The 72,089-nt window shown below is 40.7% G+C and overlaps 2 protein-coding genes across 2 annotated transcripts in view; both read right to left on the bottom strand.

Annotated features, from left to right (window-relative positions):
* The window catches only part of PTGER2 (prostaglandin E receptor 2), a 13,772-nt gene extending 3,950 nt beyond the window's left edge, over positions 1 to 9,822 (bottom strand). Inside the window, exon 1 of the mRNA XM_007192859.2 lies at positions 8,829 to 9,822. Within this exon, the coding sequence (XP_007192921.3) occupies positions 8,829 to 9,671 (843 nt within the window). The 5' untranslated portion in view covers positions 9,672 to 9,822. The remainder of the gene's footprint in view (positions 1 to 8,828) is intronic.
* A 46,776-nt stretch (positions 9,823 to 56,598) lies between these two features.
* On the bottom strand, positions 56,599 to 65,893 carry PTGDR (prostaglandin D2 receptor). Its single transcript, XM_007192858.2, has 2 exons — positions 65,048 to 65,893; positions 56,599 to 58,609 (listed from the first exon to the last, which is right to left on the bottom strand). The coding sequence occupies exons 1-2, from the start codon at positions 65,891 to 65,893 to the stop codon at positions 58,370 to 58,372; spliced, it is 1,086 nt and encodes a 361-aa protein (XP_007192920.1). The 3' UTR covers positions 56,599 to 58,369.
* Positions 65,894 to 72,089: the final 6,196 nt, after the last annotated feature.

Below are 72,089 nucleotides of genomic sequence, written 5' to 3'. Positions count from 1 at the left end.
CATCTTTAAAATGGGTGATAATGATAACAATACCTATTCTTGGGGTTGTTGGCAGGATGACAGGAAATCATCCAGGTCAGCTACTGAAAACTGCTCACTTAATAAGTGCCCCCCCAACGTTAGTCCTTATTATCTCCATTTTACCAGTGAGGACACCACGGTGCAGAGGTGAGGGACTTGCCCAAGTTCCCAGGGCTGGTTAGTGGCCGACTCAGGACACAAATTCCGAGTCCCTTGACACCAGAGCAACGCTCACCGTGTGCTACATCCAGGTCGCCTATGTTAGACCAAAGGTCTTCAGAACAAAGTCCTAAACACCGGAAGGCTGACACATCTTTACGCACTGGCCAATGTCCTCAAAGCGGTATACCAGCTCTCATCCGATTTCTTAGATATTTAGTGAACAACACAACGTTTGTTCAACACAACGTTTGAACAACACAACGTTTTGGTCAGATTGCAGAGAATGGACCAAACAAATGTTTGATAAAGATCAAACATTTCCACATGGCTTACAGAAAAGAGAGAAACATGTAAATCACACCTAGTCGTTTGAAACCAGTTGTTTATAGAGCTCCTGGGACTTTCTTACCAAAGGCAGCTGGTGAGTTAGAGAGCTACTCCTTCTGTCCTCCACTCTCCCTTGTCAGAAGAAGGAATGGTTTGTTTCCTTCCCCACCCCCCAACCCTGCTACTTATTCTGCAGGCATCTGGCAACTGGATATACAAAGCAAATTGCAGGGAGGGAGAAGAGTAGTCATCTTCGGGTTGCTTATGTTAGGACAGTATCAGGAAGGTTTGGCAGCCATAGGTGTTTATGCCAGAGAATCTTGGCTTAAGGGAATGCAGAAAAGACTTGGCAGATGAGTAAAGGAAAAAAAGGAAGAAAGAACTGATGGTGGATGTCCCTGGGCATACAGAGAAGAGGAAAGTTAGGTGGGGATATGCACGGGAGCAATACTTTTCTTGTCAGCTTAACTATTTTGGATGAGAAATTAGTAGTATTTATATGGTGTATTTAAGGAGCGATTTTGAAGTTTAGGAATTCAGGATAACAGTGTACATAAACCCGATAGATTAAAATATATTAGTCACCACACACACACACACACACACACACACACACATATACAACTGAGCATTCTGTTGTAGACAAAGTCTGTAGCTGAGTTTAGATCTAATTTTGCCAAAGAATATAATACTGGATTGTCTAGTGGGCCATGTAGAGAGGGCTCAGCCTCTAGTGTCATGGGTCACACATGAAGATGAGTCAGGTTTTCAGTGGCAAATAACGCAAACCATACTTCCTTATCTCTTTAGAGTGTGACAGACCAATGAGAAGCGAAAAATGGTTTTAGAGGATGAAGCAATTCTGTACTATTTGTTTCCTTTCCTTTTCATCCACTATGCTGAGTAATTTTTAGAAATGCTTAAAATTTGCATTTTAGGAGGTGGTCAATATGTTGTAGAAGATAATTTCCTCTTTTATGCTTGGAAAAGAGACATACTTCAGAGAACCTTGAAGTTCTTGATGTAAGTTTTGTCTTCCCCTACCTCTCCATTTTTTTCCCTTTGGTTCTTGGCTTTTGCCTGGAGTTCACCATTTTGATCTTGTGGACCCTGGGTTTTTTCTTTTTAATTTAAATTATACATAGCATAAAATTTATCATTTTAACCATTTTCAAGTGTCATTAAGTACCTTCACATTGTTGTGCAACTGTACTGTTTGTATTTTTATTTTCTGTATATTATGATGTTTTGACATCATAAAAACTTTCTGGCTGGGGAGAGAGTGCCCCTTCCAGGGCTAGCCAATTCTTAGAGAGAGCCAAGGGCTCACCCAGGAGCAATCGCTTGATATGAAAACTAACCAATGCAGAGCTCCTCTGTGTGGTTCTTTACCCCTAGGAGGCAGCTTTAATCATTCCAAGGCCTGGTACAGGGCAACTAGGGGCTAGAGGCAAGTAGGGGCTACTCGTATAGCTTAGAGCCTGTAGAAATGCTTCAAAATAGCCAGTCCTAAACTGTTTACCCTACTCTGCCTTGCCTTTCCCTCAGAAACTCCAGTAAAGTCCATGGCCCAGGCTCTCCCCAGCTCCCGCTCCTTTTTCCTCCTGACCTGCACTGGTGCTTCCCCATGTGGCCCTGCACGTTACGCAGTGCTTCCTGTTTTTCAGACCTGTGAGTCTGACTGTGTTTCCTGGAGCATCTCCTGTCTCCTCTTGCGGCTGCACTTGACTGACCATCATATAAAAAGAACAGGGGTCAGCAACCACCGCCACCATCCATCTCCAGAACTTTTTACATCTTCCTAAACTGAAACTCTGCACCCATTAAACACTAACTCCTCATTCCTCTCTCCCTCCAGCTGATCCTGGATTTTAATTAAAGGCTGACACAATGGATAGAAGTCAATTAATTAATAATGTTTCGGTGATATTCTGGACTTCAGCTTCGGAGGCTGGTAGAATTTATACATGCTTTTGCACATACTACAAATAAATCTGCTATGAGAAAAATACCAAGGACTAATGTAAACCAGCCTAGTGAATTTTAATTCCTTAGGACAGACTCTCTCTATAGGGCTTTGCTAAGAATACAGAGCTTGTTGTGATACCTGGAAAGCGGCACAGGGGAAAATTAGTATTCTTTTGTCTTCCATAGAATCCTTGCCACCTCCATGGAAAACTTTATCTTGGCACTGACCTGGCACTGTTTCTTTCAGCTACTTTCCTACCTTTAATGTGACTACATAGTGGGTTCAGAATTTTAGAGTAAATGAGAAATTTATTTGGCTGTGCACTGAAATTACCTGTGGATCGTTAAAAATATTCTGATAGAAAAAAAGTTAAAAATAAAGAAATAAAAATACTCTGATGGCTTGCTCCCTCTCTCAGAGACTCTGATTTAATTAGTCTGGGCTGTAACCCAGGTGTCAGGGCTTTTAAAGCCCCCCAGGTGATCCTAATATGCAGGCAAAGTTGAGATCCACTGCTTTAGACCTTTACCCTAAAACTGAAATAGTTTAAAATTATTCATTTATCACACTTAAAAGCAAAAGACCCACTTAGGCCTGGCCAATCAAACAAATGATATGGAGCTTCCAGAATTCAGTTCCTGGTCATTAATATACCATGATTTTCCTTTGGAAACTGAATCCTGTGGAAAGAGTAGCTAATATTTACTGAATACCTGTATGCCAGGCATGGTGCTAAGAAATTTGTGTCTTGTTGTGTTTAATCTTTATACAAATCTGTAAAGTGTTATTACTCCCATTTTAGTAAGGAGGAGATCAAGGCTCAGACAATTAGTTATCTTGTCCCAAATCACACCGCAGGTAAGTAGGGAAGCCATGCAATTATAGCAGCGGGACCCAGACTTTCCTCTTAGCCACTACACACTCTGCCACCATCTATATAAAAAGCCTATGATGTAAAGTCTCACATGAAATTCACCACTGACTGATTATGGGTTTGTAGGAGACTTTTTTCCAAATGTGTCACAAAGATTTATGGGTATTACTGCTCCTGTTTATAGATTTTAAAACCATGGCTATATCTAAGTAGCTACTTGGTTTTCTTTGGGTCTTTTCTTTCTTCCACGCTTTCCACAGCTAGATGGCAGGCAGTGATGATCACCTTGACCAAGGATGTAGACATAACACATCACTTCTCTTTAGGGAAAAGGACCATAGTTCTTGCTGCCTAAATTTTTAAAATTCAGTGTAATTATGTCATTATTTACAACCACAATTTCATAATATCAAATGGCAAAGGAAAAGGTGTCAAGTGAAAACACTCATATACAAGAACTTTCTCTTAAAAGGTAAGGTGTGTTAAAACTCTTCCAACAATCCCCAAACACATCATTGATGATGTATGAATGATAAAGGGCCTTCCCTTTATGGATAGTACATGGATATTTACTCAAAATATCACCAGGCAAAGTTCGTTTTGGTTATGCATAGAGATTTCTGAATTTCTCTTTCATCCCTACTAGAATTGTGATACTGTGCATGTATGTAATTGACAAATTTCAAATCAGTTTTACAACCCCCATTCATGTTACATTTTACATAAAGAGTACCAGGAATGAATGGGAAACTCCAGTACTGTTTACTTGAGTTTGTTCTGTATTTCAAAGGTCAGATTTCCACTAATCAGAGTAACCTAGAAATTATAGCCCTAAAGAATTTCTAAAGATGAAGACATTTTAGAATGAGTCAATGGTTCACTCTTGAAATTTCAGAACTGAATAAAATGCATAAGCACTTTATCCTAATGGCATGGGGAAAACAGTTTAAAATGACCAGAAGTTATTCACAATTATTAGTAAAGTAGTGAGAAAATGGCTAGATATGGGTTGGAAATTAAGAGACAAACAGTATCTGAGTCAAGAATGGAGGTCTGATATATTTCCTGTGTCCTGTTTCATTTCAGGAAGAAAGTTTCTATTTATTACTGTGAAATGATGACAATATCTGATTAACATGAGGAATGTATTAATTTATACAATATTCCTTTAGTGCATAAACAGTTTGGAATATGTTATTGGTCCTATGCATGACTTTATATTGGATCGCCAAAATAATGCTTTTTAAAAAAATCAGTTATATCTTATGTGTACCAACAGAAAATTTTATGTGAGGGGTAATCTGATTATTTCTTAATTTAGACCAGCATTTACACTAGCCGATCTCCTAAAATCTCAGACTCAGCCTTTTAATGCATAGGTCTGTGCAGAAGAAAAAAGAAACTGTACCCTTGGCCCCAGCTCAGGCCCCTTGATCTGATACGGAGAAAAAGGTCTTTGCCATTGTATTTTTAAAGCTAAAAGTTGAAATTAAGAGACAAAGTGGTCCAGATATTTATAACATCTTCAAAATTCTCTTATAAATCTTGGATTAATCTTCTCATATGTTACCCCTGAAATGAGTACTTTCCGACAGTATTGTGATTAAAAGCACAGGCTCTATGCTTAAGCTGCCTGGCTTTGAATCCTGGCTCCAGCACTCATTCACTAGCTGTGGGACCCAGGGTAAGTTATTTGCCTCATTTGTAAAATGGGAGTAAAAATGCTACCTATTTGACAGATTGTTGTGAAGATAATGGATTAATGTATGTAAAAATTTGCACTCAAAAATGTTAGCCATTCAGGACAGGAATAAAGACGCAAACGTGGAGAACGGACTTGAGGAGACGGGGAGGGGGAAGGGTAAGCTGGGACAAAGTGAGAGAGTGGCATGGACTTAAATATACTACCAAATGTAAAATAGATAGATAGTGGGAAGCAGCCACATAGCACAGGGAGATCAGCTTGGTGCTTTGTGACCACCTAGAGGGGTGGGATAGGGAGGGTGGGAGGGAGACGCAAGAGGGAGGAGATATGGGGATAAATGTATATGTATAACTGATTCACTTTGTTATAAAGCAGGAACTAACACACCATTGTAAAGCAATTATACTCCAATGAAGATGTTTAAAAAAAAAGCCATTTTGATGTTGATAATAATGACATTTGAAGTTGAACTTGACTTCATTACAGCGTGCTGGGCATTTAACATTTTGAGTTTCAATTCCCAAACTTTGAAAGTCCTAGACTGGCATTCTTGGAGGAAGCAGTAATTGGAACCTGCCCACACCTTGGGACAATGGCTGACATTCGTTAGCAGTTCAGGTTTCCTCAATTCCCCACTCCCCTCTTCTCATTCCTGGAGTGCTGATTAGGCTGGTGTCCCACTGGGTACAGAGCTGTGAGCTCTCCTTGCTGGGCCAGTGGTGTGGCCCACTTTGAGGGCCACAGAAAGCAGTTCTGTTATCCCGAGTTAGAAAGAGGCAGAGACAGGGTAGATTGCTAGTATTTTCTGGGACACAGGAAGAAAATTAGTTGGAATAGTTCATTAATAATTATTTTACATTGATACATTTTGCCTCGATAATATTTTTGATATACTGGGTTAAATAATATATATTAATAATTAATTTCATCTGTTTCTTTTTACTTTTTGTCATGTGGCTACAAGAAAACTTGAAATTCCTTATGTGGCTTGCATTTGTGGTTCATGCTGTATTTCTATTGGGCTGCATGTGCTCTTTTAGAAGAAGAGGAGAATTTCTGAAGGCAACCAGAAGCCCTTGCCTTTTCTATCAGAGCCCTGGTTAGGATATGCGGAAATGATTCCTGCCTTGGGCGGGAGATTGGTGTAGGCCATTTCTGACCACAATTTTAGTGTGGGCCAAGTAGAATAAAAGGACATGGGGGAAAAGCAACCCCCAGGGACACATGCCAAGCATTCTGAAATAGCAGAATGTAACGCACAATTCAGTAGCTTTGAGTTTCGAATTGTCAGATAAGCCTTCCAAGAAGTAATTAAATTCTGGATAGTGTAGCATTTCATAATGCTTAAAGTGCTGTGTAAATGAAAAATACTAACAAGTATCAATAAACTATTGATAAAATAAAATTAGTCAATGGTCAAAGTAAATTTCCCTATTGAGAGATGACTTGATACTTCCCATTTAGGGTACAGTTCAAATATCTGTTTTGCACCTACTGGGTTATCTGTAGTTCATCTGGAAAATGTGTCATGTTAGCCCCAAGGCAAGAAGTCAGCGTGGCCAAGTTGCTAGATTACATTCACACTAGGCATTTTCCCCGCTCTTTGTCTGGGAATCTTTGCCATGCATACATGCAGAAGAGACCCTCGATAATATTTGCTGATACTGTCAATGCCAAGGAGTGGCTTGAAGGAGCTAAAGCCTCCTCATAATCTTCATCTGGCCCCCCAAAGCCATAAACAGGCACTCAAATAAAAACTCAGCTTCAAAGCAAACTTCCTACGTCCCCACCTTTTCTAACCAGACTTCTAGTTCTTCCATTTGGCAACTCTGGAGTTGCCCCTGGCTTAATAGTAAATGAAACGAGTGTGTGTGTGTGTGTGTGTGTGTGTGTGTGTGTGTGTATCTGAAAATCAACATATGGCAATGATGGAATTCTCATGACAAAAGGCAAAGTTACTTGAAAACAGGGGAACCTATTGAAAATCACTGACTTTATTTTAAAAAATACAGTTTATGCTGCAGGTCAGTCATGATCAAGGGGGAGACCTTTTCCTCCTGCTCTCCTCCTCAAAGGGAAGAAAGGGAATAACAGTCCTTTTCACAAGTGTGCGGTCACCTCTGAGCCTGTTCCCAAGCTATTTAAGTAGCTGAGGGTGGAAGGTATTTTTATACATACACACTCACAAATGATAGATAAAACTCTGAGAACTGACATCCTGATTCCCACCAGTCCAAAACAGGTACCCCCCAATTCAGAAATGGTTTATATCTCTCATGTTAAATCCTAAGTTGTTTAGTGGAACTTGAAATGCTTTCTCTCACAGATACAAGTATGTTCTGCATCCTAGCCCCAACCCCCAAAAGTTAATTTAGCTCCTAATGTAGTTCTACCAGTAAAACAAAACAAACTTGTAGAAGCCATGTTGGTTTCTACCTCACAGCATTTCTGTTGCAAACTCCCCAGCTCAGGGTGAATGGGAGATGCAGCCTCCCACATCCTACTTGATTTTGTAAAAGGGCATCTTTTACATACTCCATCTCATTCCTCTCAAAGTGTAACTTATTGATTCAGAGCAGCTTCTACCCTGACAGAAGTGGGGACCAGGGAGGAGAGAACATAGGGAAGAAAGGGAGTTAATTTGTGGGGGGGGGGAGGGTCATATCTAGGCTTTTAGGATCCTGTGTCCCCTCCCACCCCCATGGATGAGTTTATGAAGATAATCAAATGCAGCGAGTGAGGCGGGAAGTAGGATAAAGTTACTTCTTCAGCTTCTACAGGTCACACTTGCCAACGGCAGCATCGTTTATCTTTTTCTTTTCTCCACGACTGTGTCAGGTGAGAGTCACTGCCAACTGTTTATTCCCTGTAGGGTCAGTCTTGTGCTTCTGAAGATTAGGAAGCGGAGCTGCTAAAACTGAGCTCTCATTTCTCTGTAAGAGGCCAGCAAATGCTCGGATACATCCCAGGCTCTGCTACCCACATTACACCTTCGGAGGTTCAAACTCACAGCATCATGGAACTAACCACTGATGTTGCCCCCAGCCAGGGCAGCACCCAGCCCAGAACCTAGGCAAGGGGTTCCTCCAACCAAGCAGCCTATCCTCTAATTATCATTATGAACATATTATGAATTTTCATGGCAACAAAGAGTTATACTCCCAATATGTAGTTTGGGAAATCTGTAAACTAGGTTTTGTTAAACTTTGAAGACAGTGAATGCTCTGGACTTCTGGCAACATGGACCCTTCTCACCTGGGACCATTCTCAATGTCAGCTGGAATGCTATGGGTTGAGTATTACATTTTGCTCTAGGAGAAATAGAAGGCAGAGCCTGGAGAACTAGCACCAGTGGATGGGGGGCACCGGGAGGCAAACTACAGCTCAGGGAAGTCAGGTTGTAACTGACAAGTATCCAAAGGTGGAAAGGGCTGCTTCTTCGTCAGGTACTAAGCCAGACTGGCCTTGTACAGCGGCTTTGGGCTCTAGGGTGGGAGTCTGCGCTGGCTTAGTGGAGAGCCAAGATTCCCTTTCAGGGGGACTGTGTTGCTAAATGAGAAGCACTGGCACAGAGATGCCCGTTTGCTGGGGTTAGGAAAGTAGGAAGTGAGGCAAAGGTAAGTGAGAGGGGAAGGCTATAGACCCTTTACAAACGAGGCCATCATTTTACAAGTTGCAAAATGTGTGTGGTGGTGGAAAGGGTGGGAGTGAGAGGGGAGAGTGTGCGAAGGCTGCCCAGTTCCTCTGTGGAAACGAAGGGAGCGACTTACCGTGAAAGGCAAGGAGCAGACGGCGAAGGTGATGGTCATGATAGCCAGGAGAATGAGATGGTCCGTCTCCTCCGCCATGGATACCCTTTCCCCTTTCCTGTGGCTGCCAGGGCCGCCCCGGCTGCTGCCCAAGGAGGGTCCGGAGCGGCTTCTCCTGCCCCGGCGATGCATGTGGATGAGGTTGAGGATGACGCTGAAGTTGCAGGCGAGCACCGCGATGATAAGCAGCAGCAGCAAGGTGGCGTAGAGCCGCAGGTACGTGGTCTGCTCATGCCCGATGAAGCACCACGTCCCGGGGCAGTACTGGGCGTACTGCCGGTGGTCCAGCAGCGGCAGGGAGCAGAAGAGCAGGGAGACTGTGTAGATGGCGGGCAGCACAGCCAGGCCACCACGGCACGTGACCCAGCGCTGGTAGAAGTAGGGGTGTCCGATGGCTAGGTAGCGCTCCAGGGCCATGGCGAACAGCATGAGCATGGTGGCCAGGCTGAAGAAGGTCATGGCGAAGGCAAAGTAGGTGCACACGCGCCTTTGGGGCTCCAGGGCCACCAGGGTCTGGTTCCGCGCATACGAAGCCAGCACCACAGGGCTGATAAGGCAGGTCCCGAGCAGGTCGGTGAACACCAACTCTGTCACCAGCACGTGGAACAGCGAGATGGAGTTCCCGCGGCCGGCGCTGCGCCCCGAGTCCCCCAGCCAGCGGCGCACCAGCAGCGCCAGCGCGATGAGGTTCCCCAGCACCCCGGCCGAGAACATCACGGAGCTGATGGCTGGGCTTTCGCCGGAGGGGAGCCACTGTCGAGTATCGCAGTTCTCCGGCCGGGAGTCATTGGAGGTATTGCCCATGGTGGGGCGCCAGAAGAAGAGATGCGTCCTCCTCTCCCGCCGGCCTGCACCTGGTTGGAGGAGGGTCTGAGAGCCGGAGCGTTTCGAGACACCCAGGGAAAGGGGAGGGACCGAAATCCAGAGCCCCCTGCCGGCCCCCAGCGCGCACAGAGGGCGGGCCCTGCCCGGGTCTCCCAAGGCTCGCGGAGAAGCCGCTCTGCCGCCGCATCCATACGGCGCTCCACGCTCCTCCGCCGGCCCGCGCCCAGGGAGCCGCCGCCGCCGTCTCTTCCGCGTCTCCCGGGGGTGGCGGCTGCCCCAGAGCGAGAGCCGGCGAGCCGCCGGGAGGTGGGCGCGTCACACTGCAAGTCTCTCCGGGAGCGCGGGGGCGGAGTGCGCGCCGGGCGAGGCGCAAGGGTGGGCGGTGGGAGCAGCGGTCCTCGGTCTCCGCTCGGCTTGCTGGATGCCCGCAGGCTGCCTGACCACCGCCGGGAAGGGTTTAGCCCTGGTAGAGGGCTGGGAGGGAGTGCGGGGCACTGGCGGGGTCTGCACAGCATTCACAGAAGGCGGGCAACGCCGGCGAGAGCTAAGCGACTCACTAAACAGTAGAGAAGTTAGGAGGACCCAGTCCCGTGAGACGTGAAAAAGAAGGGAACAACAGACACCAAAGACGGCTTGCAGTAAGACCAATATGTTCTTTTTCTTTTCTTTTTAAAAGCATTTTCAGGAAAACACACCGAGAAGGCGGGACCAGAGTTAGGAGGAAGTGAAAAGCAAGCCTGTGCATTCAAGGCACCAAAACACGCTCACAGCAAGCTGCCTGTTCCAACATATCGCCTTTTCTTATGTCAACACCGTAACGGATAACCACTTGTTTAAGCAACCATTAAAAAAAAAAAAGGAAAAAAAAAGAAATGTTCCTTGTGATTGTGTAGAATTGTGTTTGTGGGCACAACTTGAAACCACTGCACATTGTTCTCTACTCAAGCTCAGCCGCGAAAGAAAATGTTCAGCCATACATTTTTTTCATGTTCAGTTAACCGTTCAGGACCCATCTGGAAAGAACCGTTCCTGGTAAAGTTGAATTGGTAAGTGGCCAGTTTCAGAGACTGGAGCTGACAAAAATGGTTTCTTACTACCCACTGTCACATATGCAGAGTTACGAAAATGGGCTGATGTTTAAAACAAAAAACCCAGTTTGACAGACAACATGGGTAATTATATTTTGTAAGGAAGGTCATACTCACTTGGGGAAGGATCTGCAAAGGGAACTGGAAAGGGCGTGTGGGAAGTCATCCTCTGAGAGTAAAGGAAAGATTGCCTGCTGAAGAGCACCCCTTCCTGCAGCCTGCTTGCAGTCTATGACTATTTTCGCTCACTTTGATGATTCTGGCTTGAGAATTAGGTTGGGGATAGGGTTCCCAACAGCACAAGCTCACAGGGGGTTATTTTGCTCATGTAAGAATGTCAGTGGTGGCAGGCTGGTGTATCTCCAGGACTCTTTCCTCCAGCCTGCTGTTCCTAGCATGCTGGCTTTCTGTCTACATTCTGTTCCCCACTGGTCAGCAGGATTCAACCAGAGAAACAGAATCACGTCATCACAGAAGTTCTACTGGACAGGGCTTCTTTGGACCTTACATGTGGGTGGGAGAAGGTGGGGGAGTCTATATAAACCTGTTTGCTGTCTCTGGTTCTAGTGTTGAACCTGAAATCACCATAGATCAGCCAGAGGCAGTCAGGATAGAAAGCTGGACATGGATGAGAGCAAGAACAGACTTAGAACTTGGGGGGACAAACTGGAATTCACGAACAACTGTAATCTTCAAAGACAGACTGCACCTGCGTGTGTCTCTCATTACTTCCAACTTTGATGATGCAGATATACTGCAGGAGAAGCTGGCACCCTTCATGGAGCTGCACATGCACTTGGCTTAGGACCTGGAGAAGCTGAAGATCTGGCAGGAGCTGGGTGCTGCCTCATGCCAGCAAGGGGAGCCAGCAGATGAGCTACAATGTGCTAGAGTTACCACCACACCTGGAGCCCTGCACTGTCCTTCAGAGCGTGAAAACCATGGCCACTGCCTCACTGTTGCCTTCCAGAGCTCACGCAACACTGAAACCATGCAAAATTCTGGAAAATAGATCCTGCTTAGCTGAGTTGACATAATACAAAGTCACCACACTGCCCTATAGGTCCAGGCGTCAAGTCGGTTGAATATGCTTCAGCCCAGAAATAGTGTTATAGAAATATACTGCCTCAAGGAGACATAATCTGACAAGTACACAAAGATGTTACACATACACAGAGAAAGCAGAAATAATGTTCATCATTGCAAGAATCTAGAACTAAATGTCCTACCATTGAGGACTGGTTTAATAAATTTTGGTATACCTATATAACACAGTATACAGTCATTAAAAAGGAAGATGTGTATCTATATTTACTGATAATGATCTCTACCACTTGAGTTAAAAGCATGTATATTATTCCTTTCATAAATAAAATTATATGCATAAGTATTTGCATAGAGCAGCATCTAGAAGGATGTTCAGCAAAATATTAATGGTAATTTCTCTAGTAGTACTTTATTCTTTATGTCTTTCTGTCTTGGTGGATTTTTCTACAAGTATGTATTATCTTTATATAAGGAAATGCAAGGAAGCTGCTTTTTACTTAGAAAAAAATTAATCATTGGAGGACTCTTTTCTACTTGGTAGAAGGCAGGGGGTTAAATGCTAATGTTTTCGGTTCTCTTCCAGTTCTCCTCCTTAATGAGTGGGAAGGTCTTGTTGGTTTCTTGAGACTGATCAAGAAGACTGGAGATGCTATCCTTACAGTTTTCACAAGGCTTTTGTAACTGTCCTTATTTGAACATTGGAAATCATCACACATTAGGCACCATTTCTAATGAGATGGTGCCCTGCCCCACTTGAAGTGATTGCTTTGACAACAGACTCTTGGTACGTGTTAATGTTGTTGCTTAACTCAGTTCCGACACTATCACCACCAGGTGGTAAAAGTGGTAGCAAAAAGTCAACCAAAGGGTTAAAAACAAACAAAAAAAGCAGTCAATAGAAACTAACTTCAAGATTTGTTCACAACACTACAGGAAATTGTGAGTGGGCAGGTAGAGAATCTTAGTAAAGAAATGGAAACTATAAAAAAGAACTAAATGGAAATTCTAAAACTAAAACTTACAGCAGCTTGCAGTTGGCAGAATAAAGAGTGAACTTGAAGAATAAAATCACATCTGGTCACCTTTCTTTTCATGTCATCATGACTTTTGTGCTCCTGGGAAATATTCTCACTTTTTCCATACCACATAAGGCTTGGAGAACTCTCGTTTCCTGCTGCTTGCCCTGTTTCTACCCAAGAAGTGAAACATGGGTTTTCTATGCTCTCAGATCCCTCAAACCTCCCTGAGATTTGGGGGTACAGAGCAACCTTATCTAGGAAACCCCTGTGTTAACATCTAAGCTCTCCCAGTTCTCTTAAACTTCACCGTCCCTCCTTCACAGACTGTGGAACTACCGGGGGAGAAGTGGTGAAACTTTGCTCTTCCTTATCTCTTCGGATGTGGTCTTATCATTTAAAAGTCATAAGCTAAGAATTGATGCCTGTGCCATCATCAAAAAATCTACAAACAATAAATGCTGGAGAGGGTGTGGAGAAAACGGAATGTAAATTGATACAGCCACTATGGAGAACAGTATGGAGGTTCCTTAAACTAAAAATAGAACTATCATATGACTCAGCAATCCCACTACTGGGCATATAACCTGAGAAAACCATAATTCAAAAAGAGTCATGTACCACAATGTTCATTGCAGCTCTGTTTACTATAGCCAGGACATGGAAGCAACCTAAGTGTCCATCGACAGATGAATGGATAAAGAAGATGTGGCACATATATACAATGGAATATTAGTCATAAAAAGAAATGAAATTGAGTTATTTGTAGTGAGGTGGATGGACCTAGAGTCTTACAGAATGAAGTAAGTCAGAAAGAGAAAAACAAATGCCGTATGCTAACACATATATATGGAATCTAAAAAAAAAAAAAAAAAATGGTTCTGAAGAACCTAGGGGCAGGACAGGAATAAAGACGCAGATGTAGAGAATGGACTTGAGGACACGGGGAGGGGGAAGGGTAAGCTGGGACAAAGTGAGACAGTAGCATTGACATATATACACTACCAAATGTAAAATTGATAGCTAGCGGGAAGCAGCCGCATAGCACAGGGAGATCAGCTCGGTGCTTTGTGACCACCTAAAGGGGTGGGATAGGGAGGGTGGGAGTGAGGGGATATGGGGATATATGTATATGTATAGCTGATTTACTTTGTAGTACAGCAGAAACTAACACACCATTGTAAAGCAATTATACTCCAATAAAGATGTTAAAAAAAGAATTGATGCCTATGTTCTGATATATTGTCCTTTCTCTGAGGCAGTCAGCATAGAATGCCCTAGCTACTGCTAAAACCAGGGAGAAAGGTCTGGAGTATCAGGAAGTACTGGGCAAAAACAAACAAACAAACAAACAAAAACCCATAAGTTAATATGGTTTTCTTGTCCTCAGACAGGAAATAACAGAAAGGTAAATCCACAACACGGCTTATTAGCACAACAGCTTAGATCAAAAGAGTCACTCCAAAAATGTTAGGAAGGCAAATTACCTGTGATCCTAATTTCCTTTCTAAGATTGATAGAGGAAAAAGAGACTAATATAATCATGACATTCTCTTTTACCAGAAAGCTTTGTGTCTAAGAACAGAACCAACTGTAAGGTGGAAAAGCACATATAACACAAAAGTAAGGCTATGGTTATTCAACTTCTTTGTATAAAGTAACAACTCATTATAGAAATTTTGGAAAAATAGAAGAAAAAAGTCACCTATGAGTGTATCCATCAAAAATGGCCACTCTTAATATTCTGTTGTGGGATTGGTTCAAGATGGCAGAGTAGAAGGACGTGCTCTCACTCCCTCTTGCGAGAACACCGGAATCACAACTAACTGCTGAACAGACATCGACAGGAAGACACTGGAACTTACCAAAAAGGATACCCCACATCCAAAGACAAAGGAGAAGCCACAGTGAGACGGTAGGAGGGGCGCTATCACAATAAAAGCAAATCCCATAACTGCTGGGTGGGTGACTCACAAACTGGAGAACACTTATACCACAGAAGTCCACCCACTGGAGTGAAGGTTCTGAGCCCCACGTCAGGCTTCCCAACCTGGGGGTCTGGCAATGGGAGGAGGAATTCCTAGAGAATCAGACTTTGAAGGCTAGTGGGATTTGATTGCAGGACTTCGACAGGACAGGGGGAAACAGAGACTCCACTCTTGGAGAGCACACACAAAGTAGTGTGTGCATTGGGACCCAGGGGAAGGAGCAGGGACCCCATAGGAGACTGAACCAGACCTACCAGCTAGTGTTGGAGGGTCTCCAGCAGAGGCAGGGGGTGGCTGTGTCTCACAGTGGCGACAAGGACACTGGCAGCAGAAGTTCTGGGAAGTACTCCTTGGCGTGAGCCCTCCCAGAGTCCACCATTAGCACCACCAAAGAGCCCAGGTAGGCACAAGTATTGGGTCGCCTCAGGCCAAATAACCAACAGGAAGGGAACCCATCCCCACCCATAAGCAGACAAGTGGATTAAAGATTTACTGAGCTCTGCCCACCAGAGCAACAGCCAACTCTATCCACCACAAGTTCCTCCCATCAGGAAACTTGCACAAGTCTCTTAGATAGCCTCATCCACCGGAGAGCAGACAGCAGAAGCAAGAACTACAATCCTGCAGCTTGCAGAACAAAAACCACATTCACAGAAAGATAGACAAGATGAAAAGGCAGAGGGCTATGTACCAGATGAAGGAACAAGATAAAACCCCAGAAAAACAACTAAACGAAGTGGAGATAGGCAACCTTCCAGAAAAAGAATTCAGAATAATGATAGTGCAGATGATCCAGGACCCCGGAAAAAGAATGGAGGCAAATATCGAGAAGATGCAAGAAATATTTAACAAAGATCTAGAAGAATTAAAGAACAAACAAACAGAGATGAACAATACAATAACTGAAATGAAAACTACACTAGAAGGAATTAATACCAGAAAAACAGAGGCAGAAGAATGGATAAGTGACTTGGAAGACAAAATGGTGGAATTCACTGCTGCGGAACAGAATAAAGAAAAAAGAATGAAAAGAAATGAAGACAGCCTAAGACCTCTGGGACAACACTAAATGCAACAACATTCACATTATAGGGGTCCCAGAAGGAGAAAAGAGAGAAAGGATGCAAGAAAATATTTGAAGAGATTATAGTCGAAAACTTCCCTAACATGGGAAAGGAAATAGCCACCCAAGTCCAGGAAGCACAGAGAGTCCCATACAGGATAAAGCCAAGGAGAAACATGCCAAGACACATAGTAATCAAATTGGCAAAAATTAAAGACAAAGAAAAATTATTGAAAGCAGCAAGGGAAAAAATGACAAATAACATACAAGGGAACTCCCATAAGGTTAACAGCTGATTTCTCAGCAGAAACTCTACAAGCCAGAAGGGAGTGGCATGATATACTTCAAGTGATGAAAGGGAAGAACCTACAACCAAGATTACTCTACCCGGCAAGGATCTCATTTAGATTTGATGGAGAAATCAAAAGCTTTACAGACAAGCAAAAGCTAAGAGAATTCAGCACCACCAAACCAGCTCTACAACATATGCTAAAGGAACTTCTCTAAGTGGGAAACACAAAAGAAGAAAAGGAGCTACAAAAACAAACCCAAAACAATTAAGAAAATGGTCATAGGAACATGCATATCAATAATTACCTTAAACGGGAATGGATTAAATGCTCCAACCAAAGGACAGAGGCTTGCTGAATGGATACAAAAATAAGACCCATCTATATGCTGTCTACAAGAGACCCACTTCAGACCTAGGGACACATACAGACTGAAAGTGAGGGGATGGAAAAAGATATTCCACGCAAATGGAAATCAAAAGAAAGCTGGAGTAGCAGTACTCATATCAGATAAAATAGGCTTTAAAATAAAGAATGTTACAAGAGACAAGGAAGGACACTATATAATGATAAAGGGATGAATCCCAGAAGAAGATATAACAATTATAAATATATATGCACTCAACATAGGAGCGCCGGCAACTGCTAACAGGTATAAAAGAGGAAATCGACAGTAACACAATAATAGTGGGGGACTTTAACACCTGACTTACACCAATGGACAGATCATCCAAACAGAAAATTAATAAGGAAACACAAGCTTTAAATGACACTATAGACCAGATAGATTGAATTGATATTTATAGGACATTCCATCCAAAAACAGCAGATTACACTTTCTTCTCAAGTGCGCATGGAACATTCTCCAGGATAGATCACATCTTGGGTCACAAATCAAGCCTCAGTAAATTTAAGAAAACTGAAATCACATCAAGCATCTTTTCTGACCACAACACTATGAGATTAGAAATCAATTACAGGGAAAAAAACGTAAAAAAGACAAACACATGGAGGCTAAACAATACATTACTCAATAAGCAAGAGATCACTGAAGAAATCAAAGAGGAAATCAAAAAATACCTACAGACAAATGACAATGAAAACACAATGATCCAAAACCTATGGGATGCATCAAAAGCAGTTCTAAGAGAGAAGTTTATAGCAATACAAGCCTACCTCAAGAGCCTACCTCAAGAAACAAGAAAAACCTCAAATAAACAATCTAACCTTACAATTAAAGGAACTAGAGAAAGAAAAACAAGCAAAACCCAAAGTTAGCAGAAGGAAAGAAATCATAAAGATCAGAACAGAAATAAATGAAATAGCAACAAAGAAAACAATAGCAAAGATCAATACAACTAAAATCTGGTTTTTTGAGAAGAAAACAAAATTGATAAACCATTAGCCAGACTCATCAAGAAAAAGAGGGAGAGGACTCAAATCAATAAAATTAGAAATGAAAAAGGAGAAGTTACAGCAGACACTGCGGAAATACAAAGCACCCTAAGAGACTACTACAAGCAACTCTATGCCAATAAAATGGACAATCTGGAAGAAATGGACAAATCTTAGAAAGATATAACCTTCCAAGTCTGAACCAGGAAGAAATAGAAAATATGAACAGACCAATCACAAGTAATGAAATTGAAACTGTGATTAAAAATCTTCCAACAAACAAAAGTCCAGGACCAGATGGCTTCACAGATGAATTCTATCAAACATTTAGAGAAGAGCTAACACCCATCCTTCTCAAACTCTTCCAAAAAATTGCAGAGGAAGGAACAGTCCCAAACTCATGTTATGAAGCCACCATCACCCTGATACCAAAACCAGGTAAAGATACTACAGAGAAAGAAAATTACAGACCAATATCATTGATGAATATAGATGCAAAAATCCTCAATAAAATACTAGCAAACAGAATCCAACAACAGATTAATAGGATCATACACCATGATCAAGTGGGATTTATCCCAGGGATGCAAGGATTCTTCAATATACGCAAATCAATCAATGTGATACACCATATTAACAAACTGAAGAATAAAAACCATATGATCATCTAAATAGATGCAGAAAAAGCTTTTCACAAAATTCAACACCCATTTATGATAAAAACTCTCCAGGAAGAAAGTGGGCATAGAGGGAACCTACCTCAACATAATAAAGGCCATATACAACAAACCCACAGAAACATCATTCTCAATGGTGAAAAACTGAAAGCATATCCTCTAAGATCAGGAACAAGACAAGGATGTCCACTCTCACCACTATTATTCAACATAGTTTTGGAAGTCCTAGCCATGGCAATCTGAGAAGAAAAAGAAATAAAAGGAATACAAATTGGAAAAGAAGAAGTAAAACTGTCAGTGTTTGCAGATGACATGATACTATACATAGAGAATCCTAAAGATGCCATCAGAAAACTACTAGAGCTAATCAAGGAATTTGGCAAAGTTGCAGGATACAAAATTAATGCACAGAAATCTCTTGCATTCCTATACACTAATGATGAAAAATCTGAAAGAGAAATTAAGGAAACACTCCCATTTACCATTGCAACAAAAAGAATAAAATACCTAGGAATAAACCTACCTAGGGACACAAAAGACCTGTATGCAGAAAACTATAAGACACTGATGAAAGAAATTAAAGATGATACCAACAGATGGAGAGATATACCATGCTCTTGGATTGGAAGAATCAATATTGTGAAAATGACTATACTACCCAAAGCAATCTACAGATTCAATGCAATCCCTATCAAGTTACCAATGGCATTTTTTACAGAACTAGAAGAGAAAATCTTAAAATTTGTATGGAGACACAAAAGACCCCAAATAACCAAAGCAGTCTTGAGGGAAAAAAATGGAGCTGGAGGAATCAGACTCCCTGACTTCAGACTATACTACAAAGCTACAGTAATCAAGACAATATGGTACTGGCACAAAAACAGAAATATAGATCAACGGAACAAGATAGAAATCCCAGAGATAAACCCACGCACCTATGGTCAACTAATCTATGACAAAGGAGGCAAGGATATACAATGGAGAAAAGACAGTCTCTTCAATAAGTGGTGCTGGGAAAACTGGACAGCTACATGTAAAAGAATGAAATTAGAACACTCCATCCCACCATACACAAAAATAAACTCAAAATGGATTAGAGAGCTAAATGTAAGACTGGACACTATAAAACTCTTAGAGGAAAGCATAGGACGAACACTCTTTGACATAAATCACAGCAAGATCTTTTTTGATCCACCTCCTAGAGTAATGGAAATAAAAACAAAAATAAACAAATGGGACCTAATGAAACTTCAAAGCTTTTGCACAGCAAAGGAAACCATAAACAAGACGAAAAGACAACCCTCAGAATGGGAGAAAATATTTGCAAAAAAATCAACAGACAAAGGATTAATCTCCAAAATATATAAACAGCTCTGCAGCTCAATATTAAAGAAACAAACAACCCAATCCAAAACTGGGCAGAAAACCTAAATAGACATTTCTCCAAAGAAGACATACAGATGGCCAAGAAGCACATGAAAAGCTGCTCAACATCACTAATTATTAGAGAAATGCAAATCAAAACTACAATGAGGTATCACCTCACACCAGTTAGAATGGGCATCATCAGAAAATCTACAAACAACAAATGCTGGAGAGGGTGTGGAGAAAAGGGAACTCTCTTGCACTGTTTGTGGAAATGTAAACTGATACAGCCACTATGGTGAACAGTATGGAGGTTCCTTAAAAAACTAAAAGTAGAATGACCATATGACCCAGCAAGCCCACTGCTGGGCATATACCCAGAGCAAACCATAATTCAAAAAGACACATGGGGGCTTCCCTGGTGGCGCAGTGGTTGAGAATCTGCCTGCCAATGCAGGGGACACGGGTTCGAGCCCTGGTCTGGGAAGATCCCACATGCCGTGGAGCAACTAGGCCCATGAGCCACAATTACTGAGCCTGCACGTCTGGAGCCTGTGCTCCGCAACAAGAGAGGCCGTGATAGTGAGAGGCCCGCGCACCGCGATGAAGAGTGGCCCCCACTTGCTGCAACTAGAGAAAGCCCTCGCACAGAAACGAAGACCCAACACAGCCATAAATAAATAAATAAATAATTAAAAAAAAAAAAAAGACACATGCACCACAATGTTCATTGCAGCACTGTTTGCAATAGTCAGGTCATGGAAGCAACCTAAATACCCATCAACAGATGAATGGATAAAGAAGATGTGGTACATATATACAATGGAATATTACTCAGCCATAAAAAGGAACGAAATTGGGTCATTTGTAGAGACGTGGATGGATCTAGAGACTGTCATACAGAGTGGAAGTAAGTCAGAAAGAGAAAAACAAATATTGTATATTAACACGTATATGTGGAACCTAGAAAAATGGTACAGATGAACTGGTTTGCAGGGCAGAAATTGAGACACAGATGTAGAGAACAAACGTATGGACACCAAGGGGGGAAAGCAGCTGGGGGTGGTGGTGGTGGTGTGATGAATTGGGAGATTGGGATTGACATGTATACACTTATGTGTATAAAATGGATGACTAATAAGAACCTGCAGTATAAAAAAATAAACAAACATAACAACTAATACTAAACTTTCATTGGGTTATTTATATGGAAATATGTTAATATAAATGTTTCAGATATTACATGAAATTTCTAAAAATCTTATATGTTCTGGTATAATGTTATTAGTCATAATCCTAGTTATTACTTTAAAATGTATATCTCAGAAATAACTAATTTTCTTGTCAACTGCATTATTATGAACTTTCATCAAATCTTTAACTGTGGTCATTTTTAAGTCTTTTGTCATTTACAGACAGTTCTGGGTGTACTCTGATGCTTTTGCAAATATGTTCCTATAAAAGGGTTTCATCTTTAAGAAATTCATGGAAAAGACTATGACAAGTACAAGTTTCTGGTAACTGACTGTACTGCTGAACTGAATGAATAAGCATTTTCAGAACTCTAATGAAAAACTGATGAACTCATAAAAGTGCTAACAAAAGATCAAGATGAAAAAAAAATTAATTACATGGGACTGAGTGAACTGATGAGGATGAGTATAATTTTTGTGACTTTCTGTCTGAATTAAAAAAAAAAATCCCACAAGGACTCAGAGGCAAAGAATATACAAATTAATTTTCACTGCAAAGTAAAGGAGCTGTTACAGTGGAGGATTACTGGACTGAATGTCAATATTATGACATAGTATGAGTGTGTTTCATGTTTGGTAATTGCAATCATTGTTGCTTTTGTTGTGGTCATCCATGTACAATGCTTGGTGTCAGTCTATTTATCTCTTGTAAAAATATACAGTGTGTGTGTGTGAAAAAAAAAAAGAACCTGCTGTATTAAAAAATAAATAAAATTCAAAAAAGATTCTATTGTGTTTGTTTCAATTTTTCTTCTATACACATCTTTTTCCCCCATAGTTGTGATAATTTTATATATAAATTTTTCTATACTTCTTTTTAAGAAACTTAAAAGTGTAATGAATACCTTATAGTGAAATACATATTAAAGGTTTAAAAATATGCATGTGAAATTGCATTTCTAGAAATCTATAATCCACTTATTTATTTACTTAACAACAATTTATTGAGGCATATATATTCTGAGGCAGCGCAATAGAGTTTTAAGAGAATGGATTCTAGAGTCAGATTGCATTGATTTCAAATTTTAGTTCTGTCCTTTGGCAAGTTACTTTACCTTTATATGCCTCAGTTTTCTCATCTGTAATATGGGGATAATAACAGTACTCAGACCTTTAAAGGTTGCCATTGAGCTAAGGGCCTGACCCATAGGAAGTAGTCAGTGGGGGTCAGCTATTTTATCACTGAGCCATGTCCTGAATAATGTTAATATGGTCCCTCTAATGAAGTTCATAATCAGATGATAATAATAAAAATAGTGCAATTTATTAAGGACTTCTTATTATATTCCCCAAACTGTTAAAGGCTTTGTACAATTACCTCATTACTTATTATATCAGTTCTGTAGGAAGGGTCAGAGATATCCTCCTTTTACAGATGAGCAAACTGAAGCTGAAAGAATAAATGCTCAAAGTTGTAAGTATAAGAAAGTTTCTTTCATTATTATTTGTATGTTAGCTTTAGGAACTAGCCTAAATGTTAAGTAAAAGATAGTTATGGAAATACATTAGGTATATCTGTTCAATGGAATATTATGCAACTAGAACAAACTAAGAACTCTCAAATCCCCACTATCTCTTCCCCTGAGTTTCTACTTTTTCTTTTCTCCAGTATCATATCAAATCCAGGAGAAGTAGGAGGGAGAAGAGTATTGACTTAAGAAAGATAGCAGATGAAAATGTGCTTCATTTTTATTATGTGGGGATATACAGACATATAGATATACCCTACAATTTGATTTGATATTAAATATTGCTGTCACATAGGGTGTGTTTTGTTATGGTGATAGCTGTGTGTCAAAGGGAAATTCCACAGGCCATGCTGAGTTCTATGTTTTCTCTTTTCCATAGCTCTATTGCCTTCTAACACACATGATTTTGCTACTTTTTGTTTTTTGCTTGTCGACTGTCTCCCTCTGATAGAATTTCAGTTCCTAGAAGGAAGGGATCTTGGTCTCTTTAATTCATTGATGTATCATCCCAGGGATTAGAACTGTGCCTGGCATAGAGTAAGCACTCAGTAAATATGTGTTGAATGAATAAAGGAGGGGGCAGTGGGCTGAGCCAGTGCTGCTGAGGGGTCTAACACGGTGGGTGCAGAGAACCGGCCACTGACTTTTGCAGGAGGTACTCCATTGGTGACCCTGGTAAGAGCTCTCTTGGTGGAGTGGCAGGGACAAAACCTGATTAGAGAGGAACTAGGGGAGAGAATGAGGAGAGAACTGATGATGAGAAACCACAGGAATGAAGACCACAATATGGACGAGTTTTGGAGAACCATGAGGGGTGCTGAGAAATTCAGTGGTATCTGGAGGGGTCATGGAGTTCCCTTTATAAAATGGGTAATAGTACATAGATGGAAATCGTCCTGTAGAGAAGGAGAAAAAGATGATACACGAGAGAAAATCAGTAATTGCCAGTGCAAACAGCTTGAGAATTTTGAGAAGAGAAGAGTAAGGCACAAGTAGGGGGTGTCATAAAGGGGAGCAGGTGCATTTCCTCCTGGCTGAAAGTCAGTGTACATGGGCACAGATGCAGGTAGGTTGGCGGAATTGGCGGGGAGGATGAGGAGATTTTCCACCAGAGAAGGAAGAAGGGATGTTGGCGATTTCAAACAGAAACAGTGTGTAATCACTTCCAGGAGTAGGAAAGTACATTAGCTGGGAAATTGTGGCCGTTTATATCCAAATTAAGATAAGCTGCCATGGAACTTGGCATTTATAAAGGCAGCATGCTACACAGGCATGTGTAAGTAATAACCTCATTTCATTGTGCTTCACTTTTATTGTACTTCACAGATACTGTGTTTTTTCTTTTTACAGATTGAAGGTTTGTGGCAACCCTTCATCGAGCAAGTCTACTGGCACAGTTTTTCCGACAGCATTTGCTCTGTATCACATTTTGGTAATGCTCATAATATTTCAAGATTTTTCATTGTTATTGTATTTGTTATAGTGATCTGCGATCAGTGATTTTTGCTGTTACTACTGTAATTGTTTGGGGTGGGTCTGAACTGCTCCCATATAAGACGGTGAACTTAACGGATTAAATGTGTATGTTTGGACTGCTCCACTGACAGGCTGATACTCTATCTCTCTCCTTCTACTCAGGCCTCCCTATTCCCTGAGACACAGTACTACTGATATTAGGCCAATTAATAACAATGGCCTACAATGGCCTGTAAGTGTTCAAGTGAAAGGAAGAGCTGCAATTCTCTCATTTTAAATCAAAAGCTTAGTGAGAAAGACATGTCGAAAGCTGAGACAGGCTGAAAGCTAGGTCTCTTGTGCCAAACAGTTAGCAAATTGTGAAGGAAAAGGAAAACTTGTTGAAGGAAATTAAAGTGCTACTTCAGTGAACACATGAACAATGAGAAAGTCAAACAGACTTATTGCTGATACGGAGAAAATTTTAGTGGTCTAAATAGAAAATCAAAACAGCCACAATATTCCCTTAAGCCAAGCCTAATCCAGAGCAAGGCCCTAATTCTCTTCCATTCTATGAAGGCTGAGAGAGGTGAGGAAGTTGCAGAAGAAAAGTCTGAAGCTAGCCGAGGTTGGTTCATGAGGTTTAAGGAAAGAAGCCGTCTCCATAACATAAAAGTACAAGGTGAAGCTGATCTAGCTATGATCTGCTAGAAGATCTAGCTAAGATCATTAATGAAGGTGGCTACACTAAAAAATGATTTTCAGTGTAGACAAAATAGCCTTCTATTGAAAGAAAATGCCATCTAGGACTTTCATAGCTGGAGAGAAGTCAATGCCTGGTTTCAAAGCTTCAAAGGACAGGCTGACTCTTGTTAGGGGTTCATGCAGCTGGTGACATTAGGTTGAAGTCAATGCTCATTTACTATTCTGAAAATCCTAGGTATTTTCCTTAAGAATCAAGATTTCTCTTAAGAATTCTTAAGAATCCATAAGAATTATGTACTCTGTCTGTGTTCTATAAATGGAACAATAAAACATGGATGACAGCACATCTGTTTACAACATGGTTTACTGAGTATTTTAACTCCACTGTTGAGACCAACTGCTCACACAAAAAAGAGATTCACTTCAAAATATCACTGCTCATTGACAATGCACCCGGTCACCCAGGAACTCTGATAGAGATGTTCAGGAGATTAATGTTGTTTTCATGCCTGCTAACACAACATCTATTCTGCAGCCCATGGATCAAGAGTAATTTCGACTTTCAAGTTATTTAAGAAATACATTCTGTAAGACTATAGCTGCCATAGACAGTGATTTCTCTGATGGATCTGGGCAAAGTAAATTGAAAACCTTCTGGAAAGGATTCACCATTCTAAATGTCGTTAAGAACATTCGTGATTCATGGGAAGAGGTCAAAATATCAACATGAGCAGAAGTTTGGAAGAAGTTGATTCCAACCCTCATGGATGATTTTGAGGAAGACTTCAGTGGAGGAAATGACTGCAGATGTGGTGGAAATGGCAACAGAACTAGAAATAGAAGTGGAGCCTGAAGATGTGACTGAATTGCTGTAATCTCATGATAATAACCTACAAGGACCTACTGTATAGCACAGGGAACTCTGCTCAATATTATGTAACAACCTAAATGGTAAAAGAGGTTGAAAAAGAATAGATACATGTGTATGTATAACTGAATCACTCTGCTTTACACCTGAAACTAACACAACATTGTTAGTCAACTATACCCCAATATAACATAAAAATTAAAAAAAAAAAAACTTGAATGGATAAGGATGGATGGATGAGCAAAGAAAGTGGTTTCTTGAGATGTAATCTACTCCTGGTAAAGATGCAGTGAAGACTGTTGAAATGACAACAAAGGATTTAGAATATTACATGACCTTAGTTGATAAAGCAGCAGCGTAGTTTGAAAGAATTGACTCCAATTTTTTTTATGCAGCAGGTTCTTATTAGTTATCTATTTTATACATATTAGTGTATACATGTCAATCCCAATCTCCCAATTCATCCCACCACCGACCCCCCCATCCCCGCTTTTCCCCCTTGGTATCCGTAGTTTGTTCTCTACATCTGTGCCTCAATTTCTGCCCTGCAAACCGGTTCATCTGTACCATTTTTCTAGGTTCCACATATATGCGTTAATATATGATATTTGTTTTTCTCTTTCTGACTTACTTCACTCTGCATGACAGTCTGTAGGGAACTGACTCCAGTTTTGAAAGAATTTCTACTGTGGATAAAATGCTATCAGCATTGCATACTACAGAGCAATCATTTGTGAAAAGAAGTGTCAATCAATACAGCAATTTTCACTGTTGTCTTACTTTAAGAAAATGCCACAGGCACCCCGAAGTCAGCAACCACCACCCCCATCAGTCAGCAGCCATTAACGCCGAGGCGAGATCCTCCACCAGCAAAAAGAGTATGACTTGCTCAAGGCTCAGATAATGGTTAGCATTTTTTTAGCAATAAAGTATTTTTAAATAAAGGCATGTACACTTTTTTTAGACATAATACTATTTCACACTTAATAGAGTGTAGTATAGTATAAACATAACTTTTATATGCACCAGGAAACCAAAAAAATTATGTTACTCGCTTGAATGACTGCAGGTTAGGAGGCTTCCTAACTGGTTTTCCAGTCTCTAGTCCTGTTCACCTCCATTCAGTTATTCATATTATGGCCTGAGTAATCATTCCAAAAAGGAGATGTGATCATGATACTCCCCTGTTTATAACTGGTCAATGTTTCCCCCCTGCCTTCAGATTAAAACCTAAATTCTTCAACTTGGCATATAAGACCCATCATGCCCTGGCTCCTGCCTACCCTCCATGAAGACAAAGACAATGGGAGAGACAAAAGCAATAAAAATTGGAAAGAAAATGGACAACAAACTATGGATTTGGTAGGCCAGAGATAAATACTTTTTATGGTCATGAACTGTTAAGTTGAAAATCAAAAGGCAGAAAGCTGTTTATATTAGACAAAAACACACAGCAATATATATATATATAATAAAGAGTATTGCGTAAGTTAATCACAGAGAAGAACATTAGCAAAAAAAATATTGTGCATAAATTGAGGACTAGGATAGTGCTCAGAGGAGGGAACATTATCTGTAAATCTAAGTTCAAAAAAATAGGGAGCGGGGCTTCCCTGGTGGCGCAGTGGTTGAGAATCTGTCTGCCAATGCAGGGCACACGGGTTTGGGCCCTGGTCTGGGAAGATCCCACATGCCACGGAGCAACTGGGTGCGTGAGCCACAACTACTGAGCCTGCACATCTGGAGCCTGTGCTCCGCAACAAGAGAGGCCACGACAGTGAGAGGCCCACGCACCGCGATGAAGAGTGGCCCCCGCTCGCGGCAACTAGAGAAAGCCCTCACACAGAAACGAAGACCCAACACAGCCAAAAATAAAAATAACTAAATAAATTAAAAAAAAATAGGGAGCCCAAAGTTGCAACAATTTGAACAACAACAAAAAAAGATTTACTAGACTTGAATCAAACCGAATTATAAAAACCCATGTGTCTATACAAAGATACTGAGAGAGAGAGAGAGAAAGCCGAAAGAGAACAAAAATAGAAATACAGATGAATGGAACAGGATAGAAAGCCCAGAGATAAACCCACATATCTATGGTCACCTAGTCTATGACGAAGGAGGCATGAATATACAAAGGAGAAAAGGCAGTCTCTTCAATAAGTGGTGCTGGGAAAACTGGACAGCTGCATGTAAAAGAATGAAATTAGAACACTCCTTAACACCATACACAAAACTAAGCTCAAAATGGATTAAAGACCTAAATGTAAGACCGGACACCTTAAAACTCTTAGAGGAAAACATAGGAAGAATACTCTTTGACATAAATCACAGCAAGATCTTTTTTGACCCACCTCCTAGAGTAATGGAAATAAAAACAAAAATAAACAAATGGGACCTAATGAAACTTCAAAGGTTTTGCACAGCAAAGGAAACCATAAAAAAGACGAAAAGACAACCCTCAGAATGGGAGAAAATGTTTGCAAATGAAGCAACTGATAAGGGATTAATTTCCAAAATATACAAACAGCTCATGTAACTCAATATCAAAAAAACAAACAACTCAATCAAAAAATGGGCAGAAGACCTAAATAGACATTTCTTCAAAGAAGACATACAGGTGGCCAAGAAGCACAAGAAAAGCTGCTCAACATCACTAATTATTAGAGAAATGCAAATCAAAACTACAATGAGGTATCACCTCACACCAATCAGAGTGGCCATCATCAAAAAATCTATAAACAATAAATGCTGGAGAGGGTGTGGAGAAAAGGGAACCCTCTTGCACTGTTGGTGGGAATGTAAATTGATACAGCCATTATGGAGATTCCTTAAACAACTAAAAATAGAACTACCATACGACCCAGCAATCCCACTCCTGGGCATATACTGGCAGAAAACCATAATTCCAAAAGATACATGCACCCCAATGTTCATTGCAGCACTATTTACAATAGCTAGGTCATGGAAGCAACCTAAATGCTCATCAACAGAAGAATGGATAAAGAAGATGTGGTATATATATACAATGGAATATTACTCAGCCATAAAAAGGAACGAAATTGGGTCATTTGTAGAGATGTGGATGGACCTAGAGACTGTCACACAGAGTGAAGTAAGTCAGAAAGAGAAAAACAAGTATCGTATATTAATGCATATATGTGCAATCTAGAAAAATGGTATAGATCATTTTAGCAGAAATAGAGACACAGATGTACGGAACAAGTGTATGGATACCGGGGGGGTGGGGTGGGATGAATTGGGAGATTGGGATTGACATATATACACTATTGATACTATGTATAAAATAGATAACAAATAAGAACCTACTGTATAGCACAAGGAACTCTACTCAATGCTCTGTGTTGACCTAAATGGGAAGGAAATTCAAAAAAGAAGGGATATATGTATGTGCATAGCGGATTCACTTTGCTATAGAAATGAACACAACATTGTAAAGCAACTATACTCCAATAAAAATTAATTTAAAAAAATTATATAAACTATAATTCAAGAAAGTCTGTGTCATTTAAAAGCAGCACTAATAATAGAAAATGAATGATTGATAGCTAGGTATTATCTTCTGTATATCCCTTACGCTAAAGAAAACACACTGGATTATCTTTGCAGTCACTTCCAGTTTTAAGATTCTTGACTATGGTGAGTTAGGTGGGTTTGGTGAGGATGTATTTTAAGTACTTCTGCTCCCTCTAGAGGAGCAATGTAAAAACTCACGTCTATCAGCTTTTAAGAGTTTTGAAGTTAAATTTTGGTGTCATTTAAAAGAGAAAGAGGCTTCCCTGGTGGCGCAGTGGTTGAGCGTCTGCCTGTCAATTCAGGGCATGCGAGTTCGAGCCCTGGTCTGGGAAGATCCACATGCCACGGAGCAACTGGGCCCGTGAGCCACAATTGCTGAGCCTGCGCGTCTGGAGCCTGTGCTCCGCAACAAGAGAGGCCGCGATGGTGAGATGGCCCGCGCACCGCGATGAAGAGTGGCCCCCGCTTGCCGCAGCTGGAGAAAGCCCTCGCACAGAAACGAAGACCCCACACAGCCAAAAATAAATAAATAAAAATTTAAAAAAAAAAAAAAAAAGAGAAAGAACCCATTTGGAAATAGTCAGGAAAACCTAGTTTTAATTAACTATAATTTTAAAATTTAAAATTAATAATTCTCCATAATCATACACTTTAATATGATTCCTGTTTCTAATTTGAAATATGTCCTTCCAGTTTAGTCTGCTGTACAATACTACACAGAAAATGCTGCATCCTGCTTTTTTCTTTCTTACTGTAAGAATTTTCTATGTAGTATTATCATATCTATGGAGTAAATCCTAATTATTCCTCCAATTTCTGGACAGCTAGGTTATTTCCAATTATTCAATAACAACTACATTTAATATTTTTATTCATGTAGTATTTCCATGTTTAGGGAACTGTTCTTAGGACTGAATCTCAGCTGTGAAATTATTGAATCAAAAATATGATATTTTTTGAAATGACAGTATATGTTTCCACATAACTTCCTAAGAGGGTTATACAAATTTACATATTATCAGTAATGTACAAAAATACCACTTTCAACATACCCTCCCAGCCCTGGATGCTACTGTTTTAAAAAATGTTTTGATAATTTAGTAGACCAAAAAATGCCATCCCATTGTTTTGATTTGCACTTCTTTGGCTTTTGGTGAGGTTGAACTGTTTTCCAAGTTTATGAGTTTTACTTTCTCTTTTGAGAAGTCTCGTTCATGTTCTTATTTATTGATTGATTGATTTTTATTTTTTTTGGCCATGCTGTGCGGCTTGCAGGATCTTAGTTCCCTGACCAGGGATTGAACCTGGTCGATCTCACCGCAGAGAGAACTCTCTCACCACAGAGAGTCCTAACCACTGGACCGCCAGGGATTCCCTCTGTTCATGTTCTTTATCTATTTATTTTGAGGGACTTACAGTTTTCTTACTTAGTGAGCTCTTACTATCACAACCACTACCACCACCACTGAGTAGTGGTACTAACACTTAGTAGTTAGTACTGGCCATCATTTGTTGAGCAACCATAATATGTCAAATATTGGGCTAAGAGCTTTACATATATTTTAAATCCTCACCACAATCCTGCAAGGAGGAAGGAGATTGAGTCTTCTAGAAGCTAACAAGTTACCCAAGTTCACATGGCCTTGGATGGAAGCAGCATATAAACTGTAACTGTAAATCCTTTTCAAAGCCAAATATATCTTGGCTTTAATTAGGTGTCAAATAATGGCCATTGGAAATTATAAAAAGATAAGACATGCTTGGTTTTCTCTAAAAACAAGTTAGGGCCTAGATTAACATGTTCCAAATTGTTAAACAGTTATTACTATATCATATATTGACTAATCTTTCTCTTCCTCATCGATTTGAGATGCATTCTTTGTCATTCATATAGTAAGATCAATATTTGGACTTGTCTTTGTTGATCTAGACTTTTCTTTGTACATACATCACATGGTTTTAATTACCATATCTTTGTGATTAAAACAGAATAGGGCTAATCCTTTCACAACTAATTTTTTTCAGCATTTTCTTCCCTTTTCATTCTCCAAGTGAACTTTAGGATCATTTTGTCAATGTAGGCAAAAATTATTCTTCTTTTAAAGAAGGAACTCAGGCTTCAAGATGGCGGAAGAGTAAGATGTGGAGATCACCTTCCTCCCCACAAATACATCAGAAATACATCTACACGTGGAACAACTCCTACAGAACACCTACTGAACGCTGGCAGAAGACCTCAGACCTCCCGAAAGGCAAGAAACTCCCCAGGTACCTGGGTAGGGCAAAAGAAAAAAGAAAAATCAGAGACAAAAGAATAGGGATGGGACCTGCACCAGTGGGAGGGAGCTGTGAAGGAGGAAAGGTTTCCACACACTAGGAAGCCCCTTCGCGGGCAGAGACAGCGGGTGGCGGAGTGGGGGAGCTTCAGAGCCGCGGAGAAGAGTGCAGCAACAGGGGTGCGGAGGGCAAAGCGGAGAGATTCCCGCACAGAGGATCGGGGCCGAGCAGCACTCACCAGCCCGAGAGGCTTGTCTGCTCACCTGCCGGGGGGGCGGGGGCTGGGAGCTGAGGCTCGGGCTTCAGAGGTCGGATCCCAGGGAGAGGACTGGGGTTGGCGGCGTGAACACAGCCTGAAGGGGGCTAGTGCTCCACAGCTAGCCAGGAGGGAGTCCGGGAAAAAGTCTGGACCTGCCTAAGAGGCAAGAGACTTTTTCTTCCCTCTTTGTTTCCTGGTGCGTGAGGAGAGGGGATTCAGAGCGCTGCTTAAAGGAGCTCCAGAGACAGGCGTGAGCCACGGCTATCAGCGCGGACCCCAGAGACGGTCATGGGACGCTAAGGTGGCTGCTGCTGCCGCCACCAGGAAGCCTGTGTGCAAGCACAGGTCACTCTCCACACCTCCGCTCCCGGGAGCCTGTGCAGCCCGCCACTGCCAGGGTCCCGTGATCCAGGGACAACTTCCCCGGGAGAATGCATGGCGCGCCTCAGGCTGCTGCAACATCACGCTGGCCTCTGTAGCTGCAGACTCGCCCCGCATCCGTACCCCTCCCTCCCCCGGCCTGAGTGAGCCAGAGCCCCCAAATCAGCTGCTCCTTTAACCCCGTCCTGCCTGAGAGAAGAACAGACGCCCTCAGGCGACCTACACGCAGTGGCGGGGCCAAATCCAAAGCTGAACCCCAGGAGCTGTGCGAACAAAGAAGAGAAAGGGGAATCTCTCCCAGCAGCCTCAGGAGCAGCGGATTAAATCTCCACAATCAACTTGATGTACCTGCATCTGTGGAACACCTGAATAGACAACGAAGCATCCCAAACTGAGGAGTTGGACTTTGGGAGCAAGAATATATATATATTTTTTCCCTTTTTCTCTTTTTGTGAGTGTGTAGGTGTATGCTTCTGTGTGTGATTTTGTTTGTATAGCTTTGCTTTTACCATTTGTTCTAGGGTTCTGTCTGTCTTTTTTTTTTTTTTTAAGTATAGTTTTTAATGCTTGATATCATTGGTGGATTTGTTTTTTGGTTTGGTTGCTCTCTTCTTCCTTTTTTTCTTTTTTGTTATTACTTAAAAATTTTTTTTAATAATTATTCTTTATTTTAATAACTTCTTAATTTAATTTAATTTAATTTAATTTTTTCTTCTTCTTTTTTTTTTCCTCCCTTTTATTCTGAGCCGTGTGGATGACAGGCTCTTGGTGCCCCAGCCAGGCATCAGGGCTCTACCGCTGAGGTGAGAGAGCCAAGTTCAGGACATTGGTCCACAAGAGACCTCCCAGCTCCACGTAATATCAAACAGCAAAAATCTCCCAGAGATCTCCATCTCAATGCCAAGACCCAGCTCCACTCAATGACCAGCAAACTCCAGTGCTGGACACTCTGTGCCAAACAACTAGCAAGACAGGAACACAACCCCACCCATTAGCAGAGGGGCTGCCTAAAATAATAATAAGGCCACAGACACCCCAAAACACACCACCAGACACGGACCTGCCCACCGGAAAGACAAGATCCAGGCTCATCCACCAGAACACAGGCACTAGTCCCCTCCACCAGGAAGCCTACACAACCCACTGAACCAACCTTAGCCACTGGGGGCAGACACCAAAAGCAATGGGAATTATGAACCTATAGCCTGTGAAAAGGAGACCCAAAACACAGTAAGTTAAGCAAAATGAGAAGACAGAGAAACACACAGCAGATGAAGGAGCAAGGCAAAAACCCACCAGACCTAACAAATAAAGAGGATATAGGCAGTCTACCTGAAAAAGAATTCAGAATAATGATAGTAAAGATGATCCAAAATCTTGGAAAAAGAATGGACAAAATACAAGAAACGTTTAACAAGGACCTAGAAGAACTAAAGAGCAAACAAACAGTGATGAACAACACAATAAATGCAATTAAAAATTCTATAGAAGGGATCAACAGCAGAATAACTGAGGCAGAAGAACGAATAAGTGATATGGAAGATAAAATAGTGGAAATTACAGCAGAGCAGAATAAAGAAAAAAGAATGAAAAGAATTGAGGACAGTCTCAGAGACCTCTGGGACAACATTAAACGCACCAACATTCGAATTATAGGGGTCCCAGAAGAAGAAGAGAAAAAGAAAGGGACAGAGAAAATACCAGAAGATATTATAGCTGAAAACTTCCCTAATATGGGAAAGGAAATAATTAATCAAGTCCAGGAAGCACAGAAAATCCCATACAGGATAAATTCAAAGAGAAACATGCCAAGACACATATTAATCAAACTATCAAAAATTAAATACAAAGAAAAAATATTAAAAGCAGCAAGGGAAAAGCAACAAATAACATACAAGGGAATCCCCATAAGGTTAACAGCTGATCTCTCAGCAGAAACTCTGCAAGCCAGAAGGGAGTGGCAGGACATATTTAAAGTGATGAAAGGGAAAAAACTACAACCAAGATTACTCTACCCAGCAAGGATCTCATTCAGATTTGTCGGAGAAATTAAAACCTTTACAGACAAGCAAAAGCTAAGAGAATTCAGCACCTCCAAACCAGCTTTACAACAAATGCTAAAGGAACTTCTCTAGGCAGGAAACACAAGAGAAGGAAAAGACCTACAATAACAAACCCAAAACAATGAAGAAAATGGTAATAGGAACATACATATCAATAATTACCTTAAGTGTAAATGGATTAAATGCTGCAACCAAAAGACATAGACTGGCTGAATGGATACAAAAACAAGACCCGTATATATACTGTCTGCAAGAGACCCACTTCAGACCTAGGGACACATACAGACTGAAAGTGAGGGGATGGAAAAAGATATTCCATGCAAATGGAAATCAAAAGAAAGCTGGAGTAGCAATACTCATATCAGATAAAATAGACCTTAAAAAAAGGACTGTTACAAGAGACAAGGAAAGACACTACATAATGATCAAGGGATCAATCCAAGAAGATATAACAACTGTAAATATTTATGCACCCAACATAGGAGCACCTCAATACATAAGGCAAGTGCTAACAGCCATAAAAGGGGAAATCGACAGTAACACAATCATACTAGGGGACTTTAACACCCCACTTTCACCAATGGACAGATCATCCAAAATGAAAATAAATAAGGAAACACAAGCTTTAAATGTCATATTACGCAAGATGGGCTTAATTGATATTTATAGGACATTCCATCCAAAAACAGCAGAATACACTTTCTTCTCAAGTGCTCATGGAACATCCTCCAGGATAGACCATATTTTGGGTCGCAAATCAAGCCTTGGTAATTTTAAGAAAATTGAAATCAAAGCATCTTTTCTGACCACAATGCTGTGAGACTACATATCAATTACAGGAAAAAAAAACTTTAAAAAATACAAACACATGGAGGCTAAACAATATGCTACGAAATAACCAAGAGATCACTGAAGAAATCAAAGAGGAAATCAAAAAATACCTAGAAACAAATGACAACGAAAACTCGATGACCCAATACCTACAGGATGCAGCAAAAGCAGTTCTAAGAGGGAAGTTTATAGCAGTACAATCCTACCTTAAGAAAGAAGAAACATCTAAAATAAACAACTTAAACTTACACTTAAGGCAATTAGAGAAAGAAGAACAAAAAGACCCCAAATATATCAGAAGGAAAGAAATCATAAAGATCAGATCAGAAATAAATGAAAAAGAAATGAAGGAAACAATAGCAAAGATCAAAAAAACTAAAAGCTGGTTCTTTGAGAAGATAAACAAAATTGATAAACCATTAGCCAGACTCATCAAGAAAAAAAGGGAGATGACTCAAATCAATAGGATTAGACATGAAAAAGGAGAAGTAACAACTGACACTGCAGAAATAGCAAAGATCATGAGAGATTACTACAAGCAACTATATGCCAATAAAATGGACAAGCTGGAAGAAATGGAAAAATTCTTAGGAAAGCACAACCTACCGAGAGTGAACCAGGAAGAAATAGAAAATATAAACAGACCAATCACAAGCACTGAAATTGCGACTGTGATTAAAAATCTTCCAACATACAAAAGCCCAGGACCAGATGGATTCACAGGCAAATTCTATCAAACATTTAGAGAAGAGCTAAAACCTATCCTTCTCAAACTCTTCCAAAATACAGCAGAGGGAGGAACACTCCCAAACTCATTGTACGAGGCCACCATCACCCTGATACCAAAACCAGACAAAGATGTCACTAAGAAAGAAAACTACAGGCCAATATCATTGATGAACATAGATGCAAAAATCCTCAACAAAATACTAGCAAACAGAATCTAACAGCACATTAAAAAGATCACACACCATGATCAAGTGGTGTTTATCCCAGGAATGCAAAGATTCTTCAATATACACATATCAATCAATGAGATACACCATATTAACAAATTGAAGGAGAAAAACAATATGATCATCTCAATAGATGCAGAAAAAGCTTTTGACAAAATTCAACACTTATTTATGAGAAAAACCCTCCAGAAAATAGGCATAGAGGGAACCTACCTCAACATAATAAAGGCTATATATGACAAACCCACAGCCAACATCGTTCTCAATGGTGAAAAACTGAAACCATTTCCACTAAGATCAGAAACAAGACAAGGTTGCCCACTCTCACCACTATTATTCAACATAGTTTTGGAAGTTTTAGCCACTGCAATCAGAGAAGAAAAAGAAATAAAAGGAATCCAAATCAGAAAAGAAGAAGTAAAGCTGTCACTGTTTGCAGATGACATGATACTATACAGAGAGAATCCTAAAGATGCCACCAGAAAACTACTAGAGCTAATCAATGAATTTGGTAAAGTAGCAGGATACAAAACTAATGCACAGAAATCTCTTGCATTCCTATACACTAATGATGAAAAATCTGAAAGTGAAATTAAGAAAACACTCCCATTTACCATTGCAACAAAAAGAATAAAGTATCTAGGAATAAACCTATCTACACAGACAAAAGACCTGTAGGCAGAAAACTATAAGACACTGATGAAAAGAATTAAAGATGATACAAACAGATGGAGAGATATACCATGTTCTTGCATTGGAAGAATCAACATTGTGAAAATGACTCTACTACCCAAAGCAATCTATAGATTCAATGCAATCCTATCAAACTACCACTGGCATTTTTCACAGAACTAGAACAAAAAATTTCACAATTTGTATGGAAACACAAAAGACCCCTAATAGCCAAAGCAATCTTGATAATGAAAAACGGAGCTGGAGGAATCAGACTCCCTGACTTCAGACTATACTACAAAGCTACAATAATCAAGGCAGTATGGTACTGGCACAAAAAACAGAAATATAGATCAATGGAACAGGATAGAAAGCCCAGAGATAAACCCACGCACATATGGTCACCTTATATTTTATAAAGGAGACAAGAATATACAGTGGAGAAAAGACAGCCTCTTCAATAAGTGGTGCTGAGAAAACTGGACAGCTACATGTAAAAGAAAGAAATTAGAACACTCTCTAACACCATACACAAAAATAAACTCAAAACGGATTAAAGACCTAAATGTAAGGCCAGACACTATCAAACTCTTAGAGGAAAACATAGGCAGAACACTCTATGACATAAATCACAGCATGATCCCTTTTGACCCACCTCCTAGAGTAATGGAAATAAAAACAAAAATAAACAAATGGGACCTAATGAAACTTAAGAGCTTTTGCACAGCAAAGGAAACCAGAAACAAGACAAAAAGACAACCCTCAGAATGGGAGAAAATAGTTGCAAATGAAGCAACTGACAAAGAATTAATCTCCAAAATTTTCAAGCAGCTCATGCAGCTCAATATCAAAAAACCAAACAACCCAATCCAAAAAAGGGCAGAAGACCTAAATAGACATTTCTCCAAAAAAGATATACAGATTGCTAACAGACACATGAAAGAATGCTCAACATCATTAATCATTAGAGAAATGCAAATCAAAACTACAATGAGATATCATCTCACACCAGTTAGAATGGCCATCATCAAAAAATCTACAAACAGTAAATGCTGGAGAGGGTGTGGAGAAAAGGGAACCCTCTTGCACTATTGGTGGGAATGTAAACTGATACAGCCACTATGGAGAACAGTATGGAGGTTCCTTAAAAAACTAAAAATAGAACTACCATACGACCCAGCAATCCCACTACTGGGCATATACCCTGAGAAAACCATAATTCAAAAAGAGTCATGTACCAAAATGTTCACTGCAGCTCTATTTACAATAGCCAGGACATGGAAGCAACCTAAGTGTCCATCATCAGATGAATGGATAAAGAAGATGTGGCACATATATGCAATGGAATATTATTCAGCCATAAAAAGAAACGAAATTGAGTTATTTGTAGTGAGGTGGATGGACCTAGAGTCTGTCATACAAAGTGAAGTAAGCCAGAAAGAGAAAAACAGTTACCGTATGCTAACACATACATATGGAATCTAAAAAAAAAAAAAAAAAAAAAAAAGGTCATGAAGAACCTAGAGGCAAGATGGTAATAAAGACACAGACCTACTAGAGAATGGACTTGAGGATATGGGGAGGTGGAAAGGTAAGCTGGGACAACGTGAGAGAGTGGCATGGACATATATACACTACCAAATGTAAAATAGATAGCTAGTGGGAAGCAGCCGCATAGCACAGGTAGATCAGCTGGGTGCTTTATGACCACCTAGAAGGGAGGGATAGGGAGAGTGGTAGGGAGGGAGACACAAGAAGGAAGAGGTATGGGGATATATGTATATGTACAACTGATTCACTTTGTTATAAAGCAGAAACTAACACACCATTGTAAAGCAATTATACTCCAATAAAAATGTTTAAAAAAAAAAGAAGAAAAAAAAAAAGAAAAGAAGGAACTCAAAGGAGTAGACATTTTAATTGGCGTTACATTAAACGCATAAATTAATTTGGACATAGTTATTTTCATATGAAGTCTTCCTAACTAGGAATATAACTTGGAATAAACACTTAGTTATTTTTCCAAGTCTTACTTTATATTTTCAATATAATTTGCATTTTTTTCTTCGTGACATCACTACATACCTTGTTAAGATTATTCCCAGGCATTATGTATGTTTTATTAGCTGTTGCAAACAGGACCTTTTTTAAAATTTTTGGTTCATTTTTGTATAGGTTGCTTCTAGTATATAAAGATGTTATTGATTTTTATATATTTTATATTAAGCCATATTTATAAGCTTTTATTCGTTTTAATTGCTTATCAGATGATTCCTTTATATTTTCTAGATACATTATAGTATCAGTTTATAATGATGCCTTTCTTTCTTCTTAGAAAATTCTGTGTGTAGAAAAGGGTTAACATAGCAGGCCTGAGACTGTTATCATTAGACAGGCCTGCTTGCATGGTTGGCCCTTGGCTGGCTTCTGGGAACTTGGACTTTGGGAGGGTTTTCATCATTCTCTAAGTGATAAGGGTGCTTTAATATTTTTAGACTGTGCAAAAATATGGTTTATGCTCAACACCTGTTTTCCTTCAAAAAGTCTAAGATTTTTGTTATGTGCCAGGTAGAGGCTGCCTATGTGACCAACTCCAATAGAAACTTTGGGCACTACATCCCTAATGAGCATCACTGGTGGACACTGCTTCACAGGTGTTGTCACAGTTCATTGCTGGAGGAATTAAGCACATCTGTGTGACCCCACTGACAAGGACTCTAGGAAGCTTGTGCATGGTTTTCTCTGCATTTCACCCCATGTGCTTTCTCCCATTGTTGACTGTGTTTTTTAGCCTATATGTGAGTCTTGTGAGTCCTTCTAGAGAATCCTCGAAATTGGTACAATTTGTATCTCTTCTGTGTGGTATTTTTTGTCAAGCCTAGGTATCAATAAAAATGGACCTGCTCTGGATGACTCAGATGGAGAAAGATTTGGACCCCCTACCGATTTGATTTCCTGCCAGCTCCTCTCCTGTGCCCTACCCTCTGGGGCTCTAGCAAGTAGACTATGAAAATTACTGGTGCCTAGTGTCTTCCTACAACTGCAAATTTTTATCAGTGTCATATCTCTTTGATCGTTAATTTTATTTTGTGCTATTTTCCCAATTAATTAGTAAAATTTGTGTTTCCTACCTCTCCCCCTCACCCAAAGAATCAGCTTTTGGTTTACTTATATTTTTTCTCATTCTTTCATTTATTTGTCTTTATCATTTTAAATCCCATTTTGCTTAGGAACTGTGTTCTTTTTCCTAAATTGTAAATAATGTAATCTATTTCTCCTTTCCCATATTAAAAATACTTGTTGCTATAGCTTTCCCTCTAAAATACAGGATCCTATATATATATTTTTTACATTAATCAGTTTGTTTTAATTATTTACTAAAACAATTTTAGTTATTTCATTTAAGAGTTTCCCTCCCTGTTCCCATGGTTGTTTGATAGTCTGAAAACTTAAAAGAAATCATATTTTCAGTAATGTAACAGACTAGACTATTTAGACTAATCCTCCAGATGAAAGCAACTAAAAAATGTTGTACAAAGATTTCAAAAGTCTGAAAAGCATAAAAAAGATAGTAAGGATATTTCAGGCCAAAATCCAAATGAAAATGGAAATATGTAGGGAAAAGTAGAACACTGGCATTGCTTTTGCCTCTGAAGACATGTGCCAACTAAGGAAACTTGGTTGTTATTTTTTAAGTCCTCTGAGGGCACATGAGTTTGGAAATTAAAGGTTTAGCTGTGGCAAACGTGGAGAATTTAAGAGGAAACCTTCCCACATAAGGCTAGGATCCCAAAGGGTTATTTCCTCATGTTAGGAATGAATCAGAAGTGGGCTTCCCTGGTGGCGCAGTGGTTAAGAATCTGCCTGCCAATGCAGGGGACACAGGTTTCAAGCCCTAGTCCAGGAAGATGCCACATGCCGTGAAGGAACTAAGCCCGTGCGCCACAACTACTGAGCCTGTGCTCTAGAGCCCACATACCACAACTAATGAAGCCCGCACGCCTAGAGCCCGTGCTCTGAAACAAGAGAAGCCACCACAATGAGAAGCCTGTGCACCACAACGAAGAGTAGCCCCTGCTCACCGCAACTAGAGAAAGCCCATGCACAGCAACAAAGACACAACTCAGCCAAAAATAAATAAATAAATGAGTTTATTAAAAAAAGGGATGAACCAGAAGTAAACCTGCATATACTTTGCCATCCTATATGAGTCTGAGATGACTCTCAAAGCTTTTGGAGTCAAGTCTGATGATGTAAAGAATAAATATTGTTCATGAAAATATAGTGATCCTCTCAGTCTGAACCAAGATGGTGGAGTAGCACGATGTGCTCTCACTCCCTCTTGTGAGAACACCAGAATCATATCTAGCTGCTGGACAATCATCGACAGGAAGACACTGGAACTCACCAAAAAAGATACCCCACATCCAAAGACAAAGGAGAAGCCACAATGAGATAGTAGGAGGGGTGCAATCACAATATAATCAAATCCCATAACTGCTGGGTGGGTGACTCACAGACTGGAGAACAATTATACCACAGAAGTCCACCCACTGGAGTGAAAGTTCTTAGCCCCACATCAGGCTTCACAACCTGGGGGTCTGGCAACAGGAGGAGGAATTCCTAGAGAATCAGACTTTGAAGGCTAGTGGGATTTGATTGCAGGACTTCGACAGGATTGCGGGAAACAGAGACTCCACTCTTGGAGGGCACACACAAAGTAGTGTGCGCATCGGGACCCAGGGGAAGGAGCAGTGACCCCACAGGAGATTGAACCAGACCTACCTGCTAGTGCTGGAGGGTCTCCAGCAGAGGCAGGGGGTGGCTGTGGCTCGCTATGGGGACAAGGACACTGGCAGCAGAAGTTCTGGGAAGTACTCCTTGGCATGAACACTCCCAGAGTCTGCCATTAGTCCCACCAAAGAGCCCAGGTATGCTCCAGTGTTGGGTTGCCTCAGGCCAAACAACCAACAGGAAGGGAACCCAGCCCCACCCATCAGCAGTCAAGTGGATTAAAGTTTTACTAAGCTCTGCCCACCAAAGCAACAGTCAGCTCTACCCACCACCAGTCCTTCCCATCAGTAAACTTGCACAAGCCTCTTAGATAGCCTCATCCATAAGAGGAGAGACAGCAGAAGCAAGAAGAACTGCAATCCTGCAGCCTGTGAAACAAAAACCACATTCACAGAAAGATAGACAAGATGAAAAGGCAGAGGGCAATGTACCAGATGAAGGAACAAGATGAAACCCCAGAAAGACGACTAAATGAAGTGGAAATAGGCAACCTTCCAGAAAAAGAATTCAGAATAATGATAGTGAAGATGATCCAGGACCTTGGAAAAAGAATGGAGGCATAGATCGAGAAGATGCAAGAAATGTTTAAAAAAGACCTAGAAGAATGAAAGAACAAACAAACAGAGATGACCAATACAATAACTGAAATGAAAACTACACTAGAAGGAATCAATAGCAGAATAACTGAGGCAGAAGAACGGATAAGTGACCTGGAAGACAGAATGGTGGAATTCACTGCTGTGGAACAGAATAAAGAAAAAAGAATGAAAAGAAATGAAGACAGCCTAAGAGACCTCTGGGACAACATTAAACACACAACATTCGCATTACAGGGGTCCCAGAAGGAGAATAGAGAGAGAAAGGATCCAAGAAAATATTGGAAGAGATTATAGTTGAAAACTTCCCTAACATGGGAAAGGAAATAGCCACCCAAGTCCAGGAAGCACAGAGAGTCCCATACAGGATAAACCCAAGGAGAAACATGCCAAGACACATAGTAATCAAAGTGGCAAAAATTAAAGACAAAGAAAAATTATTGAAAGCAGCAAGGGAAAAATGACAAATAACATACAAGGGAACTCCCATAAGGTTAACAGCTGATTTCTCAGCAGAAACTCTACAAGCCAGAAGGGAGTGGCATGATATACTTAAAGTGATGAAAGGGAAGAAGCTACAACCAAGATTACTCTACCCGGCAAGGATCTCATTCAGATTCGATGGAGAAATCAAAAGCTTTAAAGACAAGCAAAAGCTAAGAGAATTCAGCACCACCAAATCAGCTCTACAACAAATGCTAAAGGAACTTCTCTAAGTGGGAAACACAAGAGAAGAAAAGGACATACAAAAACAAACCCAAAACAATTAAGAAAATGGTCATAGGAACATACATATCGATAATTACCTTAAACGTGAATGGATTAAATGCTCCAACCAAAAGACACAGGCTTGCTGAAGGGATACAAAAACAAGACCCATATATATGCTGCCTACAAGAGACCCACTTCAAACCTAGGGACACATACAGACTGAAAGTGAGGGGATGGAAAACGATATTCCATGCAAATGGAAATCAAAAGAAAGCTGGAGTAGCAATACTCATATAAGATAAAATAGACTTTAAAATAAAGAATGTTACAAGAGACAAGGAAGGACACTACATAATGATCAAGGGATCAATCCAAGAAGAAGATATAACAAGTATAAATATATATGCACCAAACATAAGAGCACCCCAATATATAAGGCAACTGCTAACAGCTATAAAAGAGGAAATCGACAGTAACACAATAATAGCGGGGGACTTTAATACTTGACTTACACCAATGGACAGATCATCCAAAATGAAAATAAATAAGGAAACAGAAGCTTTAAATGACACAGTAGACCAGATAGATTTAATTGATATTTATAGGACATTCATTCCAAAAATAGTAGATTACACTTTTTTCTCAAGTGCGCATGGAACATTCTCCAGGAGAGATCATATCTTGGGTCACAAATCAAGCTGCAGTAAAATTAAGAAAACTGAAATCATATCAAGCATCTTTTCTGACCACAACACTATGAGATTAGAAGTGAATAACATGGAAAAAAACGTAAAAAACACAAACACATGGAGGCTAAACTATATGTTACTAAATAACCAAGAGGTCACTGAAGAAATTAAAGAGGAAATAAAAAAATACCTACAGACAAATGACAATGAAGACACGATGATCCAAAACCTATGGGATGCAGTAAAAGCAGTTCTAAGAGGGAAGTTTATAGCTATACAAGCCTACCTCAAGAAACAAGAAAAATCTCACATGAACAATCTAACCTTACACCTAAAGGAACTAGAGAAAGAAGAACAAACAAAACCCAAAGTTAGCAGAAGGAAAGAAATCATAAAGATCAGAACAGAAATAAATGAAATAGAAACAAAGTAAACAATAGCAAAGATCAATAAAACTAAAAGCTTGTTCTTTGAGAAGATAAACAAAATTGATAAACCATTAGCCAGACTCATCAAGAAAAAGAGGGAGAGGACTCAATGCAATTAGAAATGAAAAAGGAGAAGTTACAACAGACACTGCAGAAATACAAGGCATCCTAGGAGACTACTACAAGCAACTCTATGCCAATAAAATGGACAACCTCGAAGAAATGGACAAATTCTTAGAAAGATATAACCTTCCAAGTCTGAACCAGGAAGAAATAGAAAATATGAACAGACCAATCACAAGTAATGAAATTGAAACTGTGATTAAAAATCTTCCAACAAACAAAAGTCCAGGACCAGATGGCTTCACAGATGAATTCTATCAAACATTTAGAGAAGAGCTAACACCCATCCTTCTCAAACACTTCTAAAAAATTGCAGAGGAAGGAAAAGTCCCAAACTCATGTTATGAGGCCATCATCACCCTGATAACAAAACCAGAAAAAGATACTACAAAAAAAGAAAATTACAGACCAATATCACTGATGAATATAGATGCACGAATCCTCAAAATACTAGCAAACAGAATCCAACAGCTCATTAAAAGGATCATACACCATGATCAAGTGGGATTTATCCCAGGGATGCAAGGATTCTTCAATATATGCAAATTAATCAATGTGATACACCATATTAACAAATTGAGGAATAAAAACCATGTGATCATCTCAATAGATGCAGAAAAAGCTTTTCACAAAATTCAACACCCATTTATGATAAAAACTCTCCAGAAAGAAAGTGGGCATAGAGGGAACCTACCTCAACATAATAAAGGCCATATACAACAAACCCACAGCAAACATCATTCTCAATGGTGAAAAACTGAAAGCATTTCCTCTAAGATCAGGAACAAGACAAGGATGTCCACTCTCACCACTATTATTTAGCATAGTTTTCAAAGTCCTAGCCACGGCAATCAGACAAGAAAAAGAAATAAAAGGAATACAAATTGGAAAAGAAGAAGTAAAACTGTCAGTGTTTGCAGATGACATGATACTATACATGGAGAATCCTAAAGATGCCACCAGAAAACTACTAGAGCTAATCAATGAATTTGGTAATGTTGCACAATACAAAATTAATGCACAGAAATCTCTTGCATTCCTATACACCAATGATGAAAAATCTGAAAGAGAAATTAAGGAAACACTCCTATTTACCACTGCAACAGAAAGAATAAAATACCTAGGAATAAACCTACGTAGGGAGACAAAAGACCTGTATGCAGAAAACTATAAGACACTGATGAAAGAAATCAAAGATGATACCAGCAGATGGAGAGATATACTATGGTCTTGGATTGGAAGAATCAATATTGTGAAAATGACTATACTACCCAAAGCAATCTACAGATTCAGTGCAATCCTTATCAAATTACCAATGGCATTTTTTACAGAACTAGAATAAAAAATCTTAAAATTTCTATGGAGACACAAAAGACCCTGAATAGCCAAAGCAGTCTTGAGGGAAAAATCGGAGCTGGAGGAATCAGACTCCCTTACTTCAGACTATACTACAAAGCTACAGTAGTCAAGACAATATGGTACTGGCACAAAAACAGAAACATAGATCAATGGAACAAGATAGAAAGCCCAGAGATAAACCCACGCACCTATGGTCAACTAATCTATGACAAAGGAGGCAAGGATATTCAATGGAGAAGACAGTCTCTTCAATAAGTGGTGCTGGGAAAACTGGACAGCTACATGTAAAAGAATGAAAGTAGAACACTCCCTAACACCATACACAAAAATAAACTCAAAATGGATTAGAGAGCTAAATGTAAGACTGGACACTATAAAACTCTTAGAGGAAAACATAGGCAGAACACTCTTTGACATAAATCACAGCAAGATCTTTTTTGATCCACCTCCTAGAGTAATGGAAATAAAAACAAAAATAAACAAATAGGACATAGAGAAACTCAAAAGCTTCTGCACAGCAAAGGAAACCATAAACAAGACAAAAAGACAACCCTCAGAATGGGAGAAAATATTTGCAAACGAATCAACGGACAAAGGATTTATCTCCAAAAAATATAAACAGCTCATGCAGCTCAATATTAAAAAAACAAACAACCCAACTCAAATATGGGCAGAAAACCTAAATAGACATTTCTCCAAAGAAGACATACAGATGGCCAAGAAGCACATGAAAAGGTGCTCAACATCACTAATTATTAGAGAAATGCAAATCAAAACTACTATGAGGTATCACCTCACACCAGTTAGAATGGGCATCATCAGAAAATCTACAAACAACAAATTCTGGAGAGGGTGTGAAGAAAAGGGAACCCTCTTGCACTGTTGGTGGAATGTAAACTGATACAGCCACTATGGGGAACAGTATGGAGGTTACTTAAAAAACTGAAAATAGAATGACCATATGACCCAGCAAGCCCACTACTGGGCATATATCCAGAGCAAACCACAGTTCAAAAAGGCACATGCAGGGCTTCGCTGGTGGCGCAGTGGTTGAGAATCTGCCTGCCAATGCAGGGGACACGGGTTCGAGCCCCGGTCTGGGAAGATCCCACATGCCACGGAGCAACTGGGCCCGTGAGCCACAATTACTGAGCCTGCGTGTTTGGAGCCTGTGCTCCACAACAAGAGAGGCCGCGATAGTGAGAGGCCCGCGCACCGCGATGAAGAGTGGCCCCCGCTTGCCACAACTAGAGAAAGCCCTCGCACAGAAACGAAGACCCAACACAGCCATAAATAATAAATATATAAATAATTAAAAAAAAAAAAAAGACACATGCACCCCAATGTTCATTGCAGCACTATTTACAATAGCCAGGTCATGGAAGCAACCTAAATGCCCATCGACAGACGAATGGATAAAGAAGATGTGGTACATATATACAATGGAATATTACTCAACCATAAAAAGGAACAAAATTGGGTCATTCGTAGAGACGTGGATGCATCTAGAGACTGTCATACAGAGTGAAGTAAGTCAGAAAGAGAAAAACAGATATCGTATGTTAACGCATGTATGTGGAACGTAGAAAAATGGTACAGATGAACTGGTTTGCAGCGCAGAAGTTGAGACAGATGTAGAGAACCAACGTATGGACACCAAGCGGGGGAAGCTTCGGAGGGGGTGGGGGATGGTGGTGTGATGAATTGGGAGATTGGGACTGACATGTATACAGTCATGTGTATAAAACTGATGAATAATAAGAACCTGCTGTTTAATAAAATAAATAAAATAAAATTCAAAAATTTTGGGGCTTCCCTGGTGGCGCAGTGGTTGAGAATCTGCCTGCCAATGCAGGGGACATGGGTTCGAGCCCTGGTCTGGGAAGATCCCGCATGCCAAGGAGTAACTAGGCCCGTGAGCCACAAATTACTGAGCCTGCGCGTCTGGAGCCTCTGCTCTGCAACAAGAGAGGCCGCGACAGTGAGAGGCCCGCGCACCGCGATGAAGAGTGGCCCCCGCTTGCCGCAACTAGAGAAAGCCCTTGCACAGAAACGAAGACCCAACACAGCCATAAATAAATAAATAAATAAATTTAAATTGTTAAAAAAAAAAATTCAAAAATTTTAAAAAATAAATAAAAGGAAGTAAACCTGATGTCACTCTCTAATCCTCATCCCCAAGAGACACATGAAAAATAAAGTCCTTTGATGTTGAACTGTGCAGGAGTAAAGAAAAGAAAAACCCTTTCTCCAGGTAGTTATAACCACATGCTGGCAGAGATTGTGAGTTTGTAACCCCAATTCACCGTTCCTGGTTGGTCCAAAAAAGCTTTATGCCGTGAATTGGTTTAAAGTCATCCTGGACTGACTCTAAGTGCCCAGCAAATACAAAACCTCTCTGGAGGAAGGGACCATCATCTTAGGCATCAGAGAATCTCAGTAATATGAGCAGTTAGCACACTATCAAGCTCATCAGGAGATGAGACACCAGAAGCCAGATTCAGCAGAAACACACTTACAGTGACTTCAGGTATCCTTCATAATCTAAATTCTTATTTTGAATTCCAGAAAACAAATAGATTGGATTTAATAGAATTCCTTCTCTGTACAAAATTTTGCCACATACTGCCTAAATTTAAGAACCTAATAGATTTGGATGACGAGATGGCATAAGTCAATAAGCAAATGGCAGACAACCTTTTATAAATGGGAAAAAGACTTTAACAGAGCCTTCACAGACAGGGATATCCAAAGGCCAATAAACACATGAAAAAGTGCATACAGGAATATGCAAATTAACACCACAACATGATACCACTATACAGTACCAGAACGGCTAAACTGAAATAGAAAGACAATATGTAAAGTATTGATTAGCTTGTAGATCAACTAGAAGTTTCACACACTGCCATGGAAGTATAAATTAATACACTCCATTTTGGAAGACTGCTTGCAGTATGTACCAAAGACAAAACTTATGACCTAGCAATTACATTCCCAGTTATTTCCTTAAGAGAAATGCATGCTTACGTTCCTAAAAGATGTGTACAAGAATGTATATTACTATCTGTAATATCCCCAATTAGAAATAACTGAAATGTCTATCTACAATGCAATGGATTAACCTATTGTGATAAATTCATACTGTGGAAGACTACACACTACAACACTGAGAGTAAACAAAATATAGCTATCTGAACAACATGGGTGAATTTCATAAGCATAACGCTGAATGAAAAAAAAGCCAAGTACATACTGTGTGATTTTTTTTCCTATTTCAGTAAAGTTCAAAAGCAGACAAAATTAATACATGATATTAGTACCTGTTGTGGGTGAGGATGGTAGCTAAAACGGGATCTTTAGAGGCCTGAGATTCTGGTGGTATTCTGTTTCTTGATCTGGGTGCTGGTTACTTAGTGTGTTTAATTTGTCTACTTATAATTTCTATACTTTTCCGTATGTATATTATAATTTAATAAAAAGTAAATTGGGAGATATACCAAATTGATCAAAAGATCAAGTGCAATCCCAGTAAAACTCCCAGCAGGTTTTTTGTCTGTTTTTGGTGTAACTTGGCAAGCTTATTTTAAATTTTATACAGAAACACAAAGCACTAAGATTAGCAGGGTCCACTTGAAAAAGAATTAGGTAGAAGAATTAGTGTACCAGGTACTGTAAAACTACAGTAACTAAGACAACAGGCCAATGGAATAGTATAGAGAGACTAGAAAAAGACACAAATTTGGAAACCTGATATGTGACAGAGATAATATTTAATACCAATGAGGAAAGGATGAATTTTTTGATTAAAAGTTCAATTGGAGACAATTGGTTATTTATATGGTAAAAAAATATAAAATTGAATATCTACATCACACCATACACAAAATAAATTATAGGTGGATTAACACCCAAGAGTGAAGGTAAAACTATAAAGCTTTTATAAAATAATGTAGAAAAATATTTCGTGATTCCATGTTAGGAAAAAAATTTTCAATCAGGACATAAAAAGCTTAACCATAAAAGAAAAGCTTAATAAATTAGATTCCAATAAATAATAGCTTCTATTCATTAAAAGTCACCATAGAGAGACTGAAAAGACAGATTACAGAATGGGAAAATATTTTTGCAACACATATAACTAACAAAGGAACAGTAGATAGGACATCTACAAATCAATAAGAAAAAAAAGACATTATATGATAAACCTAGGCAAAAGACTTGAACAAAAGTTTTATAAAAAGAGAATTTCCAAACCAATAAATACATGAAAAGGTGTACGACATCAATAATAAAAAGGAAAACACATTAAAACCTCAGTGAGATACCGTTAAAAGTTACCAGAATGGCTAAAATAAAAAGTCCAGAAATACAAGTGGAGCAATGCTACCAAACAATGCTGGTGGTATTGTAAATTGGAAAACAATTTTTTTATAATATAATAAAATAGAAGAGGCACATACCCTACAATCCCAAAATTCCACTCCTAGGTATTAGACATACTCTTTTACCTGCCTGACATAATACATGATAAAACAGCCAAAGCAGCATTGTTTGTAATAAACAAATCGGGAAACAACCTAAATGTTCATTGGCAGCATATGATATATTCATACAGTAGAATATTATTCGGCAATGATATCATACGAACTGCAGCCACACAGACAGTGAGGTGAATCTCAAACATAATACGTAGTGGGTGCTGCCCACATCCCTTTTTCCAGGCCAGGGCACCCACTCCTCAGCTTCTATGAGTATTGGCTGCTCATGGTTCACAGGTGGCCCCTGCTCTGGAAAATTGCCCGACCTGAAGGCCACCCCCGGTACACCCAGGCCAAAGATTGCTTATGACACGCGGTACCAACACAGTGGTGCTTTCCAGGCTCCAGGGTCCCTTGGGGATCAGGCTGACACCTCATCCTTGCTTAGCTCTTGTCACTGCCCTGTCCCTGTGTCCTTTACCACCTTTTTCCTGAGGGCATGAGCTCCACAAATCACACACACCTGAATCCCTGTCTCTCCTCTGCATGGGAGGAATCTGATCTGAGACAGTGCTAAGCTAGGGAGAAAGACACAAAAGAGTACATGTGTTATGATACACATTTAGGTGGTAAAATGAAGAAAAGTGAAGACATGGTTATCCCAACGTCAGGATAGTGTTCACCTCTGGTTCCGTTTCTTGACCTGCATGGAGTTTTCTTGAATGTTCACCTTATAACTATTATTTAAACAGTATATGCACGTTTTATGCACCATTTAATATAATACAAAAAAGTTAACATTCCCAAGTAATTGGAGAGTTTTTTTGGTTTCCACTTAAATAAAAATGTGTTTCCTAACCAGAGAAGATGAAATGTTCCATTTCTGCCTTCTTACATTTGTTGAGATTTCCCTTGTAGCCTAGTATAACATCAAGGCTTATAACTGTTTCATGTATCCTATTTATCAACAAAGTATGCTATGGATTTGTGTATAATTTGTATATCCATTAATTTAATAGTCATGATTGCATTAGTTATCTATGACTGCAGAAAAAATTACCCCCAAATTTAGTGACTTAAAACAACATTTCTCTCACGGTTTCTGGGTGCGTTTTGGCGCCGCTTACCTGGGTCCTCTGGGTCTCTCTCAAGGTCGCAGCAGAGGCGTTGGCGGGGGCTGCAGCCATCTCAAGGCTGGATTCAGAAGTTTCCACTTCCAAGAAGGTTCATGCGGCTGTTGGAGGATTCAGTTCCTCGTGGGTTGTTGCACTGAGGCCTCCAGTTCTGGACGGGCTGTTGGCTAGGGATCTCCCTCAGTTTTTTGCCCATGTGAGCCTCTCACAGCACGGCAGCTGGTTTCCATCAGAGCAAGCACGTGAGGCAGAAGCCACAGTCTTTTCTGTTACCAAAGCTGGAGTGCAACACCCCAGATGTTTTTTTGCTGTATTCCACTCCTTAAGAGCAAGTCTCTAGGTCCAGCTCACACTGGAGGGGAAGAGATTTCACAAAGGCATGAATTCCAGGAGACAGGAGTCACTGGCAGCTCTGTTAGACGCTGCCTGTTACAATGATATAACTCACCAGCTGACTTCTCCTTTGCTGCTTTGGTGAATCGCTATTATCAAATAAATAAAATCCTGACTGATACTCATCCTGGCTCGCAGTATACAGAGTTTGCATGCACAAAGCAGCTGATCACAAATGAACAGCTAACAGACAGAGGATCCGTCCTTATGGTCACCAGTAAAGCTCCCTGGCATCCCCAGGAAAAATAAGATGGAATCCAGGTGATAAAGTCTAACCTCTTCTTTTGTGCTTAGTCTAGTTTCGCTGGCCTATAAGGGACCATATGCAGAGGCCTTGCACCTAACACGTCGGATTAGTTACCAGCACAAAACCCATGCACCTGAATGCTCTGCTGTCTCACTGGGCAGTGCAAGAAGCGCTGCACACGACACAATTCAAGATGGCAGTGGCGGGCCGTGTGCAGAGACGCTGCCCGAGGCACTGCAGTCTGGAGCCTGAGAAGCACACCTGCCTAAGCCTCTGGAGAACTCGCCCCCTCCCCCGCTGTCAAGAGCCAGATAAAGAAGCTCCACGCACAGCCTATTCAGGAGAGCACACGCTCTAGAATGGGAGCTCACACCTCTCAGTTCTTCCATCAAAGAATAAAGCTTTCCTGTGCTTCTGAACCAAGTTTGGTCTCATTCTATTGGCTCCAGTGATATGGGTCAGGAGGACCTTGTTGAGGTCTGACTCAAAAGGGTGGTAACAGTATGATTTTGAGTATGGGGTTCATGTTTGAAACACTGTCCTTTTTCTCTGCCCGCACATACATAAGGACTGTATCTTTTGCAGTCGTCCAAGCCTCTTGTTGAGCGTGGGTTTGAGCTACTCTGGAGGACCACAGTATGCCTTTCTGGAGGTGTTTCTAAGGCCCCCCCCACAAAGTGAATTACAGGACTAAGTCATAGTCTATGCTTAAAAACAGACCATGCTAAATATACTCTGCCTATTGAATAAAAATCCATCTGAGTTTTGAATGATGTGATAACAGAAATAGAAATATATTTAAACAGATGTCTTTATCATTTGATCTATTTTTGCTGGTGGGGCATGAAAATCATCCATGACAACAGTGATTTTTCAATTTCTCCTGTTTCTAGTGTTTTTTCCTTTGTACTTTTGACATGTTGTTTGGTAAAAATGAGTCAAGGCTGTAAGGTATTCACTACTGATTGTATCTTACAGCCACAGATGAACTTTTTAACCATTTAACCAATTAAAACTTACCTTAAATTCTACTTTGCCTGATATTACTATTTGTTTCCATAGCTCTTTGTTCCCATTTTAGTTTTGGGGGGAGGTCATTTTATTTTGGCTGTGTCAATCATAACGAGTAAATCATTGCACTTTGTCTTTTTAACATAATTGAGAACTCTGAGTGATTTTTAAATTGGGGGGAATTAAAGAAGTCTTCCCAATTCATAATGAATTGTGCTGTGTGGCACTTACTGTTTCCATATCCTATTTTGTACCAATAAGAAACTGATGTCAGCAAACTATCAACTTCATTGTTTGTCCGGGTGTCTATATAATGCACTACTAGGCTAATCTTGAATGTCAATTATCTTTGATTTGGGGCTTTGCTTTTAGATCTTTGCCCCATACTGCAGCACTTGGTAACATTTGCCCTAAATTGTATTATTTTTATATTCTAATTTGTCCTGGGTTTCTGATTGGTTTGTAAGAGGTTTCTATGAATTAAGAATCATTATAAGGCCCTATGAGCTTGAGACCCTAAAAGTATACTTTCTTATAAGATTTGACTTTATGCTTTATTATTCTCACTGGTGTTAGGATTTAAGTAGTAAAAAGTAAAAAACAAAAAACAAAAAACCAACCAAGTTCATTTCTTCTTCTCTTTGTATTTGATTTCATTTACTCTGTAACCAGAGCATGGATGGATTCATTGCAAATATTTTTAAGACTGGACTGACTCCTGAGTACATGCAGTCTTTTTTTTGTTAAACTGTGTGGCAGATTGAAATTTTTACCTTTCTGATATCAGGTGAGATCTGCTGATTTGTTTCAACAAGTTAGGCAATTGTGGAGAGGCAGGGAAAGCAAGCCCTAATTACATACCACTCCTCACCTGTAGGCTCAGCTTTCCTCCACCCAAAGGCCAAACTGGGAATACCCAGAACGGCAATCCCAGCCTCACTCCTGAGAGGAATTACAAGAGAAGGCGCCAAACTCTCTTTGCCAGTAAGACAAAGTTGTCCTTACAATTTTTAAATTGCCTAAGAAACTTTTCATACTGTTAATTTTGTTAATTATGAATTTCTAGGTCCTGGATAAAACTGAAACATGTTAATTTCCGCAATGTATATGACAGTAGGAAAAATAGGGAGCAAAAATATTTTCTCCTGCATTTTATTATTTTCACCTTTGGGTAACCTATGAAAAAAGTCCTTATATGCTGCAGTCAGAACATTCCTCTCAGATACAGTGGAATCTCTGACCAAGTTATAGCAGCCTCTTATCGAGTACACTTATGTTTTGGGGAAATCATGGGAGAGAGAACCTTTTAATCAACATATATTTATAATCTATTTTTGCCCTTCCACAGTTCATGCCATTATGGGAAAAGCCAAAAAAAAAAATAGGTGAATATCTAGTCTTCAAATATTTTGAAGCCTGGAAAAGAAGATGAAACATAAAAATGTAGTTCCAAAAATTTATAAAAAGGTCAAATTACAAAAGTTAAAAAATAACTTTACATATTTTAATGGAGATTTCTATTCTATATAGAGCTAAAATTATATAATCAGTCCCCTAATGAAAGCTCACCTTCAGACATAATCTCTGGTAATGTTACTCTGTGATGAATGCCCTTTAGTTGGCTTTCTTTCACAACAGAACAACTGGCATGCTTAGGCCCAATAAGCATCTGCAAGAAGATGAAGGAAGCAGCACGTCTAGGGGAGCATCTTTCCCTGCATGGGCCAAAGGCTCCTCACTGCCATTAGTACTATGAGCATGTGAAACAATGATCCGTGATGGCTGCCTGTATGGAAATATTGTTAACTGCCTTGAGAGCATTACAGATAATATGCTTTTGGGAGTTAGGTGTCAGTGATTACCTGCAACTGAAAAGATCTGAGAATCTGATTACCTGCAACTGAAAAGATCTGAAAAGATCTGAGAATTAGAGTTCAGAGAAACATTATGAATGGAGTCTTTTGCTCATTTTTTGGTCTTCTGGCTGGTATTTTCTTTTTTCTTTTTCTTTTTTCGTGGACCAGCGAATCCACTAGTTGGATCATCCTAGTGGTTTTATTTGTGGGATCCCTTCTCTCCCCTAAAGCTTCAGGAGTATCTAGCCCAGTCAGCCTTTGATAGACTTCTGGAACTAAATTAACAGTCCTAATCATTGGCCCTTTATTAACGTGGCTGGGTAACATATAATTAAAATCCATAGATGACCCAGAAAGTTCATTAGAGTCATAACTGCAATCTTCTGTCCAGGTATACTGGGAATGTCAGGAAAAAAAGAAAAAGAAAAAGAGACTTTTTTCAGAATTTTTCCCTTCCCTAACTTGTGCCTGAATATATTGAAAGAAGAATAAAGGCACAACTGAGTCATAAGTTGGAATCCTCCCTATCAGCTCTACCTACTAAAAAGCTGTGCAACTTACCTCTCCCTGGCACTGCTTGAATTCAGCTCCTTCTCACCTCTTTCCCTCCCTGGCAGCAGGGCCCTCCTGGACCTGCCTATTTGGCATTTTTGTGCCTCCTCCCAGCAGAAAGATCATCAAAGGGGGCCCTTTCTTCTGAGGTGATGCACTCCACGTCCAGGCAAGCAGCCAGGAAAGTGAGTCCCACTCTCTTCCTTAACCAGCACCCTGGTCTAGTGCACGGACTGCACAACCACACGAGGCCTCCCACCTGACCATCCATAATCCATATCACCAGCACGACCTTCCTCAAACTCCATTCCGACTGCACCCTGGCTTCAAAGTCTCCAGCGTGTATACGGGCCCCACGAGAGCTCCAAACCTCCACCGCCTGCAACAAACACCCCTGATGGTGTGAAACTTGCCTCTCTTTTCAGCTTCTTTTCCTGCCACCTCTGCTCATAATTCCCAAGCTTCTGCCACATGAAGCTACTAACTAAGCCTGGACATGCCACACTCCTTTATTCCTGCATGGTTTTGCACATACTGGTCCTTTATAGACGTGAAAGATTTCCCTTCGTGCCTTTCCCCATTGTCTTCTCAGTCCATTTCTATTCATTCTTTTAAAAACAGAATTTCACATAAAAGAAATTTTGACGTATTATTTTAAAACTTGGAAAATATGAAGAATTGTGGGAAAAAGCGTCCATAAAAAAGATAACTGTGGTTCACACTTTCTTTGGTTTATTTTTTCAAGGTATTTTATAGGCATATTTAATTATGGATCATACCTTAAAATACATTGTATCATGCTTTTTTCACCTCGTATTACACTGTAAGCTTTCTTCTCAATTTTTATAAATTATTTGAAAACGTCTTTTTTTAATGGCTACATAATTTTCATATATGTTTGTGTGTGTATCTATATTATACCTGAAGAGTTTGTTTAACCCGTTTTGATCAGGTAGATGGATTCCTTTTCATCTTTTTGCTATTATAAATAATGCTACAAAGAAGAGTTTTGCACATAACTGTGACAGCCCCTCTGGAAGAGAATTCTAGAGTGAAGTCACTGGAATGGTAGAAAAGAACACTTGTAGGCTCCTGATATGCAGTGTCAGGTTGCTATCAAGAAAAGGTGGACAAATTTACCAACTCACCGGGGAGCACATGTGTTCCTTTTATTTACTAACAGCCTTTCTGTTATTGACAGTCATAATTATTTTTGTGTGTGGTCCTTGATAATTTGAATTTAGCATTTCTTTGATTAGACAGGAATTTTTTCTACATTTATTAACCATATGTATTTCCTCTTATGTAGACTATTTTAGTCCTTTCTTTAGTTTTCAACTGGAGTCAAAATTCCTACTCATCTTCAATATTTCACTTAAGCATCTTTCTCACTGTGAAGTTCTGATAACCCTACACAACACCCCTAGTTCAGGTTTCCTCTTCTGTAATGGGACTGTGTGTGCACGTTTATTACTGGGATTTCCATACTCTATTGTAACTGTTTACGTGCTTGTCTCCCCCACTGGACAATAAGCAAATCATGCACCAGAACTGAGTCTTATGTATTTTTTTCCCTCGGCACCTAAGTGCCTAACCCAAGGTATGTGTCAATTAACACTTATTTAATGTTTAATGATCTAATGAGTAAATCAGTGAAGATCATTGAAGAGTTGACTTTTAACTTAACATGGATTTCATCCAGATGTTATATCTACATTCTGTGTTAAACAGAAAGCACCACTAACTCCTTGGATAAACCTGTGCAAACTTGTTGAAAGGAATACATATGCTAACAGAACAGCCTATAAAAATCCTCAGTATTAAACTGCTAGAGAATGAAAGACTGCTGGTAGCCCTTTACTCAAAACAAGAAAACAAAACAAAATAAAAAAACTAAACCCTTTTATTTCATTTGAAGAAAGGTAATTTTCTTTGCAAAATATCATAAAGTTATGTTTATTGATGTATCTGGGAACTTTTCAAATGATCTTGACAATGATCATAACACACCTTCCAAAAGGAGAGCATGAAACAGATGCACTTCCTCTGACAATGAAACACACACAGGTACTTACAAATTAAATATACAAACGAGAGTTAAACTTGAAAAGAAGTGCATTTTTCATCACATCATAGTCTCAGATTATAATTCCTGTATTCCTAATTTGGCCATTTCACAGTTTTGCTACACACAAAAATTACATACATATTTCCAGGTTAATACCACCTCTGCGATAAACCAGAGGTGAAAAAATGGGGCTGCTGCTAAGCTGAAAATAAGGCAAATACTCTGATCTTTGGAAGGGATGGCTGAATGGGGGTCTCAGGCTCTTCAGATGTAGCTGGCTCTCCAGCTCAGAGTCTGAGTGTGTCAGGTACCCCACAGATGCTGAAACCCCTCTGACGCCCCCATGAAAAAACTTTCATCTTTTACCCAAGGTGAAAGTTCTTCCCTGCAGGCTGGGTCTACGGTCTCTTGCTTAGTTAAACAGCTGCAGCTGTATTTTACCCACTTTTCCCTTTTGGTCATAGTGTTGCTAACCTTTGTAAACATTATGTACAATTAAAGTGCTTGGTGGTGCTCTATCTGAGCCGTGTTCTGCTCCAGATTGAAAGCGTATCTCTCAGGAACCTCAATAAGGTCTTACTGTCTCCACCAAGGGCAGAACATGGCTTTAACATGTAGATGTTAAGGTCATTGCCACTGCTCTCAGCTGACTGAGTCCCGGGTGAGTTTGTCCCTGTGCTGAATGCCCGGCTGTGACACAGCCATGTTTAGTAAACATGCTCTCTGGGAAGTCATACTTCCCTGTCTTCCAAAGACCATAAATCCCTCCCCACCAAAGAATCCATTATTTTGATAAACCTACAAGATGGAGGTTCCAAAAACTGAAACAACATTTTGTAGCCCACTCCAAATTTTCATGCCTACTGACACCCCTACCTCAACACACAAGAAACTGGACTTCAAAGGGTAAAAAGAATTTTTTCTTCTCTAGGGTGTAGACCATAGTCACATCTTGCCTTTCGTTTACTTATTTACAGCTTCGCCTCTTCACACAAGGTGGTGAGCGTTTTCCCAGCGGGTGGCTGGGGAAGGACCCTCCAAACACCTCACCTAGTTATATTTTCTACCACCCTTTTCAGAGGAGCATCTATAATTCAGGCTATACTTGTATCAGTTGGCAAAGGAAAGAATTAAACAGGGGCAATTGTGATGCAAAATAAACAAATCAGCTTCCACTAGAAATAAAGAGGGTAAGAAAATTTAAGAACACCTATCACATAATTGTAAACTGTGTTGTTTCTACTGAATTTAAATAAAGACCCAGAGGTCTCAAGACTGCCTTTAAAAATTAGGGACACCAAGTACAAACATTGGAACAATTACTATCATTGCTTTAAGACTTTTAACATTGTTTACAATATATGAAACTGTAGTTGCTATTGAAAAACCCCACTGAACCGGTTCATGAACATAGAGTGACAACACATTATTAAGATCGATCGAATAGTTTTGAAAATACATTTAGATGTTTTGTTATGGGACATAGCTTTTAAGGATATAACTTGTAAGATTTTTTTGATCATGGTTCTTTGCCAGAAAATGTGATATATTCCTGAGTTTACCAGAGAGGTTAACACACTGTCATAGGCTGGATTCCATGTTAGTTCCGCAAGAATTGCTTTGCCAGTTTCTATACATAAGAGGCCTTATGAAAATCTTGTGAAAAAACATCCGAAATACCGATGTTCTGAAAATGATGAAAAGCCAAGGGTCCACAATGGAGATCACAGAGAGAAAGCGTAAGGCTCTGAGGTCTTCAATTTCTTCGGCAGTTCCATTTTTCTCGTGAACAGCTTTAAACGCTCCATAGTAAGCACGATACTGTTTTAAAGAAAAACATTCAATTAGGAGAGCGGAAGGTCGATGGCCGCAACAAATTCACTTACTTCACTTAGGAAACATTACTTTTCCATAAGAGTATGGCAGCTTGGCTTGGAGTATTCATTTGGGTAAATTTATAAGCAGCTAAGGCCACCACGGCGGATGGGTGCAAGTGAGAAGCCAGGGAGGTGCAGGGCCGACCTGGGAGGCTCAGTGGAAGCCAGGTCCTCCTGGGAGCCCCTGGCTAAGTCCCTGGAGCTGGTCCACCTGCGGTGAGTGTGGCAGGGCTGGAGTTGCCCACTCCCTGCCTGGCGGTGTAGAGGAAGAGCTGAAGTGGGACAAATCTAGTCTACTGAGTCGTTTACAGAGTCACCTCACTCCCGTAGATACTGATTCTCTTCCCTTTTTCCTCTGCCTCCTTCCTATCCTCGATTCTTGGTTAGCCCAGGAATAAGTCACACTTGTGAAATGTCACATGTGTGGAGACACCAATGAAACAGAAACTTGTTTTCTCTTTCTCTGAATTTTTTTTTTATTGAAGTATAGCTGATTCGCAATGTTTTAGGCGTACAGCATATATATGTATATGTATATACATATAAATGTATATATTTTTTCTTTTTCAGATTCTTTTCCAATATAGGTTATTACAAGATATACAGTTCCCGGTGCTATACAGTAGGTCCTTGTCTATCTATTTTATATATAGCAGTGTGTATCTGTTAATCCCAAATCCCTTATTTATCCCTGCCCCCGATTTCTCCTTTGATAGCCATAAGTTTGTTTTCTATGTCTGTGAGTCCATCTGAAACAGAAACATTTAATCATCGTGAAGAGGCAGGACATATTCCAACGGAAAGACAGGAGACAACGTGTGTAAATTACTCATTTTTAGCACAGATGCTTATCATTCTGTGGTCGTCATCCTGTTTTCAGGCTAGGAAGAAAAAAGAAACATACACAGAGCGATAAGCCTCCTTACCTGTGCCCAGCCACTCCTGTATTGTCTTGCTCTTCCTTGAGCTCTCTGGCCTCTTGGGGGCCCTGCAAACTGCCTCACCCCTTTCCTGCCATTCAGCCGACACTGCTGTCTAGACCAGCTCTACAACTGTCTCCCACTCGGTTGGAGGCCAGCCACTTTTTCTCCGTGCTCTTACATCGCCCATGCTCATTGAGATTCTAAATCCATAATGGGACAAAATGGACTCTAATGGACCAGAAAATATGCAAACTCAACATTAATGGGAGGGGATATGAATAAGTACACCGACCAGACCCATTCAACGCCATCAGGGATATGAGAAGATGTATGTTCCCATAAGTGTTTCCTTACCTTTTTATTCTCTTTTCTGTAGGCTCAGATATGCCCATCTAGTACACTTAGGAAGACAAGAGTTTATCTGGAAGCCCTCTCCCATCATCACTGCTTAATAACACTAAGAGTAATAAAAATGGCTAATGTCCACACAGAGCTTCGTATTCTCAGGCACCATTCCGTTTTACTTTTAAAAGTTTGTTTCATCCTTATGAAAGTCCTGTGAAGTAAGTGTGTTCATTATCTCCATTTTACAGATGTGGAAATTGATTACATGCCCAAATCCTACCTTCTTTCCAGGTTGACCTAAAATATTACCCCCATCACGAAGCCTCTGGTGATGGTTAAGGTGGTGGTTAAGCTCATCAGCTTTAGAGTCCGACCATCCAGGTTAGATAGGATCGCCTCACTGGCTGTGTTACTTCAGGCAAGTTACTCTGTTTCCTCATCTATACAATGGGGATAAGTGCACCTATCTTTCAGGATTGTTATGAAATTTGCATGAGATAGTATGAGTACAACCTTGAGAACAGGTCCTTGCATTAATAATAATTCAATAATTAGCTAGTATTATTATTTTATCAATTAGGAGTCAATCCCTTTCCTTTTCTAACTCCTTTCTGGCCCTAGTCACTCCCTCTCACCCCCAGTATTATAGCTCTGTGGGCAGATGTGATGTTTTTCTCATTTTATATCCCCACAATGAATTACAGTGACTGGAATGTTGTAGGTTCCAGATCTGAGATGAATGAATAAATGGATGACAACAAGCTACACACTTGAGTTGATTGAAAAAGCAAACACTTTATATGACTTTAATCTTTATATTTGCTCCTTTCTCCTCAAAGTGGAGTGCAGCAAGATATAATTCTTACTATTTGAGAATGCTTGATTAGTTGGGATCTGGGTAACTGAATGATGTTTATATAATTAAGACAACTTTTATTTCTGTACACTATTTATCCATATCAATTCTATTGCATATTATTAGGTTATTTGTACTTTCAAGTCACTTGACTTGTATTAGAAATGTAATATTCTACAAACGGCCTTTTAATTTTATTTATTTTTTGAGTTTACTAAAAATATGACAAATATATTCCCTCGTGACAGTGATCAAAGTACATATTCTATTAATTCTCACAAGATATCCGTTTGAACACAATCTAGACTTTCGAAAAATCCTCTCATGATCAATGGTATTCCCTAGAAGATACTTTATAAACTGCTCCTCTGACAGAGGGCTTGAATACGGAATACCCTCAGAATACACAACTGGCTTGTTCAACGCATGCAGGGCATTACACAGAGAACTGGTGTGAGAAGAGCGCCCTCTGTTGAAATTAGGGGTCCACAAAAAAATGTTGCTGTTGCCTGTTCTCTGGCGACAGCTTGACTGGACATCCCTGCTTAGGACAGCAACATTGATTCCAACGTCCTCTCCCATTCAGTTCATCTATCACCACACCCTAGACCTCAGCCTCTGCTCTAGCTCTTTAAATCCACTTCTGACCCTTTTCCCTGGGCCAGTCTCTTGCTACCATCCCTTACACAACTTGTAACAGCCTCCTTTGGATGTAGCATCCCACCCTTCTTTCTGCTCAACAAAAGGAAACACACACACACACTCACACAGAGTTATCTCAATGCATGCAGGAGGTCCTCTAACCACTTCTCTGACTCCATGGATTCTGATATATGCGATCACACAAGCTTGTGCACACCTTTACCTGGCTTCTAAACCTCTCAACTACTACGTTGAATCTATACGTGAAAACCCTCTTTCAGCCATTCCTGCTCCCCGACCAACCTCCAAAACACTGTGGTTTTCTAAGGTAAAAATAATTTTGATGAAAATACTTTGTATACATTAAAGAACATGCTGCAAACTGCCGCTAAAGCTCCTCCCATATTCTCTATACTTTCTTTTTACCGTATCAAATTGGAAATTTGAGAATTCAATCTAAACATCTTGCTCTAATCCAGCATTATAACAAAGTTAATTAGAAAATCATATTCCAACAAACTTTTCACGGGCTTAATGAAATACAATATTTATGTGATGAGCAAGATTTTTTTTTTTTAAGTTTAGCCACCTTCACATACAGCCTTATTTTTTCCAATCACTAAATCCTTTCCTTAGAAAAGTGATTTTCAAAGAATGGGGGTCTTTAATACTCTTTCAGTGTGTCTATGTGGTCAAAACTATTTTCATAAAAAGATGTTACTTGTCTTTTTTCACTTTCATCCTCTCATAAGTGTACAGTGAGTTTCGCAGAAGCTGCCTGATGTGTAATGAATGACATCATCACTCCCATGGCTAATGGAATATGTGCTGTGTACTCTTGCATTTTCTAGACCTTTCTAAGGTAATAGGGTATACATATGTGCATTTTCAGAGACTGTTCTCAGTGCTTCTGTGCTCTTAACATGCTTTTTCCCATGTTACCTGCTAATATTCCTACACTTCATTATCATTCATTAAATAATTTTGAAATCTCAAACTTCTCTTTCACCTATGCAAAAACACAAGCAATAAGTACATTGTAACTTGTTTTACAATAATATTTACAATTTTTCTTATTTTTAATTTCTAATATTGTAAATACTAATAGATATAATCCACATAAATAAAAGATCTTTGGGTCCTTAATAATTTTTAAGAGTGAAAAGGGGGTCCTTAGACTAGAACAAGTTTGAGAACCACTGCCTTAAAATATTATACTATCCTCGGAGATCATATTTCTTAATTAATTTTCTATGTCTAGCAGGCAATTATAATAAATGGAAGTTATAATTAGTAATAATAATTAGTAATAATAAATTTTGAGGCCACCAGGCACCTGGTTAGTGTGTGTGTATTGTGTCTATATATATATATACATATATATATATACATATATATATGTATATATAACACTTCAAATCTTCATAACTATCTTACAGAGCAAGAATAGTTATCCTCATCACAGATAAGGAAACTGAGGTTAGAAAGGATAAGTAAGCGCTTTTATAGTTAGTAAGTGATGAGATCTGATTCAAACCCATGCTAAAGCCCTTATCCTTTCTAGAAATGATACTTCCCGTGAAGAATGCTGTCCGCATTGCATGTCTTTGAAACTTTACAAGTTTTTTAGAAAATCGTTTTCAAATCTATTATTTCCTTCAATCCTCACAAGCCCCTATGAGTTATTCAAATCTCCTTAGACACTCGTCAAATGCAATGTTCTTTCCAATGTATTATGCTTTCTGCATTATTCTTACTAAAACATTCAAACTCAGGACATAATGTCCAGGCATTTGGCTAATTTCTGCTTTTAGCACAGCACAGGTAAGTAAGGCTCTTATTTTAGAGCAAGGGTCTGAAAACATATTCTGTAAAGCGTCGAAGAGCAAACATTTTAGGTTTTATGAGCCAAGAAGCAAATAGTGAATATTTAGTAGATACTTATTAACAAGAGAGAAAACACATTTCTACAATTTTAATTGATGAAATTAAAAATGTAATAATAATAGTAATAATAATTGAGTACAATTTTTGGTAATACATGTCTATTAAGGAGAAGCGTGAGTCTTTTTCTTGGAATCATATTTGACTTAGTTGGGGTTCAGAGTTCATGTGCCCTATCATCAAATTTATGGCAAATGTTTATAAAAACTATTCTTAACTCCAGGGCTGCACTAAAACAGTAGGCAGGACGTATTTGGCCTGTGGGCTGTGATTGCTAAGGCTTGCTTTAGAGTGTGGTTCTCAAAATGTGATCCCCACATCAGCAGGTGAAGAAGAGGCTGCTGAATTCTTCAAAAATGTCTGCATCAGAAACTCTGGAGAATGGGGCCCAGCCAGCTCTGTTTTTAAAAGCACTGCTGATGAGTCTGAGGGTGCTAAAGTTTGAAAACCACTGCCAAATATCTATACCTATATCTCTATCTCTCTGTTTATATAGATATAGATTTATTTATTTATCTTGGGGAGTTCTGATCCTAACCCAGAGAGCTCTTTGCCCAACACATTAAGGCCTTCATTTAAGGGAAAAATCACTCTATATTTAACTTTCATCCACCCTTTAAAGTAATGTCCAAAACTGCTACATTGCCAGGAGAAACTTAACTTTCTTATTCACATAAGTCTCAGGACTCCAGTGACCTGGACTTGGCAACGAATTTATTTAAATGTTGTTAACGTTGAACAAGTACACTGTGGGGTCTGGAGAGGGAGAGGAGCAAGGCTGAAAAAGTTCTCTCAAGCCTCAGCCACTCCTAGGTGTCTTGGCCGGGGTCACAAGAGGAAATACCTGCAAAACGACGAAGTAATTCAATCTGCACCACCACCCCCATTAGTGATTGAAACCCAAGATAATGGCTTTCAGGTCACCTCGCTTGCAAAGATAGAAACAAAACCTGTCGAGACAGGTTATCAGAACGACACCACCAGCGGAAACGTTCCTACACATCTGCTAATCCAAATCCTCTCCGCCTCTGCCGCCACCATCCCCCGCAGCTGCAGCACCAGAAACGGCATCCGCCACTCCTCAAAGTTTACGCACGAGTTAACAAAAACCTAAACCTATGCTTTCAGTCACTCACATATGCAAATCACTTTGGCAGGAGCACACCTTCCCTTATTCCCTTTCCACGCCAACACCGGGGAGAACTCCCAGATGCCATTTGCCCATTTCTGATGCCACTAAAATCATGGGCAGGTGTAACGAAATAAAACCTCGCGTAGCCATCGAGAAGTGGTAAAGGACTCGTATTGCCAAGGAGGAACCAAGGTCTGCTCCTCAAAGTCCTGAGGTGCATAAATAACCCCGAGATCTTCCCAGAGGAAAGCAGGGAGGAGGGGGTTCTGCTAACTGGAGAGGTTCTGCGGGGCTAAGGGGACACCATCCGGCTCCGGCTTTCCCTACCTTTCTTGGGCTTTACCTGTTTTGGCTCAACAAATTGGGTTCTATCTCCTGGGGGCTGTGGAGGGAACCTGATCCGGGGAATGCAGCAACAAACCCTCCTGGCTCAGGGCGCAGCTCCTCTTGCACCGCGTCCAATGCGCTCCACCCTTCCCTCCCGGCAGCTGCGGCCCGACGCGCTTCAGTCTCCCGCAGCCTTAGCGCCAAGCGACTCACAATTAAAGGCAGGGAGCACATGGTGAAGAGCACAGTCATGAGGGCTAACAGCAGGAGGTGATCCAGCTCCTCCAGGGGCGGCGGGGTCTCTTCCCTCTCGCCGGCGGCCAGCTCCGCTCGTTCCCTGGGGCCAGAGCGCGGGAGCCGCCGCAGCCGCAGGTGCATCGCGTAGAGGTTGCGCATGGCGCTCAGGTTGCACAGCACGATGGCGAGGACCAGCAGCAGCATGAGGCTGGCGTAGAGCACTGAGTAGCTCAGCACCGACAGCGAGCGCCCCTCGTGGACCATTTGGATGAAGCACCAGGTGCCGGGGCAGTACTGCACGAACTTCCCGAAGCCCGCGAAGGGCAGCGAGCAGAAAGCGAGGCAGAAGGCGCCCACGACAGGCGCCACCAGTGCGCCCCGGCGCGGCGTGATGTACCGTCGGTAGAAGAAGGGATGCCCCAGGGAGAGCCAGCACTCCAGGGCCATGGCCAGCAGCTGCAGCGTCGAGGCAAGCCCGAAGAAGGACATGAAGAAGGCGAAGGCTTGGCACAGCGAGCTGCCGGATGCGGGCACCAGGCCCCTTAGGCTCCGGTTCTGCGCGTAGGCGTACAGCACGAAGGGGCTCACGAGGGACTTGCCCAGCAGGTCGGTGACCGTCAGGCCGCACACCAGCACGTAGAAGACGGAGCGCGGCGGGCGCGGCGAGCGCCGCGGGCACGACCGCAGCCCCGAGCGCGCCAGCAGCCCCAGGGCTAGCAGGTTGCCCAGGAGGCCCGCGCTGAAGAGCACCCCGCCCATCGTCGCTGAGTTTCCCTTCTCCACCCACGTGGTGTTGCAGCAGCGGTAGAACAGCGGCCTCATGGCGGGAGGCGCGGCGAGCCGGAGCGGAGGCTGCGGGAGGGCTGGGGCCACGGCGTCTGGGTGCAGAGGAGGCCCCCCGGGCGCCCCGCGCGCGGCTCCGCCGGAGAGGCTGCGCCGCCAAGGAAGCTCCGCGGATGGCGGTGTGTTCCTCACCGCAGGCGCCTCTTATCTCAACTCTCGGGTCACACCCCGCCCCTCGGGGCGGGACGCACGGCCGGGTGCGCACCCCGCGCTGGCTTCGCAGAGACCCCCGGCAGCCGAGTGAAGAGCTCCGCCCCGACGCGCCGGGTCCTGAGGAGAGACAGATCCTCAAGCCCAGAGTCGGAAGCAGGGAGGGAGGAAGGGAGGGAGGGAGGAAGGAAGGAAGGAGACTCCCAGCGTCCAAGACCAGTCCTTCCTGCGAGGCAAGAGAACTACTGAAATGGAGGGGAAATTAAGCCGCAGCCACTGGGAGGAGAGGGGCCCGAGGAGGAGGTGGTGGCGTGGTGGGACTCTGGTAGTGGCCGAGAAGAACTCTGAAGTTGAGCGCGGCTGGGAGGCTGAGAAAGCGCTACCACTAGTTTTCGCATTAGTGCTTTAAGGAGGGGAAAAGGTAACCAACCTTCGCATAACACCTAAGCCTTAGCTCCATTCTCTTCTAGATCCTGAAACAGGAACAATGAGCTTCATTGCCTAGGTGAGGAAACAGATCTTGGAAGGTTAAATCATCTCCCAAGGTGACAGAGCTGGTACTTGAGCTGGACCTGGAACCCGGATCTTCTATTTATAGAGTCCATCTGTCTTGCTTCCGTGGCTTCTCCTCTCAAGATTCCAGGCAAGTGGCTCCAGGGAAAACCAACAGGAGATGTTGGGTAGCATGAATCACGGTGGCTGTGTAGACATGGTGGGAGGAGGATGGTTAAGAGTGCTGATGATATCAGACCCGGGTTTAAGTCCTGGTTCTGTTACTCACTGTGTGACCCTGAGAGACTTGCTTAACCTCTCAAGAAGTAACATCTAACCAGCTTGTTTGGCTCTTTTGAAACATAGGGATAACACGTGTGAAGTGCAAACACATAGGAAGCGCTAAGTACATACAGTTGTCAGGATTCTCCCATGTTTTAGGAAGGCTGTTTTAGTAGCTAATGTTTAACTGCAATTTTGAGCATGGATTTTGAAACCAGAAAATAGGAGACTTAGTTTGGAGCTTTTTCACTCTGGTTTGTGACGACTAGAAAACATTTCTGCCCTTCTGGCCTTTCACTTGGCTGCATGATAGAGTGGAGGGAGTTAATTGTGCTTAGCGTGACTTATTTCTTTAATTAACACTTGATACCCTGGGAAAGAAACTGGCTTGAGTGTGGAATTTCAGGGGGATGACCAGGACCCTATTACATAAGCAAGTAGATTATGCCTTGGCTTGAAAGAAGCTCATTTTGTGGCTCAGTGCCTGTTCTGATGGACAGACGACTCAGGGAGAGAGTAAGACCGGGCTTTAGGTGTAAAAGCCTAAAGGGTAGCCGGAGAGGCTGCTTTCAGATTGAAAGCCTGGCCAGTAATTCAGGTCTTGGGGTGGAGACAAAAGAGTCCAAGCTTTGGTATTAGATCTTTCTGAATTCCACCACTAGCTGTGACCCGAGGGTTAGTTTACTTAATCTCTCTGAGTTCGTTTCCTTATAAATAGGATATGGGACTTATGCTGACCTTGTAGGGTTATTGTGAAGCTGAGAAAACATAAGGCTTTTGGCATAGAGTAATAAAAATAGTGAGAGCTAACATTTATAAGCCCCTATTTTTATATGCTGAACACTGTCTAATCCTTTCACATCTATTGACTCAATTAATAGAAGGTCTTCCGAGGGCTTAGTTCCCTTCTCCCTCTCATTCCCACCACCTCTTATTTCCACCTCCAGCCCCTAACGAATAATGATGGACTTAGAGGAGCTCCATTTGAGTTGATGAAGAGGAAGAAGTAGCAGGCCCGATAACCAAAGGGCACAAAAATCTGATGAATGTGAGGTCTCCTCTCTAGACAGACAGCCACACATATGCACAATTTATACCAATTTCAGTGTGTTCACAGTTTCCTGAAGTCTCGCTATGCTGCCTGGAGGAGGCCCAATAGACTCTAGGTTAAGCATCTTCCTCTAATGACGTTGTATCGGGATGTTCTCTGAAGTGTACCGACTCCCATTTTTTGCAGTCTTATTTTTCTGTTCCAGCTGTCTTGACCTTCATACCCCTTCCAAGAATGTACACAACTTTTTAGAAACAACTCTCAAATGGGACTGAAGGGGCAGCTGTCGATCCTTGACATGGTCTATATATGTCATGCTTCAAGGCTGATGGCTTTGAACAGATACAATTCAGGAAACCACATGCTTCCTCCTGGCCAATGTAGCTAGCCTTTACCATGGGGTTTCCAGCTGCTTTCCTGCCTGTTTGCTCTGGTTCACCCTGCCCTATTCTCATGGTTAACTTTGGAGTCTCCTGTCCCTCTGCCTAAGAAATCTTATTGTACAACTTCACTGTTCAGCCCAGAAAAGTATCATTTTTCATACATCAAGTATTTTTTGAGCTCTTACTTTGTGCCAGGCATGGGAGTGAGGTGTGTGGGCCTTGAGGAACTTACAGCAAAGAAGGGAAGGCAAATGTCATGTCATGTGACTTTTACATGGTTATACACTTTTATATCAGTTTTCATAGTAACAAGACTAAGGTTCCCCCCCATTCCCCCTAGAGGGAAACTTCTAATGAAAATATCTTGGGCCCAGTTACATAGTAAAGTTATCTTCATTATCTGTAGGTTGCTTAATTGGGTTATAAGACAAATCTTCTGGAAAAATATATATGGTATAATGTGAACAGACACATCTAAATATATAATTATATTATGATTTTGTAAATATAAAAACCATATATGCTCATGGAAAAGAACTAGAAGTTGACATAGGCAAATAAAACATTAACTTAAACTTGAGAACGGATGGTTGAAAAATTTCTCCTTGGATTTGTGATATTTTCAGTCTGGTATCTGTAATAACTATCTACAAATATTTTAAACAGAAAACAAGTGTATGCTCATGGCCAGATTTTAGGAAGGGGAGAGTAGGAAAAAGAATGGGATTTCCTGGATCCATACTGACTGTTCTTATCCATCCCTCACTCCTAAGCAATATTTTGGGCTAGGGATTGTGAAGAGCAGAGAATAGAGAGGAGGAAAGCTAAAAAGTAAAGAACAAACTTAGCTACCAATTTTGGAGCATCTGCTGTGTGCTAGCAGCCGTGCTAGATACTCTTCACATGCAGGGGGTGAGGTGGTGGTACAGCAGTGTGGTGGTGATGGGAAGGGTCTTTGCGGTCGTACTGTGTGAATTCAGATCTCAGCTTTGCCCCCTTGCTAGCTCTGTACCCTTGAGCAACCTTCTAACCTTTCTAAACCTGTTTCCTTGTCTGTGGAAATGGAGGGAGGAGGAGTACTTATACTGAACTCATATGGTAGTTATGTGCCTTAAATAGAAAATAATCTTCATGGAGCAATCATTCTCAACCTTGGCTGTACTTTATTTATTTATTCATTTATCTATTATTTTTTAATTGAAGTATAGTTGATTTACAATGTTTCAGGTATACAGCAAAGTGATTCCATTTATAGTTTTATATATATATATATATATTTCAGATTCTTTTCCATTATAGGTTATTACAAGATATCGAGTATAGTTTCCTGTGTTATACAATAGGTCCTTGTTGTTTATCTGTTTTATACATAGTAGTGTGTATCCGTTAATCCCAAATTCCTAATTTATCCCTCCTTCACCTCCCCTTTTTAACCATAAGTTTGTTTTCTATGTCTGTGAGTCTATTTCTGTTTTGTAAATATAAGTTCATTTGTATCAGTTTTTTTAGATTCCACATATAAGTGATATCATATAATATTTGTCTTTCTCTGTCTGACTTACTCCACTTAGTATGGTAATCTCTAGGTCCATCCATGTTGCTGCAAATGGCATTATTTCATTCTTTTTTAGGTCTGAGTAATATTCCATTGTATATATATATCACATCTTCTTTACCTATTCATCTGTCAGTGGACACTTAGGTTGCTTCCATGTCTTGGCTATTGTATATAGTGCTGCTATGAATATTGGGGTGCGTGTGTCTTTCCGAATTAAGAGTTTTCATCTTTTCTGGATATATGCCCAGGAGTGGGATTGCTGGATCATATCTACTTTTAGTTTTTTAAGGAGCCCCCATACTGTTTTCCATAGTGGCTGCAATCCTTGGCTGCACTTTAGAATCACTTAGAAAGCTGTAAACATTTCTGATGATTCGACACCTTAAACCAATTATATCAGACTCTCTGGGAGCTCCCTCCAGGCTTCACTCCACTGTGCAGTTACAGTAAGAACCACTGGACTGGAATTTAAGCTTAGTGCTGTGACTTGCTCTGCATGGCTCTGTCAGTGATGTCAATGTTTTTATTCCTGTCAGTAGCACGCGAGAAGTCTTCTTTCTTTTTCTCCCATTTTTCAGATAAGGAAAATGAGACTCAGGTTAATAACTTCTCCAAGTTTACATAATTAGTAAATGATGAGGCTAGAATGGCATCCAGATCTTTTGGATTCCCCAGGCCTCTGCTTTGGAGGAAGAGAAGAGCAGAGAAGACAAGAGGGTGGGAGACAAAGGAAGGACCCTGTGATTTCCTTTATTTGCTCAGAGGTGGGGAGGCAGAACTCCCCCAGGTTCAGACAGCATGCCAGTTGCCTACATTTCTGCTGGTTGCATATGTCATGTGGCCAAGTCTGCACAAACATCACATTAGCATCTGTTGGCTAAAGTTTGCAGGTGGCTTAGTAAACTCTTCATTTTGTCCCATTCTGATTTCTGCTTTTTGGGTTCCCCAAACTCTTGTCCAGCAAGACAAGAGCACAGAGTTTCATTTTGATATCTTTTGCTGCCAAAGCAGGTAATTAAATCCTCCAGAGATTCTGGGGAGTGGGTGTGTCCTGGCCGACCTCAGCGTCCACATATAAATCAGGATCAGGATCTCTGTATGCTTGGATGTTGGAGAAAACATATTCTCAGTTATAGCTTGGCTGTAGTTTAAACCCTAAAGATCAGAATGAATTTTTGAAAATGCCTTTGGGTGATGACCTGGGAATAAATAAATGGTGGAATAATGCATTTGTCAACCCAATTATAGGTTTGACGGTTCACTGATTACTGAGATTTTCTAGCAGTTTGCTTGTGGTTCTAAGGGATGTTGTTGGCAGGTGTGGCTGGTTTGTTCCCTGTGAAGCAGACTCTGAGCTGGAGGCTAGTGTGTCGGATATTTATTAGGGAGTGCTTTGGTGATTAACACCTGTGAAAGAGAAGGAACAGAAGCAGGATTGGGCAGAGGGCGAAGTCAGGCTGTGATAGAGTTTCAAGAAAAGGCCCGAACCAACCCGACTGGTAGCTCAGAAGCTGAAAGGGGTCTTTGGAGTTGCCCCGAGCTGGGGGTGAGGGCCTTATCACCTTGGGTGGGCCAGGCACTGGGGGCCCAGAGAAGGGCACATGACCCTGAGTGCAGCAATTCTTTTGAGACAAGGCAACAGCTAGAGGGGGCTGATAGTGAGGACTGTTTGCCAGTAGTTAGAGAAGTAAGCCCTTTAGTCTGGAGGGGGATCTGGGTGGTGCATCCATTATCCACTACCAGGATGGTACTGGTGGGCATCTCAGTTGAGACCCAGAGGCAGTGGGCCCTTAAGCTCCACCTACACTTACCTCAGGTTTAAAGAAGCCTCCCTAAACCCCTTTTTGGTGACCTCAGGCAAGTTAGGCCAATGCCTAGGTCACAGCATTCCGATGCTATTTTTTTATTCATACCTTTTTTTAATCTTGCTTTCCTCAGCATAGTCTTGGATTTTTATTTCAACAGTCTTCTTCAGCTTCTCCCCAGAAGTTCCTCACCCTCATCCCTGAACCTAAGAAGCCCACTTTCTTGGGCTCGCTGAAAGCCCCATCACATTTAATGTATTATATTGTGTTGTGTGTTTGCACATTGGGGTGTGAATCTCTCAAGGGCAGAGGCTGTGTCTTATTTAACTTTCTCCCCCAGGTCCCAGCACATGCTGCTAGGCACATGGTAGGCTCTCCATAAATATTCACTAAATGAATGAATAACCATGATACTATTTTTCCTTGTCCTGAAAGACTCTATCCTGAGTCAGAA

This window comes from Balaenoptera acutorostrata, chromosome 3 (genome assembly GCF_949987535.1).
Source record: "Balaenoptera acutorostrata chromosome 3, mBalAcu1.1, whole genome shotgun sequence".
Lineage (NCBI taxonomy): Eukaryota > Metazoa > Chordata > Mammalia > Artiodactyla > Balaenopteridae > Balaenoptera > Balaenoptera acutorostrata.
The sequence above is the reverse complement of the archived record's forward strand: the minus strand, read 5'-3'. Positions and strand labels throughout refer to the sequence as shown.

What these genes read in the sequence shown, in the direction of transcription:
- PTGDR (XM_007192858.2), bottom strand. Translation starts at nt 65,893, where the DNA reads ATGAGGCCGCTGTTCTACCGCTGCTGCAACACCACGTGGGTGGAGAAG. An exon ending in TGTGCTCCCTGCCTTTAATT is followed by an intron (nt 58,610 to 65,047) that starts GTGAGTCGCTTG and finishes TCTTTAAAACAG; the next exon opens with TATCGTGCTTACTATGGAGC.